Raw genomic sequence first — 72,089 nt, forward strand, 5'->3', positions numbered from 1 at the left:
AGTTGTAGGCCACTTGGTAGTGGGCCTGAACAAATCATTGGTAAATAACCACTGGTAAGAGGCTGAAGTAAAACAAGAAAGGGTTGCAGGGATGGATATGGTGATATGAGCTTTGCCCGAGACTTTTAATAGACCAGCTGAATCCTTTTTACCATTTAGTGGAGGAAAGGAATTCATTATGGCTTAGCTAGATAATGGATCCACAGTGTCTGGATCCAGTACTGTGGCTAAGTTTAACATGGGGTAGTGAGGTGTCCATAGCAGTATCTAGCACTTCTAGAGCGGTGGTCATGATAGCTGGGTTAGGAATATGAAAACCAGGAAATGATCTCATGGCTAGAGATGAGAGCACTATGAGAGAAGCTAGGGAGACAGTTCTGTGACATGAGAGGGCATGGAGGCAATTAAGGATATAGTTCATCTCAGGGAGTGGTGAGAGATGATGCAGAGGTGGTGGCAAGGTGTTTCTTCACAGAAACCAAATCACTTTCCTCAAGGAGCTGCAGACAGAACTTTCTGAATACATTCCTGAATAGACTTCACAAGACTGACAACAGACTGGGAGTGTGCATGTAGGGAAAGGGTAGGGGAAGTGAGAAGTCAAAAGGTTTGCCGTGAGACATTTATAGCCACAAATGAGGAAATTGAACCTCTGAAGGTTGGTGTTACCTTGGCTATTTGTATAAATATATAATTGACTTGTGCTTTCCCAAGTAAATGCTGTTTTTCCTTGTCCTTCTTAATATAGCTTCCTTGTTTTATAAAGACTCAAGGCATGGACAATGAATGCAAAGTAAACTACTATGGATTAGTTTTCCTTTACTGCAGAGTGGGGGCATGTATATGGAACCACAAAGCAGATGATGCACTGAAATTCTCACCCACCTTTAGAGTGAAGTAACATGTTCAAATGCACATGTCTTTTGTACCTGTGGGCACACATGGGAGTTATTTATTGTTTCTCAAGTTTGGGGTTGAGACTCAAGCCAGTGCTCTCTTTATTAATTTGGCAAGGACTCCCTAGATATTTAACCTTGTCTAATTGTGCTGTTGCTGGCATCTGGTGGTAAGATTACACAGCAAAATGAAACCAAGCTAGTTCTTTGTGGCTTTTGGTAGTTGGCCACACTTGAAATTTTCTTTTTCAGTGAAAGTCTCTTGCACATCATACATGGGGGTAATATCCTATTTACCTTACTCATACAAGTAATGTCACTGGAGCCTTTAGGTTTTCTTATGAGAGTCAAATGACATAGGCAGACAAGAGTCTTTGGGTAAATCCAGTATCTTTTTATTAGACCAACTACAACAGTTGGAAAACTTCTTCTTTGCAGGCTTTTGGGTACAAACACCCTTCTTCAGGCTAAGGAAGTCTGCAGTTGTTCTGTGCTCTTCCTGGATGGAATAGAATAGAAGCCAGAGACCAGTATGTGAGACTGCCAGTCAGTGAAAATGCAAATTCAGGTATTTAGTGCACTGGATAAAGCGGGGGGAGGGGAATGTAGACCTGGTGATAAGATATAGCTGGTAAATAGTAGAGCGGTTACCTGGGGTATCAGATCTTAGGCAGGTTATAATGTGTCATTAATTCAATGTCTATATTTAGTCCATGATTTTTGTATCCAGTAGGTTGATAAAATGAAGTTCATAGGCTCGTCCACAAAAGGTGTTTTGTAAATTCCTTTTGAGGATTAGAACTGAGAGATTGGAGAAAGAGTGGTTGTCTTGTGAGAAATGTGCCCGACAGGTATTTGGGTATTCTTGTCTTTGATAGATTTCTGATGCATATTCATTCTGGTACATAGTTGTTTGGTTTCTCCTACTTATTTTCCATCAGGGCATTTGGTGCACCAGATGAGATGTATTATAATTCTGAAGGTGCAGTTATAAGATCCAGGAATGTTGATGGTTCGGTTGTGGGGTGTAGTTATTCTGGAGGTGGTGGAAATGTGTTGGCAGGTTTTACATTTCTTGTCATGGCATGATCTGTTTTTTTGGTGTGTTTTGGGCCATAGGAAGTTTACTTCTGGCGATGAGGTTGGCAAGGTTCAGTGCTTGCTTAAAGGCTAGAATGGGACCATCATCATTCTTGGATCTCACACCTGGATCTTACTTGCAGAACAACTGCAGACTTCCTCAGCCTGAAGAAGAGTGTTTGTACCCGAATGCTTGCAAAGAAAATTTTTTCCAGCTGTGTTAGTCAGTGTAATAAAAGATACCAGATTTACCCAAAGAACCTTGTCTGGCTTATTAGCCTGAGAAACTGCAATTAGGACAAGAGTTTATCAATGCATTTCTAATTTTGAAATTCTGATGAAATCTTATAGTTAACAAAGGGAAAATGAAATGTAGGTAAATGAAATGTTGGTTAAAAAAAATCCAAGGGTTAAACAACTACATGGCTGATCAGCAGTGCTGGAGTGATATTGTAGCCATGACTGTCCAGGAGTAGAAGAATGCCTTGCATTCTTCCTGCACAGACACTGATGGAAACTTGTATCATACCAGCTGTTTAAAATGATTAACTACAAGATACAGGGTCATGCCACATGTAAAGAAAATTATTTCATAGATTTCATAGACATTAGGGCTGGAACGGACCTTGGAAGATCATTGAGTCCAGCCCCCCCCACCACCCAAAGGGCAGGAAGTCATAGGATCCCAACAAGATAAGCATCCAATTTGCTCTTGAAGGTGTTCAATGTAGGTGCTTGAACCACCTCCACTGGCAGACTGTTCCAGACCTTGGGGACTCGTACAGTAAAGAAATTCTTCCTTATGTCCAGCCTGAAACGGTCTTGCAGTAGTTTATGACTGTTCGACCTCGTCATCCCTTGGGGCGCTCTGGTGAACAAAAGTTCCCCCAGATCCTGGTGGTCACCCCGATAAACTTAGAGCTGGCCATCAGGTCACCCCTGAGCCTGCGCTTTTCCAAGCTAAAGAGCCCCATGGCTCTCAGCCTGTTGTCATAAGGTCTGTTTTCCTGACCCCGATCATGCATGTGGCTCTTCTCTGGACTCTCTCAAGCTTCTCCACAACCTTTTTGAATTGTAGAGCCCAAAACTCGACGCAGTACTCCAGCTGCGGCCTCACCAAGGCAAAGTATGAGGGGAGAATGACATCCTGGGATTTGCTTGAGAAGCATCTATGGATGCAAGACAGAGTTTTGGTCATTTTAGCAGCTGCAGCATCGCATTGCAGGCTCATGTTCATCTTGTGGTCAATGATTACCCCCAAGTCTCTTTCTTCCAGTGCTAGCCAGCGTAGCACTGCCGAGCCCATAAGGATGCTGCAGGTTTTTCTTCCCAAGGTGGAGAATCTTGCATTTTTTGGTGTTAAACACCATCAGGTTGTCATCTGCCCATTTGCTGAGCCTGTCCAGGTCAGCCTGGATCACCCGCCTGTCTTCAGGTGTGGATACTTTGCCCCAAAGTTTGGTGTCACTGGTGAACTTGGCCAGTCCGCTTCTGACTCCAATATCCACATCATTAATGAAGATTAATGATCTGGACAGAGCCTTGGAGGACCCCACTGGTCACAGGACACCACAATGAGTGACTTCCATCAGTTACTACCCTCTGGGTCCAACCACGGAGACAATTTCGCAGCCAGCAGATCAAAGTGGACCCAAGGCTACAATTGGCCAGTTTGGCCAAGAGGTAATCGTGGGATACCAGATCGAAGGCTTTTTTGAAGTCAAGATATATGACATCAATCTCTTCTCCCTTGTCCAGGTGATAGGTCACCTGGTTGTAGAAGGAAATGAGATTGGTCAAGCGAGACCTACCCACAACAAACCCGTGCTGGCTATCCTTTAGGATGTTGGCATTGGCCAGTCCATTAAGGATGGCCTCTTTAATAAACTTTTCTAAGATCTTCCCTGGGATAGAAGTCAGGCTGATGGGCCTACAGTTAGCCGGATCCACTTTCCTCCCTTTCTTGAAGATCGGCACCTCATTGGCCTTCTTCCAGTCTTCAGGCACTACACCAGAGCGCCAGGAGTTTTTAAAGATCCTTGCCAGGGGCTGGGCTATGACGCTCGCCAGCTCCTTGGGTACCCTGGGGTGCAGATTGTCAGGGCCAGCTGACTTGAAGGTATCCAGCTTCTCAAGATGTTCCTTTACAAGGTTAGCATTAATGGAGGGTAGGGGATCTCCCTCACTCGGACATCCCTGTCCTGTAGCGGGCATGGGCATTCCATGGGATTGATGAAAGACCAATGCAAAGTACCCATTTAATAGGTTGGCTTTTTCCTGGGCGTCAGTTGTCAGTTGCCCCATCTGGTTTAGCAGGGGTCCAATGTTGCCCTTGCTTTTCCTCCTGCTCCCCACATATCTGAAAAATGACTTTTTATTGTCCTTAATGCTTGAAGCTAGTTGGAGTTCAGTTGCAGCTTTGGCTTTCCTGGTTTGCTCCCTGCAGGAACGGACCAGTGCAGAATAATCCTCCTTGGAAGTGAATCCCATCCTCCACCCTTTGTAGGCCTTTCTTTTTAGCCTTAGGAGGTCTACTAGATCCCTGGAGAGCCAGGGGAGCTGCTGTGCCCTCTTGCTGCCTTTCCTCCAAGAAGGAATAGAATTAGCTTGTGCATTGAGGATTGCTCCCTTGAGAAGCAACCACTCTTCTTGAACTCCCCTCTCCCTAGGGTTGTGGTCCCTTAGGGCCTCACTGACAAGCCTCCTGAGCTTGTCAGTGTCGGCTTTCCTGAAGTCAAGGACTTCCATGTTGCTGACTGACTTGCCAGCTTTATGGCAGATGGTGAAGGTGATCAGCTTGTGGTCGCTGTTACCCAGTTTCCCATTGATCACTAGGTCGTTGATTAGGTCATCCACTGTAGCCAGTACCAGGTCGAGCAATGCATTACCTCTTGTTGGCCCATAGACTTCTTGAGCCAGGTAGAGGTCATCCACGCATGAGAGGAAGCTTTGCGATGCTCGGATTTTGCTGAGTGATCCTCCTACGAGATGTCCGGGTAATTGAAGTCATCCATGACAACCATGGTCCTGGAGCATGCAGCCTCAGCCAGTTCCCGGGTGAACTCCTGGTCAAGCGCAGGACTTTGGGTGGGAGGTCTGTAGTAACCTCCCACCGTTGTGTCCCCTGTGCTGTGTTCCCCATGGATTTTAACCCAGAGGGTCTCCAATTGTCCACCCTGGTCACCAATATCAGCTTGCAGGGATCTGTAGCTTTCCTTAACATAGAGAGCTACACCCCTGCCCCTTTTATCTACACGATCCCTCCTGTACAGGGTATAGCCATCTATACCCGAGGTCCAGTCATAGGTGGAGTCCCACCAGGTCTCTGTTATCCCTATGACATCATAATTATTTGCATTAAGCAGGAGGATGAGGTCAAGTTAGTGTACATCACCATATTTACTGTGCAGTACAGGCATGCCCATGTAGACATGTGCCTGTACTGTGCAGTAATTTCAGGCACTGTGTAGTAAATGTGCATGTGTAGACACACCCATTGTCTTTTTTCAGAATGATTGAAACACCTTCTTATAGCTCCTTCAAAATAGAAAAGGTCTAGTGTAGATCTCAGACAATATATTGACTTTCACATGAATATTTTATAATGAGAATGGATGCCAATGCACCTACATATATTTAAAAAATAGATCTGTTAGGTTTCATTATAGGCAGCTCAAATGAGATGGTGCTGCACATTAATGGCTCCCTTTTTGCAGGCATCCCCTGCCCTCCCACTTAATGATGCTAAGAGCTCAAGTCCCAGATGGATACCCACTCGGGCAGGTTTCTGAGGGACCTGTGTGATGTTCATGAGTTGCTGGATGATAATCAAGGTCTCACAAACAGATGGTAAATAATAAAACATAATTATCATAATAGATTTCCAAATACTGTTTACTCAAGGACATGCTGGAACCCATGGGCAAACCTGGGGTATTTGCCCCCATCCTTCATGCTGAGCAGCCGGTACTAAGGGGTTCTTTAGGAAATTAAGTTTAAAGGAATGATTCCAGGAAACTACATCAGTGGGAGAAACCTGGAAACTGGAAGTCAAATTCTGATCTTAAACTGTGCATCCTCATTGACATCAGCAAACTGCATAGTTTTAACTAGGACAGAATTAGGCTTCAGGATACTCAGCTAGAATGAGAGTTTCCAGCTCCTCATTATCAGATACAATGATTTGTTCAGCCTCAAGGGATAGGCCTTTCTGTCTAGTTTTATTCTCAGTCTCACTTCTGACTAGTGTAAGGAGCTGACTGCAGAGGAACTGACTTACAAATGTGGAGAGTTACTATTACAAGGGTTTTGGTCATCCTTCTTGTGCTTCTAAAGATTATGTTTGGACACTGAGTCAAGTTAATCTCGAATGCAACTGCATTCAAGTCAGTCAGGGATAAATTTACCTATAGTGATTAAAGAGGAAACTGAAAAGGTAGATGGACAGGCAGTGAGGCTTAAGGCATAATAGGGCTTTCATGTGATGAAAAACTACAAAGATTGGGCCTTACCTACCAAGGGAAGCCAGACTGTGAATTCACTTTACTTTGAAAGTGTTATAAGCTGCCCTGCACCTAGTGTGCACTGAGCATCCATGGGGGGTGTTAATGAGGAGTCACTAGTAAGAGATAAATGCACATTGCAGCTTACTATATATTAACATCTCTGTGTAGAGAAGCCCTAGGTCTTTATGAGGTTTAACTAGTGATAGAGGGGATAATGACAAACAACATTTCATGATCAAAGTACACTCAAAACTGAGAGTGGTGGATGAAAGGAAATACCTCTTTATATACACAAGGTATTCGAATAACTTGGGTTATTCAGTGCCACAATGTCTGTATGGCATGTAAAGAAGTGTCTTCTTTTAAGAAAAATAGCATATCAGGCTTTTGTAAAGGATGAAAGACTCTCATGATCAGTAATAACATTTGCAGTTATTAAAGATTAAACAGGAAAAATCAAACCCCACTGTGCAGGGCATAAACTGATCTTGTGCTGGAGTCAGGCAAGACAGTCTCACCATAGAGGAATGCCATTTGCTATATGTATGTCAAGTAGGAGGGGGTTGTTTCCCTCTGAAATACTTGCTGGAGCTGCTGCTGAATTCAAATCACTGGACTAGCCAGAATGACCTGATATGACATGGATACTATGAACTGTCACATAGGCTATATCACTACTACATACCTGCTATGACCCAGGGGAGATGTTCCCAATCATGCCCTGCCCGCCCACTTTCACTCACATGCACCAAAACCCAGCAGTGCAGCAGCCCTCTAGAATCACTGTCAAGAACACGGTCTCTGGATAGCTTAGGAGTGGCCCAGGTGATACCTCTGGAGTGGCTTCTCTACCCATTTCTATTTTAGCATGTGAAAGTGAGCACAGGCGGATGGAGCATGTAGACATAGTAGTAGCCTGGTTTTACTGGACTAGCTTTTGAATATTCAGAGTAGCCCAGTCTCATGACCAAATGCCACAATGTGAAGCTATTGGTTCTCCTGTATCAGCTGGTATCATATTGCTTCAACCTAAAGATGGCAAAGCAGAATTTCATTTTTGGCAGCTGGAGAGTTAAAGTCTCCACCAGCCCAGTAAGTGTTTCTTCTTCTCTCTGGTGATGTGTTCTTGCAGACAGGCACCCCTACCTACTGTACAACAGTTAAACTTCAAGGAAATAACATCCAATAATGACACATGCCTCAAGGCTTCCTTAGGGAGATGGTTTAATGCTGTTTAGTGTTCATTGACCTTCTGTGCTTGTTGAGGGAAACAGGGAAGGAGCCCATCATCATTCTGCTGTAAGTATTAGTAGAGAAAAAGAGAGAAAATAAAACTTTAGCTAAAACGTCTGTGTAATTCAAGAATGCAACATGTAAAGTATTATTTGTTCCTGATAAAACAGTACCACCATGTTCTATCTTTAAAATATTTTTATAGTTTGTGCTTTTCTGTACCAGGTGTGGGAGAGAGAGGCTGATACAACCCTTCTGAAGCAATTTCTTGAATACAGAAAGCCTGCTTCACTCCAATGATACTGACTAGGTCTTGCATTGGATTCTTTTATCAATAGATCTAAAACACTTTACAAACGAGTATGGGCTACTGATGCCCCCCCAGCAACCAGTCAGTGACTGGGAGGGGGTCCCACTGTGGTCGATTGCACTGATCGGGAAGTGGTTGCAGCACTCCTGGAAGTGGCTGTGGTGCTTCACCTGGCACCCCCACTCCCAGGCCGGCTTTTGCAGGGGGGGCACCAACACTCCTGCCTCCCCCCCCTGCCTGTCGCTTAAGTGGGGAGCATGGCCTGTCAGGGGGTGCACCAGTGCTCTTAGGGGGTGCACATGCACCCCCTAGATGTCGCCACTGCAGAGGAGGTCAGCAGTGTCATCAGCATTTTATAGATGGGGACCTGAGGTACAAAGAGGTGAAATGACTTACCCAACAGGACAGTGGTAGAGCCAATATATAAGCCTGGTCTTCTGGGTCCTAGTTTACTTTACTGTGGCCAAAACTAGCTTTCTCCTGTGTGATCTAATCCCACCCTATTCAATTTAGTGCCAGCTAAAAGGATTATCCCCTTTTCTCCACCAGTGTTATTAGATGTGTCTGCACTTTTGATGGGTTCTTGCACAGTCATCTCTGGGCCTTGATGGACAGTCAGTTTATACAAAACTGATGTAAAGTATACCTGTATGTAATGCAAATACAACTGAGATAGAGGGGACAGATGAGAAGCTATTTAGGGATGGTTGCTTGGTCTAGGTAGTATTACAGCACCTCACTACAGGGCGGAAGAGGGATAAGCAATACCTTGTTTACACTGAGCATACAGCTGCCCTGGGATGAAAATGAATGGAAGATGCTCACACTGGTTTAACTTAGCTAGTATAGTTTTATGCCTGATTGTTTTGGCTTAATTCTACACTGAATTTTAAGTAAGCAGCTTATGTTATCTGTCTGCTTCTTGTTACACTGATGTACCAGCTGGTTATAGCGGTGCAAATATGTCATCTGCCAAAGCTCTCTGCAGTTTTCCAAGTACTCCTTCCGTGTACAGTATCACTTACCTGCAGTCATCTGTATGGCCTCTGCTCTATTTCTATGACCCCTGGCAGATATGCAAGTAAATATGTCATAGGATCTGATGTATGATCCCCATTATTCTGTTTCCTGTCTAGCCACATGTGCACAGCAGGAGGTATGATTATAGGATTGAGTATCATGCCTTATTGCTGGTGCAAAGTATGCATCAACAAGTGGCAAGCTCCCATGGCTGGGAGCCCCATCAGCTGACTGGGTTCCCAGCCATGAGGGTATAGCATGAAACCCCCTGGCTGGGAGCTGTCAGCTAATGGGACTTCCAGCCATAGTAGTGTGTCATGCATGCTTACAGCTGACAGTTCTGTCAGCTGATCTGGGCTCCCAGCTGCAGGGGTGCATTATTCACCCCTACTGCAGCAGCAGCAGCAGCAGCAGCAGCAGCTGACAGTTTCCAGCCACAGGGCTGCATGGTGTGCCTTGCATGTGGGATCCCAGATTGGCTGATACAGCACCAGCTGTGCAAGCGTATGTTGCGCTGCTATGCCTGAGAACCACATCAGTTGACAGGGCTTCCAGTCGCAGAAGCACACCCTGCAGCTGGGAGCCCAAGCCTGGCAGCATGTTTAACTAATGGTCTGACAGGAACTAGCCATAAAAGTTATTACATATTTTTTGTGTAACAACTGTGGCTTATTCCTTGTTTTATTGTGCCATTAATTGCATGAGCCCAGTAACAGCTTAAGATGTAATTCAACTGATTAATTGCATTTTAAGTAAAACATGTGCCAGGGGCCTGTTTGAGACTCTTTTTAATGATCCACTCTGTCACATTCCTTACAGTGAATCCTTCTGACATGTATGTAAATTGTCAGTTGTTTTCCCCTCTGCATAATTTCTCTCTGTGACCATCTATGAACACCTGTTTTCTCTTTTTTAATATTTCAAAAGCACCAGCTACAACATGAGTCCCACCATTAACTAACAGCAAATAACTGACATACTGGGCATAGCTACAGAAGACGCTTAATGCGCAGTAGCTTAAGAACACTGCATGGTAGTGGGCCAGGCAAAAACTGTGCTAATATGCTAGTGTGCAATAGTATTAGGCTATTGTGTAGTAAGCGTCATAAAAAAAACTGTGCATTGGCTCTATTGTGCACTAACTGTAGTTACTATGCATTTAGTTAGTGTTTCATTAGGCAAGTACTAAACTAAATGGACAGTAACTACTATGTGTTAATGAACATGAAGATGCATCTACTGACTACTAAAAGCTGGGCAAATAATGAACAGCAAATCATTTACAAATTTAGCTCTTTCTAGTCTCACAGGCCGCACCCAGATGAATGAGTACGTGTCTGTTGCAGTGTCTCAAGGCAGTTTAAGAAGCTTTAGGAGGCATGTCATTAACAAAAAAAACATTCTAAATTTGTTACTGGGAAATCCCAATATCAAAAGAAAACACCCTGGAAAAAAGCAGTGCAGAGCGTGCTCCTGGAGCATGCCCAGAAGCAATTGGAGGCTGGGTCCTTCAAGGAGATGCTCTAGCACCCAGACAAAGCATCTCTATGCCTGCCATGTGCCCCTGCTGCTTCAGCACACTGCTTCCAGCACCCTGACACCCCTTTCCACCCCCCTTCCACAAACCCCATATCCCCCCCACTTTTCACACCCTCTGTGCCAAGCCATCAGACAGGATGGGACCTGCTGGCAGGAGCTGTGGCTGCAAGGGCAGCTGTCTCTACATCCCAGTTAGTGAAGGAGGTAAGGGGAGCTCTGATTTTTCTATGATAAAAAAATCAAAAGCAAGCACCAAAAAGTATAGATATTTAGAGTCAATTTTATTATGATGATAGAGGCACTGGTAGGCTTCCAACTGATTTCTCTCTCTTTCATTCTTTCTCTCTCTCTCTGTATGTGTATGTATGTATATAGTAGGCCTGTGCAAAGTGGCAAGTATTCCATTCAGATTCTACCAATTCAGAGGGACCGTGATTCAGTTCAGTGATTTGACTCACCGTCTGGGTTTGATTCAGCCAAATCGAATTCGGAGATTTGGCCATAGAGTATAATGGGAAAATACCTATAACTTTGTCATTCTTTTGCCAATTCAGATAAAAATAGCAGAGATGGTAGCCCCTTCTGAGAACATGAAGCCTTCCAAGTTTCAAGGATATAGGTGCAGGGGGTTCTGTGAAAGTGCCCCTCAAACTCTTGAAAGCAAAACTCGTATCACTTGTGCTTGTTAAAGAGTGAAGGTTGTAGCCATGTTGGTCTAAGGACATAGGTAGACACGGGTCTTTGGGTTAATCTGATGTTTTTCATTAGACCAACTGAATAGTTGGATAACTATATCTTAGCAAGCTTTTGGGTTTAAAAACCCTTTGTCAGTCTGAGGAAGTATCTGCTGTTGGTGTGTGTGCTGTTCCTGGATGGAATAGTAAAGAAGCCAGAGGCTGGGCTGATATGCAAGAAAGCCAGTCAGTGAAAATGTAAATGGAGGTATCAGGTGGGTGAGAGAAAGGCCAGGTGGAGGATGGGAAGGGGAATGTAGCAGGTAAAAGTGTAGAGGTACCTGAGGAGTCAGATGTTAGGCAGGTTATAATGTGTCATAAATCCAATGTTTATATTGAGTCCATGAGTTTTATATCCAGTAGATTTATGAAGTAAAGTTTGTAGGCTTGTCTACAAAAGGTGTTTTGTAAATTCAAACAAGCACCAAACCTCACTAACCTCATCACCAGAAGCAAACTTCCTACATCCCAAAACACACTGAATGGATCCAGACCATGCCATGACAAGAAATGCAAAACCTGCCAACATATTTCCAGTACCTCCACAATTACTACACCCCACAACAGAAACATCACCATCCTTACATCTTAAAGCTGCACCTCCATAAATGTTATATGCCTCATCCAGTGCACCAAATATCCTGGTGGAAAATACGTAGGAAAGACCAAACAGCAACTGTGTACCAGAATGAATGCACACCGGACATCTATTAAAGACAAGAACACCCACTTACCAGTGGGGGCACATTTGTCACAAGAAAACCACTCTCTCTCCAGTCTCTCAGCCCGGATCCTCAAAGGGAATTTACAAAACACTTTTCACAGATGAGCCTATGAACTTCACTTCATCAACCTCCTCAATACAAAAAAGTCATGGACTCAATATAGACATTGAATTTATGACACACTATAACTTGCCTGTCTCTCACCCCGATGCCTCAATTTACATTTTCACTGACTGGCTTTCTTGCATATCAGCCCAGCCTCTGGCTTCTTTACTATTCATTCCATCCAGGAACAGCACACATACCACTGCAGATGCTTCCACATCCTGACAAAGGGTTTTTAAACCCAAAACTTGCTAAGATGTATTTCTCCAACTATTCAGTTGGTCTAATAAAAGGTATAAGATTGACCCAAAGAACTGTGTCTGCCTTGTGTGTATTAAGGCACAGTGGGATGAATACCCCATGCTCCTTATTCACGTGGGCACCAATGACATGGCTCGGAGCACCCCCAGCCAGGTCATCAGGCGCTACAGGGAGTTGGGAGCGGGGCTTAGAGGTCTGGGAGCTCAGGTGGTGTTTTCGTCGATCCTCCCAGTCTCAAGCTATGGGCTGAGGAGGGAGAGGAGGATCCACGCAGTGAACCAAAGACTGCGGAGCTGGTGTCATTGGGAAGGCTTTGGCTTCCATGCCCACAGCCCGCTCTTTGGCGAGAGAGGCAGCGAGCTGCTGGGAAGAGATGGCCTCCACCTCTCTCCCCTGGGGAGGAGGTTCTTCTCAGCCAGGCTGGCTGACCTGCTCCACCGGGCTTTAAACTAAGCCCACTGGGGGATGGGCGGACTACTGCCACTGCTGGCCCGCTGAGCGACCCTTGCAAAGCCAGCAGACCAAGGCACTTAAGGGAGCCCACCCCTGCCCCAGCCCTGGCACAATCTGTGGGCAAGGCAAGAGCCCCTAAGGGCACACTTGCCTGCCTGTACACTAATGCCAGGAGCCTGGGTAACAGGCAGGAGGAGCTTGTCCTCCTGCTCAGTGCAAAGAATTATGATGTCATTGGGATAACGGAGACCTGGTGGGACTCCACCCATGACTGGACCACGGGTATAGAGGGCTATACCCTGTACAGGAGGGATTGTGTTGACAAAAGGGGCGGGGGTGTAGCTCTCTATGTGAAGGAAAGCTACATGTCCCTGCAAGTTGATGTTGGAGACCGGCATGGACAGCTAGAGACCCTCTGGGTAAAAATTCGTGGGAAAAACAGCACAGGGGACACAACGGTGGGAGTCTACTACAGACCTCCCACTCAAAGTCCTGAGCTTGACCAGGAGTTCGCCCGGGAACTGACTGAGGCCGCTTGCTCCAGGACCTTGGCTGTCATGGATGACTTCAATTACCCAGACATCTCGTGGGAAGATCACTCAGCAAAATCCAAGCATCGCAAAGCTTTCTCTCATGCATGGATGACCTTTACCTGACTCAAGAAGTCTATGGGCCAATGAGAGGCAAAGCGCTGCTTGACCTGGCACTGGCTACGGGGGATGACCTAATTGGCGACCTAGTGATCGATGGGAAGCTGGGTGACAGTGACCATGTACTGATCACCTTCACCATCTGCCATAAAGCTGGCAAGTCAGTCAGCAACACAGAAGTCCTTGACTTCAGAAAAGCCGACTTTGACAAGCTCAAGAGGCTTGTCGGTCAGGCCCTCAGGGACCATGACCCCAGGGAGATGGGAGATGGGAGTTCAAGAAGAGTGTTTGCTTCTCAAGGAAGCGATCCTCAATGCACAAGCTAAATCTATTCCAAGCATCAAGGACAACAAAAAGTCCTTTTTCAGATATGTGGGGAGCCGGAGGAAAAGCAAGGGCAATGCTGAACCAGATGGGGCAACTGACAACTGACGCCCAGGAAAAAGCCAACCTATTAAATAGGTACTTTGCATCAGTCTTTCATCAGTCCCATGGGATGCCCATGCCTGCTATGGGACAGGGAGATCCGGGTGATGGAGATCCCCTACCCTCCATAAATACTGACCTCGTGAAGGAACACCTTGAGAAGCTGGATACCTTCAAGTCAGCTGTCCCAGATAATCTGCACCCCAGGGTACTCAAGGAGCTGGCGAGCGTCATAGCCCAGCCCCTGGCACGGATCTTTGAAAACTCCTGGAGCTCTGGTGTAGTGCCCAAAGACTGGAAGAAGGCCAATGTGGTGCCGATCTTCAAGAAAGGGAGGAGAGTGGATCCGGCTAACTACAGGCCCATTAGCCTGACTCCTAACCTGGGGAAGATCTTAGAAAAGGAGGCCATCCTTGATGGACTGGCCCAGGCTAACATTCTAAGGGACAGCCAGCACAGGTTTGTTGCAGGTAGGTCTTGTTTGACCAATCTCATTTCCTTCTCTGACCAGGTGACCTATCACCTGGACAAGGGAGAAGAGATTGATGTCATATATCTTGACTTCAAAAAAGCCTTTGATCTGGTATCCCACGATCACCTCTTGGCCAAACTGGCCAGTTGTGGCCTTGGCTCCACCATGATCCGCTGGCTGGGAAACTGGCTCCGTGGTCAGACCCAGAGGGTTGTAATCGATGGCAGTCACTCATCGTGGTGCCCTGTGACCAGTGGGGTCCCTCAAGGCTCTGTCCTGGGACCCATCCTGTTCAACATCTTCATTAATGATGTGGACATTGGAGTCAGGAGTGGACTGGCCAAGTTCGCCGATGACACCAAACTTTGGGGCTAAGTATCCATGCCAGAAGATAGGCGGGTGATCCAGGCTGACCTGGACAAGCTCAGCAAATGGGCAGACGAGAACCTGATGGTGTTTAACACCAAAAAATAAAAGGTTCTCCACTTTGGGAGGAAAAACCTGCAGCATCCTTATAGACTCGACAGTGCTACGTTGGATAGCACTACAGAAGAAAGGGACTTGGGGGTCATCATTGACCACAAGATGAACATGAGCCTGCAGTGTGATGCTGTGGCTAGTAAAGTGACCAAAACGCTGGCTTGCATCCATAGATGTTTCTCGAGCAAATCCCAGGATGTCATTTTCCCCTTGTACTCCGCCTTGGTGAGGCCGCAGCTGGAGTACTGCGTCCAGTTTTGGGCTCCACAATTCAAAAAGGATGTGGAGAAGCTTGAGAGAGTCCAGAGGAGAGCCACGCGCATGATCAGAGGTCAGGAAAACAGATCTTACGATGACAGGCTGAGAGCCATGGGACTCTTTAGCCTGGAAAAGCGTAGGCTCAGGGGTGATCTGATGGCCACCTATAATTTTTTCAGGGGTGACCACCAGGATCTGGGGAACGTTTGTTCACCAGAGCGCCCCAAGGGATGACGAGGTCAAACGGTCACAAACTCCTGCAAGACCGTTTCAGGCTGGACATAAGGAAGAATTTCTTTACTGTCCGAGCCCCCAAGGTCTGGAACAGTCTGCCAGCGGAGGTGGTTCAAGCACCTACATTGAACACCTTCAAGAGTAAATTGGATGCTTATCTTGCTGGGATCCTATGACCCCAGCTGACTTCCTGCCCTTTGGGCAGGGGACTGGACTCGATGATCTCCCGAGGTCCCTTCCAGCCCTAATGTCTATGAAATCTATGATTGCAGCAGGGATGATAGCCTGTTACAGGGGGCCTGACCAGTGCTGGTTGATCTCAGCTTCCCCACCTATTTCTGAGCCAACCGCCTGCCCCTCTTTTTCCTGCCATACCTTGATGGAAAACTGATTTAGATGTTACCCAGGAAGGAGGCTTCCCATTTAGGCCCCTGATGTCTAGGTGTGACATCCATTCCACAGCTTCGTACGGTGCAGCCCATGCCTCACAGATGGCTTTCCCTAGCTAGGACTGTATATGCGTGTAGTGACTGGAGGTTATCAGTGGCCCTCCACCCACCTTTCATCAGGAAGCTTAGCAGTCCTGGCATTTCCTGAGGCTGCCGTGCCACCAGCAGTTCCACCAGGCCTCCTTACCCTGGCAGGGTGCAGTTTTAGGTCATGCCCAGGACCTGGGGTCTCCTCCTTCCCCATACCCCATCCCGTACCTCCAAGTTCATCCTGGCATGGGAGCTCAACACAAGGGAGATATTCTTCCCCTGTTGGCTGGTGAAAAACTAAGAGCAGGGCATTAAATAGTTGTGAAAGCAACTAAAGAAAGGAAATAGGTGTGGAGTGAGGAGGGTGGCACTCAGTCCATCTGCATGTGGAGCTTGGAGAACCACAGCAGCAGGAGGTTCACCTTCAGGAACACCAGCTGCTCCATCAAACCAGGATCCAAAGAGGTGCGGTAGGGTGTCACAACATCCCCAGCAATGCTGAACACCCTCTCAGTTGGAACACTGTTTGGTGGACAGGACAGGACAGACCCTGCCACATCTGGCTGCAAATTGCCCAATAGGCCAAGAGGTTGCATTGCAGTGGTTTCACATCCTCAGTGAGATAAGTAGCCACTGAGGCCTCCACGCTACCTGCTGGATGGTGGGGTTTGGTGCCACTGGACCCTAACATTGAAGCCATGCCCTTGGCCCACATTGGCAGTGGCTGTGGTTGAGGAAATTGGCTGGTGCTTGGAGTGCTGGCATGGGAAAGTGGATCCCCCTCTTCCACATCCCTCTGCTTCTGCCCTTCTGCCTCCCTAACTCTATTCACCAGAACCTCCATCCAGTGATCAAGGGTTTTGCTGCTGCAGATGCTCCCCTTCACCCTTGGGTTGAACGTGCCTGCCAGCACGTGGACCATACTGGACCGCAGTGGATTGAGCCATTTCTTGATGGCCCCCAGCCACTTCACCAGTGCCTGCACCTCTGGTGAAAGCAGATTGCCCCAGGCAGGAACATTGATCCCTTGGAATTTCTCCATTGATTCTCCAGCTTCTTCACTATGGGGATCACCTAGCTAAGGAGGGCATCGCCAGCACTGAAAAATGCAAGGTTCTCCACCTCAGGAAGAAAAACCTGTGATTCTGCAGCTAGTAAAGCAAGCAAAATGCTGGCTTGCATCCACAGTTGATTCTCAAGCAAATTCCAGGATGTCATTCTCCCCTTGTACTCGGCCTTGGTGAGGCCGCAGCTGAAGTACTGCATTCAGTTTTGGGCTCCACAATTCAAAAAGGATGTGGAGAAGCTTGAGAGGGTGCAGAGGAGAGCCACGCACATGATCAGAGGTCAGGAAAGCAGACCTTATTGTTGCTTCCCCAAGTGGGTTGCAAAGGGATGTGCTTTCGTCAGGTATCTGGCCTTATAAAGGCAGGCAGGGAACTCACTCGTATGGTTACAAACAAGTTTATTTTTACTTACACTCCACGTCGGAGATGCAGGTTGCAGACTTCTTACAAAGATTTCGCTTTGTTACAACATTCACTGGTTACTGTGACGCTTTGTTACAACATTCACTGGTTACTGTGAAGCAGAACTGCTCGTAGGATCTGATGCGCTAACCGGGGAAGGGGTCAGCCACCGCCTTTTATACTCCTCGCAACCCTTTCACCCAGTCAGCTCCAGGCATTCTATTGATAGCCTGATTTGAACTGTGTGGCAGTTAAAAAGTGCGGGAGTTACTGGCGCGGTCAATTACTTGAAATCACGCCATGATTCCACGCTGACCGCATGTGCCTGTTGGCCAGTAGGGCCGTAGGCAGCGGTATGCCAACACATAAGGATACGTACGGGGCAGTATGTGGGCGCGGTGTGCGGGTGCGGCGGCACAACAATGGACTGGTTTCTTACACTTATGAAGACAGGTTGAGAGCCAGGGGACTCTCAGGGGTGAACTGGGTGGCCACCTATATGTTTATTGGGGTGCTTACCAGGATCTGGGGGAATGTCTGTTCAACAGAGCACCCCAAGGGATGACAAGGTCAAACATTCACAAACACCTCCATGACTGTTTCAGGCTGGACATAAGGAAGAACTTCTTTACTGTCCGAGCCCCCAAGGTTTGGAATAGATTGCCACCGGAGGTGGTTCAAGTACCTACTTTGAATGCCTTCAAGAGACATCTGGATGTTTATCTTGCTGGGATCCTATGATCCCTGCTGACTTCCTGCCCCTGGGGCAGGGGGCTGGACTCGATGATCTCCTGAGGTCCCTTCCAGCCCTAACATCTATGAAATCTATGAAACAGAGGAGAAGGGATGGACATCCAGAGCAAGCATCTCCTCAGGGCTCTGAGTAACCTCGCTTGCCCTTTCAACGCACCCCCCCCCTTTGTCTGTGGCTTTCCCCCACTGGTCCAGGGTGGCCTTCTTCTGCTTTGTGGGGAAGGGGGCTTTGGAGTGAGAGGGGGACTTCTTTTTGGGCATGCTCCCACTGGTGCTAGGCTGAGGAGAAACAAGAGCAAGGGGCTGCTGTCTCCTGAGATGCAACAGCATCACCGTGGTGGTGAAGCATTTCACTTCCTTGCCCTGGCTAACCTGCCTTTAGCAGTGCTGGTAGGTAGCATACCTGGGATCATCTGTCAACTCAAAATGATCCAACACTACACTACCCTCCCTCCCCCCTGCTTCTGGGTTGAGGGTGGGGATCCTGGCTTATCCCCCTCCTCAGCAGGCAGAGGCACAACAACAGGGGAAGCTGATCCACCTGCCCCCACAACCTCCTTCAAAGTGGGAGGAGACCTCCCTGTAGGGGAACTTTGAGGGGTATGGAGCACAAACTCAAATTCTTCCTCCTTCCCCAGAACTTCCTTAGCTATGGCACTCAGCTCCTCTGCTTCCAGATCCAGCTCCTCCTCTGGCTGGGAGCTGAAATTGGGGTGGAGGAGACTGGCATGCTAGTGCTGGTGGCTATTTCTAGTGCTAGTGGAGGTGGTGCAGAGACAATTACTGCTCCCACCTCCTTGCTTCCACTGGCAGCAGAAGATTCATCACTCCCAGGAAAAAGGGTATATCTATGTTTGGTGGGAAGGGGGGAACTTGCAGCTCTCCCCCTACCCTCTCTAACCTCTCTCCCTCCCCTGCCAGAAGACCTGGCACCTACCTTTCCATCATGCTTCATAATGTTTGCTGTGCTGGAAAGTGTGTGTGTAATATATCTTGTATGTGCATAATACAGAGGTGGGCAAAATGCAGCCATTGGGCTGGATGCAGCCCTCCAGGCCATTCTTTCCAGCCTGCAGGGCCCCTAAAACATTTAGAAAATTAGTATTTATCTATCCCAGGCCCCCTGTAATGGGGCCTGTGATGTCTTGCCAATACTCAGTAAGTGGTCCTCCGCCCAAAATAATTGCCTGTCCCTGGTATAATATATGTGTGTATGTAATATATCTTCTATGTGTTTAATATATGTGTGTAATATATGTGCTTTTCTGCACAGTGATGGATGACACACTGTCAGAGAAAACACAGCTTTCTTTTTAAAAAGTGTGTGGGGAGAAATAACAAGAACAAATAAGAGAATTTGGGGGGAAGAATAAGTTGAAAGGAATGTGTTGGATAGGGATAAGTAGAGGGATTCTAGGCAAGGATAATTAGTATGGTGTATTGAATCATTTCCAAGAAAGGAGACTTGCATGAGACTGACTAAGAAGCCAGTACCTTTGACACACTGTTGCTTCCAGACAGACAGCTCACAAAAGGGAGAGAAAGGCTTCACACAGAGCCCTATATGCTGTTTATGTATATCTTTGTCTCTTCCCCAGCACACTGTGATTGGAAGGGAACTCAGGGAAAGCAGTCACTGGGCAGCTACAGATATCAATATCAGAGCAGTCTTCCACCCTCTTCTCCTCCCTCCCTCGTCTCAGTTTCTTCTCAGTTTCTGTTTCTCCACAAGACCGCCTTCCAAATTACCAAATCTCTTCTGAATCTTTTCCGAATCAGTACAGAGCTTTTAATGGGTCTCCCAATTCGATTTGGATTTGATGATTTGCCCCCACTGCCAGACTGCTACAGTCAACTAGCCAGGCCTGAGAAGCTCCTGAGGGCATATAGCCCTGAGCTGCTCAACAGGGAAGCTTTTTATACTGCTGGGGCCAACACAGGTGCTGGCACCAACCTCTAGCTCCTCCTGGCTGCACATCTTGGAGGAGCTTGGCAGGGTAAGTTTGCCCCAACTGGCACAATTTGTCCCACAACAAAATGCATATTCAGGCATGTGTGCCATGGGTGACAGGTACCACCTTAGTCAGGGGGGAACATGCCCTGCCAGCAGCCAGTCAGCAACTGGGTGGCGGGGTCCCCCCATGGGCAATCTCATCGACTGGGGGAGTCCCTTGCAGCCAATTGCACTGACTGGGAAGTGGCCACGGAGCTTCATCTGGCACTCCCACTCCACGTCCAGCAGTCACGGGGGGGGAAGGGGCAGAGAGCTACTGGTGCTCCTGCCTGCCTCCCTTCCCCCCCCCCCCCCCATCAGCTAACCGGGTAGCACGGCCTGTCAGGAGGTGCACCAGTGCGCTCAGGGGGTTCGTGTGCACTACCGTGTACCCCCTACACATCACCACTAATGTATGCAAATCTCTGGCCCAAATTTGTGCTACTGCTATTTGAGCTGCTACAAGCACACATGCCTGCATGTGTGAATGCAGCCACAGTGTCCAAAAGCAAACTGTGGATTCTTTAAATTCTACCTTTCAAATTACTTTCCCTTAATATTTCGTGGAAATCTTTTGTGTTGTTATTTTTTTTAAATGAATCTATTACTTAATTGTGAACATTTCTTTACAGACCGTAGCATTTGAAATTCAAATTAAGCTGGTCAGTTGTGACCGGGTACATAAGTCTTATGTGGTGTGTCCAGACGAGTGCAGCTGTGCAGTATGTGACACTGGAAACATCTGCATAGTCAGCTGTTTTCCACACTGCGAGAGCAGACTGCCCATGCATGCACTGCTCAGGGGTTTTTTCCTGCACGTTTTCTTGACCCCTGGATATCCAGGGGTCAAAAAAATGTGGGAAAAAAAATTGAGTAGCGCATGCATAGGCAGCATGTGCAGCCTAAAAATGGAGCTGAGCAGCCCAGAGCTGTGGTCCGGCTGCTGGCCAGGCTCTGCTCAGCAGGATCATCGAAGCTGCGGCCCCTTTAGGCCCCCAGGACTCCAGGTACATTTGCTGTGGCCAGCACAGTGCCGGCCCCAGCCTTCTCTACCCCCGGGGTCACTCGCCACATGCCAAAGCATGCATGGCACAGGCATTCCCCAAGGACAAGCACAAGGTGCACCGCTGCTACTTGTTCCCAGGGTACTGAACGCCTGTGCTTGTCTGAATGTGGGCATGGTGTCTGCTGACTGAATGGATGAATGTAACTATCAGGAAGTGGGTTTCTGTGTCAAACCAAAGTTACTGTGAAACCAAGTGGAGAGTTAAATTTAGGTTGCTCCTATCATATTTATATCAAATAACTGCATGTATGCACAAAGGGTTTCTTGTGAGGAATGAGTGAAGTGGGGTTTGAAGGAGTGATTGCCAGAAAAGTAAGTAATTCTAACTAACAAGGTTTTTGGCATTTGCTTACATTGTTTTCTTCTGTCCTGTCTGTTTTAGATGGTGAGTTCTGTAGGGCAAGGATGCCTTTGATCTTATGCCTGTACAATATGTAGTACAACAAGGCCCCAATCTAAGTGGAGCTTCTAGGCACTACCAGAATACAAATAACAATACAGGATACTTCACAAGCTAAAATAGTGCATATAAGAAAAGGATAATCATTAGAGAGGGGGCAATAAATTACACAGCCACTAAAATACTGGAGAAGAAACGTATAAGAGTCCATAAAAATAGCATTCATTGACATGGGACCTGAAACACCTGACAGAATTGAAGTGTGGACATATGAAAATTTTACATAATAAAATGGAGGGGGGCTTTTCCAGGTGCTGCATGATTACTGTCCACACGTATGTTCTTGCCCTGCAGTAAGAGGAAGCTAATCTCATCAGCTCTGCCTCAGTGAAAGAACAGTAAGTTAGTGAAGCATAGTTTCTATGTGCTGGGGGTAAGAACACGCACATGGTCAATTACTGCACAGCAAGTGACAGACAGAAAAGCCCTCTGCCATTTTGGCTTCAGTAAGGTGTCCATATGTCCATATCCTCATTTAGATTGTAACCTCTTTGAAACAGGGATGATCTTTTAGTTTGTGTTTATGCTGTACCTGTCACAAAGGAATCCTTTTCCATGACTTGGGTTCATAAGCTGATTTGCATAGAGTGAATCTAGTATTGGTCCAGAAGTGGGATACCTCTTTTTCTGGAGCTGTAGGAAACATTGTTGAGGATGGGAAAAGTAAGTAAGTGATCAAATAGGATTTAATAACTGTAATCGCATATTATGAGTATTTTTAGAAATCAGCAAAACAAACTCGTCACCCCTCCTCCTCCCCATTCCTACATACACATACAAATCATCCCCCTATAGAGAAGATAAAAATATGATAATGGTTCAGAGGCAGAGGGAGAAAGTGGGACTGGTAGCTGTGGTTCAAGCAGCAGGTCTCTGAAGAGGTCAGCAGTCCTTCTCTGTGTGTCATAGCACCCATGGGTAATTCTCTTCTAGGAATGTAACCAGTTAAATGGGTAAACAATTAAATGACAATGATATTTATATTGTTTACCATTTAGTGACCTCTGGTAGGAACAGTCTTGGCCCCTTCTGTCTTTACTCTGCTCCCAGTGTGGTGTGGGGCCCACACTGCTGGCAGGGAGCCATGGGTGGCAGCCAGGAGTCATGGCTGAGCCACTAGGGGGTGCTGCCCAGCTGCCAAACCATAGCTTCCCTTGCTTCCACAGGCAGGGGCTGCAGTTGGGGTTGCAGATGGAGCCGGGGCTGCACACTTCTTCTGTGCCCAGATCCCACCACCAGGGGAAGGAGGAAGGGAGGAAACTGCCAGGCCCTCAACAGGGATCAGGCAGGGCCTTCCCACCACAGAGATTCCTGGTCCTGCAGTGGGTCAGCCAGGCCCCCCTGCAGTAGCAGGGCCCCAGCAGGCTCCCTGTACCCCCAGCTGCATTTATGCTGCTGTGGCCTGGACCTGGAAGGCTCCTCCATGCTGTTGGGCTGGGCTGGACCCTTCCCAGCTTGCCCCAGGGGAAACAGAGGTCCAGTCCCAGTGGAAGGTGTGCTACATCCTTCTCCCTCCTACTCATGGTGCTCGGGCCATGTGGGGCCTGGCCTAACCCTGAAGTGGGGCAGAGCACACAGCTACTATTTCTGAGTGGCAGTGCAGCAGCGACTCGGGGGGGCATGTTAGGGCTGCAACAGCAGCCTCCCAGGCTGGTGCTGCTGTGCTGCCACCCCTCAGAAGCACCCTGGGGCCGTGTTCTCTGCATGAAGGGCTGGTGATGACTTCTCAGACCCAGCACCACCTGCTGTAGCTGCCACAGTGCCTCCCTGTGCCGAGCCATCCATGCGCTCAGCTCCACTTCAGCCTGGTCCAGGTCCTATGCAGCCCTAGTGCCATGGGTGGGAAGGGTGATATAAAAATCGTGGTTCGTTTCTCGGGAGGAGGAAAAAAACCTTCAGCTACAGACACACTCTATTAGCAACACAAAAGGTATATATTTGCAAATAGGGTCAGAGAGAGAGACAAAAGATCAAACACTCTGCCCCCAGGCACAATCATTAGCAGGCTTTTATCCCCTCTCTCCTGACCACGTGTGCAGAAGGAGGAACTTTTACAACTCATTTCCGGTTCATACAAACATATATGTAAACATGTCGCTTCATACGTCCCATGTGCATTATAATTAACTACTTAAGTATGCGGGGCGGATAGGCTTAATATGCATTAGGTTATCACGCGTGCGTAGAAGGGATCCAAGGTTACTCAAGGTTCAACCTGAAGGCAAAAATGGCATTTGCTCTTATCTTAGCCTAAGAATGTGGGGGTCATGAAAGAAAGTGTGATTTAGTGTAACAAAGAGATAGTAAATTTGCAGAACAAAGAGAGAGTGATACCTTAGTACAAAGGGCCTTTGGTGGTTTTCCCTTCAATTTCCAACCCCCGCTTCCCTCTCCCATTAAGGAGACAAGGAGGGCTAGCAGCTGTGTTTTTTTTCTAAATCTGCTATTGATAATGCATTTTTAATAATATTTCTAACAAGGGGATGAATGCAGTGTGCTCAGTAGAGGCTGTGCCACTGGGGCCCTTGCTCCATCCACAGCCCCAGCCCCTGCCCATGGCGGGTAAGGGGATGCCATGGCTCTACAGCTGAGCAGCACTGCCTAGTGGCTTAGCCACACCCACTGCACCCTGCCCATGGCTTCTATCCAGCATCCTGGGGCCTATCCAGTGTCAGGTGCAAGGTGAAGACATAAGGGGCTGAAGCCTGGGCTAGGGCTGTTCCTGCCAAAGGACACTAAATTAGGTATGAGCTATCTGTTATCTGTTTGACCAATATAATTAGAGGAGGTTAAATTGATAATTTTTTTAAACAATATTTACATCCCTGTTCTCATTGTGAAATTGGCTCATTCTTCTGTGAATATCAGTTTTACTTTCATCCCTGTGAGAGATGGAGACTCTGAGTTGATTCATCTACACAAACAGGCCACTTACTAGCTCCTTTTCAAGGGATATGTTGTAAGGAACTTATTATAGGACAATTAAGCATTTTTTTCTCTTCTCTGTTCTTTCTTTCCCATAGTTTCTGCTGTGGAAACAGATGCTGACATAGCCTATTAATTCTGTTTATAATTCTTATTTGTTGTACACAGATGGGGAGCTTTATGTTATAGAAGACAAAAGAGAAGATGTAGTCCTGAAAAGCCCTGAGAAACTTCTAATTAAATCAGCTTATGATGTTGATACAGCTGGGTAACACACCACCATGTCACCACTCTGAGTGGAGGATTTTTCTCCATCTTCCCAGATGAAGGTGCTTGGTTTCCTTTTTCCACTGGATTATTAACATAACTAGCCACTTGCCCATCAAGAATGACAGGGGGTGGGGTGGGGGGTGCTGGAATGGAGTGCCGCCACCTAATGTCCCATGCTGCCGCTGTTCTGCCTCTTGCAGGGAGTGGGGTGGGGGAGCGTTGGCCTTGGCTCCCCCACCCCCTGTCCAGTTCTCAGCCCGGCTTCGGAATCATGATGTCACGCCCCCAAGTTTGGAACACTCTGATTGGCTGTTTCCATCAGCCAATCAGAGTGTGAATAAAGTGTTATAGGGAGACAGACAGACAGACTTAGGCTTTTATAATATTAGAATAATAATTCCTAGCTCTTTCTTTGCATCGGGAGATCTCAAAGCCCTAATGAAGAAAGTCAGCATCATTCTTTTTGTGTTATAGATTAAGAAACTAATTTATAGAAAAGACTTGGACAAGGTCACTCAGTAGACTAGTGGCCAAGCTAGAACTAGGACTGGAGTTTGGTGAAACTTAGTCCAGTACTCCCTCCCCTAGGTAATACTGGCTGCATCTACACGAGATGCTGACTGCACAGTTGTTACTGCACAGTCATTTAGTACTTGCTTACATAAATACTCAATGGCATCCCTGAACCCCTTCTTGGTGATGCTGACTGCGCAGAAGCTTGTTACTACTGTGCAGTAGTGTCACATCATGCTTTGTGTCACACAATGCTACTGCATAGTAGGAATGAGCTTCTGCACAGTCAGCACCTCGTGTAGTTGCAGCCACTGTCTCCTCTTGACTGGAGAGGGGCAAAAGAGAGCAACCTGAGGCAGAAAGACTCAGTTTAGGGGCCTTCTTGTCTGTAATCATGACAAAGCACAAACTGGCTGCACATTTCTTTGTGAAAGTGGGTAGGATTAGACCTTTTTTCCTGGTTGCACCTAGAGTTCTCTGCTGCTATTTGGCATTCCTTGGTCCTGTCATTATTCAATGGCTGGCATAAAGCCTTGCTGACTTCTGGCCTGGCCTGGTGGGTTTTATGTTTTATTGATGTTCTACTTTTTTATGACTTCAAAATTCTCCATTCAGTTTAATTAGTTGAACCTGAGTTCACAAACCCAATGACCTTTTAAAATGCTTGGCAAGCCACATGAAAGTGACACTGTCAAGGTCTGTGAAGCACAAAATGAAACCATGTAGAAAACATGGAGTTTTTTGGCATATAGCACTGTAAGCCTGCAGATATAAGGAATGAGACGATAAACAAAATGGGCACTTATACACATATATTTGTTTGCTTTGAAGCCCCAGAAATCCAGCACGTTGGAGCAGACTCAATAAATCAAGTCTGCAGCGCACACAAACTGATACATTCAGTGCTGCATAACATACATTTGTATAAAGGACAAAATGCACAGCAGTATTAAGAAAATGGTTATGGTGCACTTGGAAACTAAAACACCTTTGGTGTCTTTTGTTCAAAAGCGCACTCTCACCATTTTCTCAGCACTGACATACATTTCACCATTTATACAAATGCATGCAATGTAACACCGGTCACTTTTAAAAGTGCCCAGTGCTGTGTCACATACATGTTTGCATGCACCCAATATTTCAAGCTCTTTGGATTTCTCAAGGACTGGCTTTTCACAATAGCTCAGGGTTAGTCCAATTCAACTCCCATTAAAGGCTACTGCACATTAGGTGTCACCTGCAAAGCATCCACTTGCACTACTGTGCATTAAGGCAACCTAATAACATTGGAGGTACTAAATGTCATGCACATTAGGAAAAGCACATTAATGCACATGTAGCCGCACCCATGGTGCTTCACAAGATCATACTTCTTGGACTCTGTTTCCAAATTTGTGTTTTATTACAGCCGGAGCACAGGGAAAGCCAGGTATGTGGACAAACCCATTTTTCAAGGGACAGCTGGTACCATAGGTTTAATTTTAGGTCTGTTGGTCTTTACAGAGTTATATCAATTGCTTGGTGTGGTTTTTCAAGATAGATCACTTAATTATTATTAGTAATTTTAATTAAAACCCCCCCCAAATCTAACTTGTGTGCCTTGCATTTTTGCCTAAGGCATGGGGATTCCAAATCAAAGCACTGAGATCTCCTCACAACATTTAACATGAAGGTTCAAATATCTTGAGGGTTTATGGAAATATGATGTCACAAACTAGATACAAATGAAAGCTTGTGAAAAAGACCAGAATAAGGAGTTACTTATATTCTAATTCTACATTACTATCATGTAGAATTTAAAATATTAAAAAATTACTTAATGAATATTTGCATCTATTGAATACTTAGGTGTTTAAGAGGTGATGCTAAGCAGACATTTTCCCAGGGTTGGTATCTGAATTTCAGGTCAGGGTCTGACTCTAGATATTGCTAATTTATACTCTGGTTAACTGCAACTTTTATTTCTTGCTTCTGTTCTATTCCCGAGTGCTAATGTTGACATTTGGCTCCTTTGCTAGCCTGTGAACTACTTGATGCTGTTTGGTAAGTTCAATTGCTGATTTGTTCAGTTCTTAATGATACAAAATGGGCATAATGAAAGAAGGCAGCTGATTACGAGCATCGGTTCCAGCTGAGCGAGAATAAACTATGCAGAGAGAAATTCCCAGCTGAGACAAACTTAGCACAGTTCCTACTGCTTTGCTTTGGCAAGAGTGAGATGCCCTTTCAATTCATGTGATAGAGAAGCAGCTGCCTTCAAATGAGAACTATCACCATGACCATATCAGGTTCTGGGATGTATGGGGTACACCCAATTGGGCCTGCCTATAGTGAAGGCAGTCCATTCTTTTATACCTAATGCTCTCAAGTACCTCATCCCTAATTGTTTGCATATCATCCCTCCAGATGGTCAGAGCATCCATCCATATGTGACTACATGATGCATACATATTTGTTTTTGTATATTTATCCAGTTCATTGTGTCCATTTCATATATGTTACTGTCACCCAAAAATGTTAGTGTGGATTGCTTATACTATTGATGCATTAAAATTCACTGGTGAAGACTAGGACTGAAGAGCCCACCTTACAGATCAGAATTTAATTCAATTTAATAGAACAATTTTGTTTAGACTTTTTTTTCTTAAATTGAAGTAGTACACTTCAGATAACTGGTGTGTCTGAGCCAAGTTCTGCCCTGATGACATTCTTGAGTGACTTGTTTTATGACCTGAATGGGGAATAAACCAGACTGAAATATGGACCAGTGGGTGCTATGCATTAAATAGCATTCCTGGATCTTACAGCGGCACCTCCAGAAATGTGATATATCTCATCCAATGCACAAATGCCCAGATGGAAAATATGTAGGAGAGACGGAACAACAACTGCGCACAAGAATGAATGCACACTGGAAATCTATCAAAGACAGGAATACTCAATTACCAGTGGGGGCACATTTCTCACAAGAAAACCACTCTCTCTCCAACCTCTCAGTCCTGATTCTCAAAGGAAACTTACAAAACATTTCCCAGAGATGAGCCTATGAACTCCACTTCATCAGCCTCCTGGATACTAAAAATCATGGACTAAATATAGACATTGGATTTATGACACATTATAACCTGCCTGACAACTGACTTCCCAGGTACGTCTCCACTATTTATCCCCCTTTTCTCCCCCCCCCACACCCAGCCTCTCACCCATTGACTCCTCAGTCTACATCTTCACTGGCTGCCTGTCTTTCATAGATTCATAGATTCATAGACATTAGGGCTGGAAGGGACCTCGGGAGATCATCGAGTCCAGCCCCCTGCCCAAACACCTGATGGTGTTTAACACCGAAAAATGCAAGGTTCTCCACCTTGGGAGGAAAAACCTGCAGCACCCTTATAGGCTCGGCAGTGCTATGTTGGATAGCACTACAAAAGAAAGAGATTTGGGGGTCATCATTGGCCACAAGATGAACATGAGCCTGCAATGCGATGCTGCGGCTAGTAAAGTGACCAAAACGCTGGCTTGCATCCATAGATGCTTCTCGAGCAAATCCCAGGATGTCATTCTCCCCTTGTACTCGGCCTTGGTGAGGCCGCAGCTGGAGTACTGTGTCCAGTTTTGGGCTCCACAATTCAAAAAGGATGTGGAGAAGCTTGAGAGAGTCCAGAGGAGAGCCACGCGCATGATCAGAGGTCTGGAAAACAGATCTTACGATGATAGGCTGAGAGACATGGGACTCTTTAGCCTGGAAAAGCGCAGGCTCAGGGGTGATCTGATGGCCACCTATAAGTTTATCAGGGATGACCACCAGGATCTGGGGGAACGTTTGTTCACCAGAGCGCCCCAAGGGATGACAAGGTCGAACAGTCACAAACTCCTGCAAGACCGTTTCAGGCTGGACATAAGGAAGAATTTCTTTACTGTCCGAGCCCCCAAGGTCTGGAACAGTCTGCCAGCGGAGGTGGTTCAAGCACCTACACTGAACACCTTCAAGAGTAAATTGGATGCTTATCTTGCTGGGATCCTATGACCCCAGCTGACTTCCTGCCCTTTGGGCCGGGGGCTGGACTCGATGATCTTCCGAGGTCCCTTTCAGCCCTAATGTCTTTGAAATCTATGAAATACCAGACTCACCCGAATAACCTTGTCTGCTACATTAAATAGTATGTTTAGCTTACCTTGTCTGGGCCTGTAACTAATAAACAAGGATCTATCTTCGCTGTTCCTGACTGCTGTATGCACTCTATGCATGTTTCTATGGCGACAGATGTCAATATGCTGAAAACAGTGTAAATGAAAGTTTGGAAACAATTATTATTTTAAAGTACTTACTCCATTTTTCTAGATCTGACTATCAATCCTATGGAAATATCAGCCAGGAGTAGAGGGCAGGGATTCCTACTTGTCAGGTTCACCTCTGGCTGCTAAATGGCAGTTGAATGGCAAACAGCACCACTAAACTTTGGGGCCTGAAAAACAGATTGGAAAGAAAAAGTTGGAAGTGTTAAACCACTTAAATGAAATTCCCATTTCTGTCTTATGGAACAGGAATGGCTTCATTGCCTTTTTTAAATATTAAAATTAACTTATTTTCAAAAATACATAGTGTGCTTAAATCTACTCTAATGCATGATTCCCCTCACCTGATGTGAATGAGTGAAGGCAGTTGGTCTCCATTTTCAAAACCTACTCACATTTTGAAGTATGTGCTGGGCCAGGTTCAGCCCTGCTTTGTTAACTACTACTAGCATAACCCAAGGCACATCTCCTCCAGTGCTGATAACTGGGATTATAAGTGAGAAAAGCACTGACAATCTTCCCTCTGCTGGGAGCATATGTATCCAAATAGCATTCCCCCAAAGGAAAATAGGACTGGAAGGAACAGATTATGGGCTTTAACAAGTGAAATCAGGGCACGAATATACACCATAGCATCAGCAGAAAGCTGAAAAACATCAGGGATGAACTAAATTTCAGATCTGCTTTGTACTGTGGGTCTGAATAGCTAAAACAAGTTCTACATCGTCCCAGTTGCTTTGGTGCGACTGTGAAAGAAGCAAAGATAAATAATTCATTTTTTTAAATGAATCCTGCATATAAGAGACATATCAATATTACCTTTTCATTTGAGCATTTAGCCATATTTTACAATGTAGCCAAACTTTCAGACCCTGAGGGCTGTTTCCATCTGGGGAAAGATTAATTCTGAAATTGGGTATCTTAGATAAGACTTTGTATATTCTTAATAGATAAAGAAAACTTTATTTCCATAAATACAAAAGGACTCAATAACAGACAGTGGTTTCTTTTTGGCTTGCTGCTATAAAAGCCTTTCTTCCAGTTACCACTTAATCCAAAAAAATCCCTGCTTAGCTTTTTCTTAGGGTCAAGTTACCAGATTCAGAAGCACTACTCCTGCTTCTTGCCCTCTCTCACATTTCTCTTCTCAAAACAACACCCAGACAAGCCCCTCAGCTAGGTAGTTCAAATTCCTTAGTAGCATCTCTTGAGGCTTTGACTTGAATGCTATTATTTCATAAAGAAGAATAACTGGTGTGTACAGTTATTCTACATCGGGGTAGGCAAAATACAGCCTGTGGGTCAGATCTGGCCCACAAGGCCATTCTATCCAGCCTCTGGGGCCCCTAAAAATTTTAGAAAATTAATATTCATCTGTCTTTGGTTCCTGTCAAAAATGATGGGAACCAGGGGCAGTAGGACCCAGGGGAAGCCTGGCGGGCTCAGGCAACAGCAGGGCCTGCCTCATCCCACCCCCCAGGCTGGCCCCCAGAAGGGGCTTCTGGCCTGGGATCATGTGGCTGCACTGTACCCGAAAGTGAGGGAAGGAGGGAGAGGGCAGGAGAGGAGCCCAGGGAAAAGCTGAGCCTGGGGAAAAGCGGCCCCTCCCCTGCCCTGTGGCAGGTGCTCACAAGTGGCTGCAGCAGGGAGTGCTGGCCACGGGAGAGGGGCCACTTCTCCCTGCACTCAGCACTAGTTCCTCCAGTGCTGGGGACCAGGTGGTCGGGGCTGCATGCGGGGTTGGGGGGCACTGGGAGTGAGTGGGTGTGCGGGGCCTACACCGGTGTACTGGGGCCAGCGCAGGTGGGGCCCAGAGTAGGGTGGCAGGAGTTCAGGGTCCTGGCTGGCAGGGGCTGTATGGAGTTGGGCCAGCTTCCACCTCTCCATCGGTGCAGCCCAGCCCAGCTCCACAGACTCCTGCCAGCCTGCAGCCTACTCTGGGTCCCACCAGTGCTGGCCCTGAGACAGCCTGGCACAGAGACATGTGGCACAGGACATTTCAACGAGTGGAGAAGCAGGCACTGACAGCAAGGAAGAGGAAGAGACAAGTGGAACTGAGGGCAGTGACAGCAGCAGCGGGTCCTCCAGTGGAAGCTGGAGCAACAGTGACATAGAAGACAGGTGAACTGAGTATGTGACCCTGCAAGTAGGGTGGGGATGAAAGGAAAGGATTGCCTGGTTTGAGAGACCAGGAGTTGCTTGCATGTGTAGTGTGTGATGTGGATATTGTAACGGGTTCAGGTGGCCAGCAGGCCTTTGTACAGGCATGCGGGTGTGTGTTTTTGTAATGGGTTAAGGTTTTCTTTGTGGTGTGATACTAGGATTGTAGATACAGGTGCCAAAGTACTGCTCAAAAATGCATTTATGGAGTACCTGTGCTAAAAAACATACAGCAGTTAAAAAAAAAAAAAAAAAAAAAGTAACATGCATTAATTCTGGATAATGTAAATGCATGGGTACTATATACAAATTGCTACACCCATGTTTAAATTCCAGGTTATTGTTTTCAAATTTGTTCCTCACTTCCATGTGTTCAGGGTGAGCAGGGTCTGACTATAAGGAGAGGGGGAAAAGGAGGATGACCTTTTCCCATCTGGAGCCCCAGAAGAAAATGCACGTGGCCCTCTGGATCCTGCGGGCAACACACTCAAAAGGGGAGAAGACCAGTGAGGTGTACGGAAGCACCAGTAACAACACCCCCTTCACAAGTGCAACACCCTCCACCCATGGAAAGGGAGCGCGTGTGCCATAGACCCAGTCTCTGCTTTATCTTTGACTCCACTGCAATCCAGGTGGTCAGGAAACCATTGATCTGCACTTCATTGCTCGCTTCCATGTAGAGGGTCCTGATCCAGCTGATGAAGGTCGAAGGTGACTCCCATCTGATCCAGCATCTGGAACAGGAACCGGTGGGACACTCTGCCATAGGCCTTCTCCAGGTTCAGGTTTAGGATGGCAAAGCTCTGCCCTGAGCTCCGTGGATCTCGCACCCCTACACAACTGGTCCTCGTGGATGACTGCACCTAGGACGGATTTAAATTGCTCAGCCAAGACCTTGACCAGCAGCTTATAGTTGAAGTTCAGGAGGGTGATTGGCCTCCAGTTCTTCAGTTCCTTCCTCAGAACCTTCTTGTACAGGAGGGTCATGAGGCACCACTCCATCCCTGCTCCCAGCTGGCCCTCCTGCAGGTGCTTTCAAAAAAGCTCCATCAGATCCAGGCCCACCAGGTCCCAGAAGGTCAGGTAAACTCCTTGGGCTGGCCATCCAACCCAGCAGTCCTACTGTTCTTGAAAATCCGGAGGGTACCTTCGAGCTCCTCCAGCATCCAGTCCTCCTCCAGCTGCCACTGGTTGTCCTGTCCGAGGGTCTGGGTGAGGCTTCACAGGCACAGCTGCATAACCTCTGGGTCCTCTGGCTTCTTGGCACAGAGCTCCTGGTAGAAAGTGCCCACTGTGGCCAGCATGCTGTCCTTTGACTAGTGCTCCAGTCCCTGTTTGTTTTTCAAGCGTATCATGACCTCCTTGCTCTTCTTCAGTCTGCAGAAGTAATCAGAGCACTCCTCCCCTCCTCCACTCCCTCCACCCAGGGGGTCCTGGCCTGGAAGATCTTTTTCCTGGCCTCCTCCAAGTACCAGGTACAACTTGGGCCTTCACCTTCCCCATGGCCTTCCTCACATCCCAGCCCACCGCTGCCTGCCTGTGCAGGTCCTGTAAATTATGGGTCAGGCACTCATGCCGCTTCTGGTGGAAGAGGGTCTCCTGCTTGCCAACTTGCTGGAAAAAGCCCCCGGTCCTCTCTTTCACGATGGCCCACCACTTGGTCTGGTTTTGGTACAGGTTCCAGAGGGTCCTCCAGCCTGTGTAGTGCTCTCTGTAGCTGCACCTAGTCTGATCATCTTCCAAGAGGTTGATGTTCAAGAAACACGTGGGTGTACAGCAGGCCTTCTCTGCCTTCCACCCCATGGGGAGGAAGACAAAGTCGATTCTGGACTTGGTGCTGCTCACAGGGTCCACTTGGGTGAAATGTCCCCCAGGTCCCTAGGCACCTTTGGCTGCATCCACCAGGCCATGATCGCAGACAAGCTGCTTCAGCTGCCTGGAGGATCCGTCCGTGCCCATCCTGCTGACTCTGCTAACCCTGTCCTCACTGATGATGCAGTTGAAATCCCCTGTGAACATCACCAGGTGGCCAGTGGGCATTGTGACGGCCACTCTTTCCAGGAACGGCCCCCAGCCTCTCTATTGGCTGGCACATACGCTGCTAGCAGCTCAAAAGCAGTTCCTTGTGTCTCCAGGGTGGCTTAGAGCAGCCTGCTTGCAACAATCTCTTTGTGCTGCGGGGTGCGCATGGTGTCTCCTTTCAGTAGGACTGTGACACCAGCAACTTTGTTGTCCCCTGAGCCAGAGCACATGGTCAGGCCATGTGGCCAGCATGTAGGTAGCAAAGCCCTGCTTCTCTGACTGGACAGTCCACATTCTTGCAGGCAAATTATGTCTGCTTCAGTCTGTTCCAGGGTTTGCAGCACTGGTTCTCCTTGCCTCACCCTGCCAGGCTTCTGACATTTATAGACATGATTTTAATGCTTCCCAAGGTGCTGACTGCTTGCAGGGGATGGGTGGTGGGAGAAGCTTGTACTTTTGGTTTCCGATTCCCTGCTCCACTCTCTGTCCTGCTTCTCTTGGGATCAGGGGCCAGACTCTTCCTCGATTTCTTTCCATTGGGTGGGTTTCCCTCTTCCCTGGGGATGCCTTTTGGGCAGGAGGGATTTGCCCTCTTTTGCCCTTATCTGGTTTATCAGTGCCACATCTATAGCACTGAACTCCTCTGCTCGGAGGCAGCATTCCTCTCCATTTCCAGGGTTTCTTCTTTTGGTCTTAGTCCCTTTCTGTCCCCCTTGGGGTTGGTTTCCTGTCTCGGAGGGTCCTGCAGTCACCTCCATTTTGATCTCTTCCTCACTCCCCCCTCTGTTCCTGGGCTTCTCTGCTGGGGCTGGGGTTGGGGCTTGGGACGGAGCGCAGTCCTTGCTCAGCTGCTGCAGCAGTTTGCAAGTCTCTTTCAACGCTTGGTCAATGGGGGTAGGCCCTGAATTTGGGGTGCCTTCTTCCCCTTCTCCTTCCTCCTGATTCTGGACCTTCAGCTCCATTTTGGTTTCACTTTCTGGGCCTACTGCATCCTGAGCCTCCAAAGCTGGGCCCATGGATGGCACCTCCTCTTCCTATGCTTCTTTGACTGTGTAAGCTTGTGCCCCTAGACATCTCCTGAACAGGTGCCCCTCTTTCCTGCACAGATTACAATGCTTTTCCTTGGTGCAACTCTATGAGTTGTGCCTGGTCTGATTGCAGGCTGCACAGAGGTCTGTTTTACAGTCCTTCCTGAGGTGGAGCTCCTTTCTGCGTCGGTGGCAGAGTTTGGACTGTCCCCAGTAGGAGATCAGTCCCTTGTGGCATCCCAGGATTAGGGAGGCTGGAAGATGGATTATGGCTCCTGCCTTTTCTGGGTCCTGTTTCAGGATGACCCCAGTAAACCGTGCCCTAATCCAAATGTCTTCCCCACCCTGAACTATGTGCAATGTTGTGGCTCAACATAACTTGAAAAAGTCGATGGTGAGAGGGACTGTGCTTAATGGGCACTACCATATGTCATATTTAGATAAGCTACACTAACCTGTTCTTATAGTAGGTTCCCATCAGCATGTTTTCCCAATACGGGCCATGTGTTTTATTGTCATGGTCAATGTTGACTGCATTTAATTAACTTCAAAGTCTGTTTCTGATTGCATGCTTATTTTGCCAGCAGTGTAATGATAAATAGTGTATTTAGTAAGGTTTCTTGTAAGCAGTTGTAAGGTAAGGAGCTCTTTTCCCAATGCCAACTGGTGGGGCGAGTGGGGTCATCTTGTATTCAAGTAAATATGGTATGTTGCAATAGATTCCAAATATAAGCCAAATTTTCCTGCAGAAAATATGAGCCATTTTTTTCTAAAAACTAAATAACATCCTGTCAGCTTCACTCTACTGCTACTTGGCAAAGCCTTTGGTTGGAACCAGAACAGGCATCAAAACTATGCAATAAGATTGAGAACATACATGCATGCACGCATACACACATACACTGGTGGTGGCATAACACATGCTGTATCAGATAACAGTAGAAGCTAGAAGAAGGTCAGCGCAAAAGTAAGTAGTACCTAAGAAACCCTTTGAAGGGGAGTAGGAGAGAATGAGAGCATCAATAACCCCCACACCTTTTCTGTTTATACGGAAACTAAAGACAGGGAAGAATAATGGGTTCATATATATGATGCATCTACTAGCTGAAGGCCATTACAAAAGAGAGAAGATCAGTGTCCAAGGACTCACTCCTTTCCTTTCTAATAAGCTGTGAATGGGAGATGGACCTGGCTAGGTTTTGAACCAATGCCTGGTAAAATATGTTGGATTCTCTAGCTTTCTGCTACTTTTTTCAAACCCTAAATGAAATCATGGCAGAGCTTTTTTTATTTTCTGTTTCAACTATTATTTCAACAAATACCAAATTAATAATGCTTGACAATTTCTTTTACATTTATCTTAATGATGAAAAATCTCAAACAGAAAATACATGCAAATTGAAGCATTAATTCAAGAAATTAAAGCTTTATAATTGCATGCCTAAATTGTGCATAAACAGATGTTAATGTTTAGAAATTACACTGTGATGTTAAAATCAGGGCCTTTAAAAAAAATAAATAAGGGTTATTTTCACTGTAGCTCAGATCAAATTTTCAAATGTGCCCACATGATTTAGTAATTTTGATCCTGCTGAAAATCAGGGATATTTGGGCTCCTCAGTTATGTAGGTCCAAGACCAATTTGCCAAACCCCTGCCCCTGTCTCACTGAAATCCTTCCTTAAGAATCACATCTGCAGTTAAACCGTTAAGAAAAAAACTCAGTAAAATAGGAAGGTAAAATCATTTTGATTACCAAGCTGCACATGAATTTGCAAAGTCTTTACAGTGACTTACTGATCCGTGCTCCTGCTGCCCTTCCTGATCACTTGCTTCTAGCTTGTAATACAAAGTGCATGGACAGAGAAGTTGTCTTCATTGTGAGGAGCCCAGCACACCTCACAAGGCAGGGTGCAATTTAATAAGGGGAAAAGTTATAAATTTTGGTGATAATTATGTATTGCTCATCTCTCATCTGCAGCTGAATGGCACTCACTCCCCACTTTGTCCTCACGCTATCATACATCTGTTTGCTGGAATGTTGTTTCATAGTTTGCCATCCATCTCTAGGACTGACACTTCTATTTTTTTATGTTGGCAGCCAGCTCTTTTCTGTCAATCTACCTTCTAATCTTTTGCTCTCCTGCCCCTTTGTCATTTCTCTGGCTTCTTCTCTAATTCTTTTTGCACCTAAGAAACTTTCATCCTGCTACATAACGTGTACTGCAGCAAGCTTTCTTGTGAGATAAGCAGAGTCGTTAGTATAGTGCTCAGCCTGCCTCAGCAGTGTGACTTTACTTGGAAAGCATTGGATCTTGGATTGTTTGCAAATTATAGGTTTCCTCTCAATTTTAGGCCCCTAATCCATCACATAGTGTGATAAAATCTATATGAATAAGAGACCTGAAAGAGCAGAGGAGAAAATGAACCACTCAGTAAATTCCCATGTTCTCCACACACAATTAGAAGCAACTGTAGTCTATGCAACTCACTAAAGTAGGGATATCAAACTCACCTTGTGCCCCAGGCTGGATCTGGACCATGGGGCTCTGCTAGATTCCTATGTGCTCTGCTGCCAACACATGCTCTTCTGCCTCTGTCACCATAACTACCACCTACTGTATTTTGCGCATATAGCCCACACCCATGTATAACCCACACCCATGTATAACCTGCGGGAAATTGTGTTTTCGTAAAATACTCCGTATATTCCCTGCACCCATGTATTCCCCGCACCCCGAGACATGGCCACAAGCGTGGGCTCAGCTGGGCTTGTGGGCTCTGCAGGGGAAGGGAGGGGAGGGGGAGAGAGGAGCTGCAAGCTGTGAGCCCTGCTCCCCGCCGTCACCAGCAGCCGCATTCTGCTGGGCACAGCCGCCAGAGCCGGAGCTGGAGCCCATAGGTGGGGACAGGCAGGGATGGGCTGTGCTGTTCTAAAGACTCTGCATAGCCTGCACCCTTGTATAGCCCGCACCCACCCACCAAGTTTGTAAAAATGTGTATAGCCATGGGCTATATGCGTGAAAATACGGTACTCCCAGCTTCTGGTGTTCCACTGGTAGTCTGGTAGGTTAAATCTGGCCTGTGGGCCCCATGTTTGAAACCCATGCACTAAAGGGTATTTGCATTCAAATTGCCTAAAACAATCCACTGTTTCCAAAACTTCTAGGTTTTAAACACAAAAACATTCTTGGGAAATGTCTGCAATATTTTATATTTGTTTTACATCTGAATTGTAAAGAGACTAACATTCATTTGTAGCTACTCCCAGAAAGTTTGGGCACATAATCTGAAGTATTGCCCAACCTTAAATCCCCACTCACCAAAGCCTGCCTCCTTTCTGCTCTCCTTCATAGTAGAAAATGGGGGGTAGTTATATTTGATAGAGCTGGTTGGCAGTTGTTCCATGAAAATGCTTCTTGGCTATTCTGGTGGGTCCTTTTGTTATTTCATAAAATTTTTGAAAGATCTTCATTCCATCCTAATGCAGAATGGGAAAATTTTTGAAATCTTGAAAAGTATTTAAGGTCTGGGGATGGTGAAAGCTATTGCAGAAAATTTAGAAAACCAAGAGGGAGATCTATTATTCAAGGGTTAATTAAAAAATGTATGCCAACCATATTAAACACTTTTTCTGAATTATGTATAAAGTGTCAAGAGGAAGATAAAGAGCTGATTGCTTCCTTCTCTCTCCTAATTTTGATTATTTTGGGTAATGGAAACTTGAACATTCTTACTTTCATACAGTAGGATTAGAAAAATTCCCACTACTTGCTATTAGTGCTTTTTAGAGTCCATGCTAGATTCTGTGACTGGATTCATGAATGGTGCTGTTGATAACTTTGGTATTGATATGATGGTGCATGGCATGGAAGAATTCATATCAATGAAACAGATGTTCCAGGGTTTTTGTCTTGTAGAATTTGTCAGGCTGTGTTTTGGGTGATGTTGGCTTGCTCTTAATTGATGTCCTCTGGAGATGGTCAGGGATCTAGGTTTCTATTTGCCATGGAAAAACACAGTAAAACATGTTTTTTTCTCATTTTAAGGAGAAAAATTCAGGAAACAGAAGGTTTCTCTTCTGTGGCTGGCAGAGTTCCAGCCTGCATGGAGCCAAGGGGAGTGTGAGCAGCGTGATAAAGCAGGGGGTGACGTGCATGTGTGCGTGCACATGGCAGCCAGATAGCATGGGGAGCAGCTCCTGCAACTCCCTGCAGGTAAGTCTGGAAGGGGGGAACCAAGTCCCCCACAATGAGGGAGTGGGTTGGGTAGGGCTGAGGCTGGGGATGCTGCCCAGCCTGGGCAGTGCATGGAGCCTAGGGCTTGGGTCCCAGGGCTGGAGTGGGAATGTGCAGCTGCAGGGGATGGAAATGCAGGTGGCTTATCCTGGGGGTGGTATAGGGGAGCTCGCTCCCCACCACTGTATGTACTCCTGATAGGGGAATATGCCGCCAGATTTATGTGCAGGGTGTGGGTGGATGTGGGCTGCCCACTGTGAGCTTGGGGCTCCCCACCCTACTGACCTCCATGGCCCATCTGGGATCCTGTGCAGCAGAGCAGGGAGGCCTGTGCCACCATGCTGAGGTGCCCCCTGCCTGCCCCATATCAGTGTGGGTGGTGGCACAGAGTTGTGTCCCCCACTGCTCCTGGGCAGGCAGGGGGGCACTTTGCCATGGTGGCACAGGGCTCCTGGCAGTGGCACTAAGCCTCCCCACTCGTTTTGCCCCAAGGGAGTGCAGCAGGGTGGGGACCCCCAAACCTGCAGCCACCAGTTTGCATCCACATCCCCATGGACTCTGCTCTTGTTGTGCCGCCTGCAGTGGAGGGGGAGCCAGGCTCCGCATTTCATTTCAGCTGCAGCAACCACCACCACCTCCCATGGGTGGCAGCCAGGGCTCAGTAGGGCTGGCAGGTTGTGGGTCAGGAGTAAAGGGCAATGGCTTGGGCAGGGCACTGGGATATCAGGACTGCTCAGTGCTGCAAAGCAGTGGAGTTGAGGACAGCTGCAGCTGGACCTGTGTTCTGGCAAGCAAAAGAGGCAGGGGGAACTCTGATTTTCCATGATAAAAACCCCAAATCAAATGCCAAAGTTTATAGGTATTTCGAATTTATTTTATTATAGTGACTGAGGCCCTGGTAGGCTTCCAAATTGCTTTAAAATTATACCTTTATCAATGATACATCGTGTTAGATTGATATTTGTATGTATTCTGGGAAAACACAGATTTTGTTTTTTTAATCAGAGAATTTGTGATTTTTAAACATAGAAAACCAGGATCCCCGGCAATGATCTCCTTCTGAATTGGTCATTTTGCACTGAAGAGTCATATGAATTTTTTTTTGCACTTCAGGGCTGCTAATTGGCATACAGGTACCTTGTTGATAACATTGGTTTCAGAGGTGGATCCAGAGGGAGTGCCATGGCATGGCTGTACCCTATTTCTGGGATTGAACTGCAATCATGAAGTGTCTGGGGACCTTTTTAAAGTCCCCAAAGAATTCTACTTTTCCTCAGTGCTCAGAAGCACACCGCCTTCCCTCCCCTTCTTACCAGCTCCTGCTACTGATTTTCCTGCTGTCCCAAGGGCAGGGCAAACTTCCAAGCCCCTCCTGCCTACTCCAGCTGGGCTGCATGGGGACTGGGCTCAGCCACAATGGTAACAATGGCAATGGGTGGAAGGTAGAGACCCCAATTTACCCAGTTCCATAGAAGCAGGAGTGGGGAGTGTGAATCCACCCCATTGCCCATCACTGTTCCCACTGTCTCTGTTCCCAGCTGAACCAACCTCCCATGCAGCCCAGCTGGTGTAGCGCAATCTGTCTCCATTAGTAGGTTGCAGGAGGAAGGCTGGGAGCAGGGTCTAGTCATCCCTGAAACACAGGTGTCTGCTCCCAGCCTCCATTTGCCAAATCCTGGATCTGCTCCTGATTGCTCATGCCAAAGCATCTCGTGAAAGGAAGGGAGGATCTCGTGAAGGAAAGTTCATGTCTTCTCCCCTTCTATGGTATTAACCATCTGTTTTTAGGAGTGAAATAGGGCAAGGAAGGCAGCACCTCATTTCCTATTGATGCAAGGAATCATATTGATTTTGGGGGGGTTTTTGTGCTGATTTTGCTTGGTTGATATGTATAGGTGATAATTAGGAGTGGCCACTTATTTTATTTTGGTGGGATAAAAATGTTTTTAATGCTAGTGAGAAAGAGAAATATGCATACTTCAAATGGATGGGGAGGTGGGGATGGAGAGGAACATCCCTCCCCTCCTTCCACCTCTCCTCTCCTCCCCCTGCCCTCCAGACTCTCAGTCTGGGGAAGTGGAGAGAGCTGATGGACTAAAGAAAGCAGTGGGAAGAGCAAAGGAACTGTGCACTGGATAAAGCAATCTTAGACTCATGAAAGCTTATAATTCTCTGGTTTAGTTAATCTAAAATGCCTTTTGCCTAAGAAACTGTGGACATGGTCTCCAACCCTAGGAGTTCAGTCTCGGTCAGGATTTCATGCTGGTTAAGTCTTACTTCAAAGGTTTCAGCTAGGATTTTTTGAAGAAGAGATCATTTTAAGTCAATGTGTTTTTATGGTATGTTATAGCCCCTATATTTACAATGATTATCTGATCACATTGTACTTTCTCTCATTCTGCTGTTTCCTTTTTACTTTCCAATCTGTTTTAACTATCTGACTCTTGATGAAAACCATTAGAAAGCTAAGACTGAGAAGTTCTCTACTAAAGGTAATACAAACAATTAAAGTAGGTTTCTGGAACATTAAAATAGTGTCTGCATAATAAGAACCACACAGCCGATAAAAGAAATAGATTAATATAATCTCTAAATCCTCTGAGTAAGTGAATGTCAATGGCCAGGAGCTGACAAAAAATTATTTTAAAATGAAACTAAGCTATAATATATTCAACAAGACAAAATGATTATCACTCAGAGGGAGCTGCAATAATTATGACTTCCAAGACAGGAAAATTGTCCATAGACTGGATGCCAATTAACAGCCCATTGCTCCAAGCTAGATTTCAAACAGGATACATGAAAATGACAATTTTACCACGTTATAAGCAAACCGAAAACCAAACTGATAAAGGATCAGTTCTACAACTACCTACAAGCCCTGATTGTCAGAATTCCCAAGCATAACATCTGCTTAGTAATGGGGGCATTCCAGCAGCTACCTACTAGGATAACTAGGGATGCCAAAGATGTGGGGATGCCAGAACCACCGCTATGCCCCAGCGGTTTTGCTGTGGTGGAGGCAGCCTTGAATTGTCCAAGCATAGGAGCCAGGCAGTGCAGCCCTGCACCCAGCAGTCTGTCTGCAGGGCAGGGAGTGAGTGGGGCAAGCAGAATGGCGCTCTTCACCCCTGTCCTCTGGAAAGTCTTAGCAATAGCAGGGACTGCCCAGCACCCAATAGCATATGTAAGGTGGTGCTGGGAGGGGACAAATAAGGAACTGGGTATGACTTCCAGAGATCCCACAACATGGGGCTGTTGCCAGCAAAGCCAACATTGCTATGTCAGTGGCAGCGGCAGCAGCTGCCTTCAGCATGCAGAGAACCTGGGTAGGTAAGACTTCCCTTCTCTTCACCCCCACTACAGTGCTTTGCATACTGAACTGCCACTGCGTGAGGCTGCTACACTTCTACACCTACGGAGTAAAGGAGGCAATATGTAAATAGAGGCTTGTTTTCCAAAATCAAAATAGCCAAAACAAACAATATATATATGTAGACAATTGTGTATTTGGGCAGGAAAAATCCTTCCATGCTAATAAGTGAGTAAAACTTTGACACGGGTTTGGATCATAATCATTGTCTTAAAGCTACCACTCAGTGTTTTGGTTGTGCAGAATATTGCCCTGTCCTGTGTTCCTATTAACCCCTACCTTTTTCACTAGTGGCACTTTGGAACAGTTTTTGCCTTAGTTTGCAATGACAGTTACTGATTCTCATAGCCTTTGAAACCTTCCCTTATTCCCTTAATATTACCTGACTGCATAGGACTGCAAATAGAGCTGAGGATTTTGTATTTGATGTCAGGTGAAAAGCTCAGGCTACTTGAGCAATGGTTATAGGTGAGAATTTACAAGCGTTGCACTTGCAGGAAGTAGGACTATCATTGGAGAGCCAAGACAAGGGCAGGTTGGAACTGGGGGAGTTGATTCTAGATTATTAATATATGGTAAAATGCTGGGCCCTTAAATACTCTGTATTTGGGCATTACCCATCTGAGTCGCAAGAAATGTTTCAACATTGAGCTTTGAATTTACCTGTACAATCTCACCCTGACATTCTGCTTCCCTACTAACTACAAGAGATCTGCAGTATGGCACAGATGCTTCAGGTCTTTTTAGCTTATCTGCTAAATAGAATAAAAGTAGAAGAAAGCAAGCAGTGAAAATTTGCTAGTGGAGAAATTAGGCTCAAGGGAAAAGTGAATGCAATTCTCTTGCCTGTAATTCAGAGTGAGTAAACTCTTATTTTTTATCTGAGCTGTCACCATATCCTGGGATATATATTTTGTTTTACTTTAGTTTATTCTAGACCACATGGGAAAACTTAGTTCATTTGCTTTGTTTGGGAGTAGGCTGCTTGCAACTGTAGAGGAGGAAATCACTCAGCTCTACAGAAATTAGCATGACACTATAGCATATTTCTGGGATTCTGAACTGGCATGTCAATGCTGTGATGTCATTGACGCCCATGACAATAATTACTATTGGAACCTGTGTTTGGTTAATATTTGAACACAGTGCACCTGTAGTTTATGACCTGCAATGCATAAATGGAGGCCAGGTACAGGAGTTACACTTATTGCCCAGTAAGTATGCAGAACACAAGCTGCAGCTGTAACTAAACAGATGGTCAGGGCACACAGAGCACTGTAAAAAAGGTGGATCCTGCTCTAAGACTGCCAGTGGCTGGAGGTAGTGACTTGCCCCTGGATGGTGGGCTGAGTCAATGCCAGTCCTGGCATCAGATCTCAGGCAGCTTGGTCCCCCTCCCCTCCTGCACTGTTTCTCCTCAGAGCTGCTCCCCAGAGCGGAACGCATTCCTGACTCCTTGGACCATGAGTCAGCAGCTCTCATGCACCATAGCTCCTGTTCCAGGGCTCCCCTGCACCCCAGTATCTCCCAATCAAGATGCCATGTGAAGCGATCTCCCATGGCTGCCATCTAGGGCCCACCCATGGGACTCTTAGGCAGCTGGCCCCACTACTTCAACCCAGGAGGGCAATATTCTCCCCATGGGAGGCAGCACTGGCACTGACACCAGCCCATTAAGCCAGACCACTGCAGACCTGGGTCCTGCCGCAGGAGAGCAGTGCAGCCTCTGCAAAGATAGGCAGCCCCTTGGAATCTGGTCCAAATTACAAAGCAGGCAATATTCCACACTTTTCTTTATTATGCACATGAAAAGCTTGGCAGCTGCACCATTTAATTAAACTAGGGGTGGTAGTTTTCATACGCAGTATTTCCCCTGCTGCCCTAAGGTTTCATGTTTGTCAATTGAGCTCCAGCTGCCTACCTCTCTCCCCCTCAACATCATAACCACGCAGTGCAGCCAGGGTCCTTCCCCACTCTCTCAAAGTTAACTGAGAAGAAGGTTCCAAGTTCCAGAGCAGACAATGTTACAGTTTTTGTTTAATAAACAGCTTTAAAGTTTGACAGCTTCAGCATTTAATTAAAATTAGGCATCCCTCTTCCTTGCACCATATTCCCTTGCTCAAAGCCCTCTGGTCCTACTCTTCTGAGGAGAGGTCCCAGTCCATGCTGGTAAGGTGCTAGGCAGCCAGGGTTTTGCAGATCCAGACAGGCTGCTGCTGTTAGGGGCTGAGGCCACCAATATCGGCAGCATGGGGGAATACAGGCATCCAGGACACACACAAACACAAACACACTCAGTGGGCACAGGGTCTGCTGGGCAGGCATCCACAGAACAGCTGCTGATGGCTCATGGCCATGACCAGCCACTGCCACATCAGGTCCAGGTTGGTGACTGTGTTGTGGCCACGAGCCATGAGCAGCTGCTCCGTGCATGCCTGCCCAGCAGACCCTGTGCCCACTGAGTGTGTTTGTGTGTGTCCTGGATGCCTGGGTTCCATGTGTGTGGCTTGGATCCCTGGTGTGTGTGTGTGTGTGTGTGTGTGTGAAAGACAGAGAGAGCCAATCAGGTGTGGCTTAGCAGTTCAGCTCTGCTAGGGAGTCTTTGGCTGCTCCAACATCCTGTAATGACAGTACTGTGGAGCAGTGTCCCCACAAGTGCACAGGCACCCTGTATTTGTAAATCTTGTAGTGATTGTGTATACTAGATAGAGCAATACTATGTATTCTGCAAAAAAAACCCCACTGAGGTAATGTACTGCAAATTTGCTGATTTTTTTAGTACAACACATAAATACTGTTGTAAATAAAACTATATATACTCCTCACAGGATCCTAGCTGTGCACATTAACTTGCATGATATGACCTATTTTGTTGGCTTGTTAAATGTTCCTATTGGCTAACCAAACTGGAGAGGGACCCCCTCCTGAAGCTGTACTTTTATCAGCAGGATTCCTGTTATTCCATTTTTTTCCAAGCCCCCATTGTGTTTCCCAGTGTAGAACAGGCAATTTCTATAGAGAGCAGATGGCTGGGGGGAGCATCTGTTCACCAAAGCATCCCAGAGGAAGATAAAATGCAATGGACACAAACTGATTGAGGATAGCTTCAGACTGGACATAAGGAAAAACTTCTTTATGACTCGAGTGCCTAGGGTCTGGAACGGATTCCCCCCAGAGGTGGTGCAGTCACCTACCCTGGAGATCTTTAAAAAACATCTTGATGCACACCTCACTGGGTCAATTGACCCCAGCCTCTTTCCCACCCAAGTGCAGGGGGGCTGGACCCAATGATCTCATGAGGTCCCTTCCAGCCTCTAACATCTATGAAGATCCTATATGGCAGGCACACTAGGTCTTGCTAAAACAGTGTCTGTTGGGTGTGCTATTGTATACAGTTGTCTTTGGAACTCATTTTGCAAAACAAAATTTGGTTTTATTGCAAGGAAGGGTTGCAGTCTGATTAGATTTAGTCGGGGACAGAGAGTGGATGAATTACACCCCACCCCAAGTTCAACTTGGAAGAAGTTGGTCCTGGGATGGTCCAATCCATCATTGCGGTGGACAATGAACATTTCGGCGATATGAGCTCATCTTGTGATGATCCATCTCCTGGAGTTGCCTTAATTGCTCCTATAAAAGTAACTTTGTGCTGTAAAAAAGTGTATTTTTGTGCTGAAAGGAGATGAGCCTGGCAGTTCAGAATGCAGAACAGATGGCGGTTTAGAATCCTGGATGGGAAATTCAGCTGTGCTTTGGGGTTCATTTAGATTAGGCGACCCCATTGGAATGCTGACGAGCCAATCAGGATCTACTCGGGGCACTTTTATAATAGCTGGTGTTGCGTCCTGCGTTGAACCACAAAAATAGCAGTTGTTATTTTCACTTTCACATAATATCAGTGCCATATAAACTGCTGGATCTACTCTCTCAGTGTGAATAGGTAATCAGATGCTACCTAACAGCTGTGCTTCAGTGGGACGTTACTGTAAATATCTCAAATAATTAAGTATTTTTGTTCTCAAAGAAGCAGTGTTTGTTGGATAACGCTAAAAAAATATTAATGCCTCATGTTGTTAAACTGGGAGCAAGCACTCTCATGCTTTATTCATTAATTAAATGCCAAAAAAAAAGATGTTAGTGCAACATGATGGCTGATATTAAATAAATATACCCATTTAGATTTTGTGCACCTAACAGAGTTACTAAGCGCTTCCAGCACTTAGAATCCACACAGTCCATAAAGTTTAACAATAATAAAACCTACAGCCATGCTGCTTGTATACAGAGTTGAGGTTTAGATCACTCAGAAATAACCCCTTCAGACCACAACTTCTGCAAAAGCTGTGGGGGAAAAGTTGTGGATTTTGTTGCTTGTTCCGGACTCTACCAAACACCAGCTGCGTGTTTCAGAGTGAGGATGGAAGATGTTCCAGGCAACAACCCTTCCTGGAGAAATCGCTGCTGCAGTTCACTCTCCATTAAACTGAATGCACTGTAGCTTGGTGGCTTCTACAAACTGAAACAATAGTATTGGAGGGAGAGAAGGACTGGATCATAGTTCCAAACCTCTTCTCAAATTAGAACCGTAGGGTTAAAATCCATCCAAAATTTGAGAGGCAGATCACCAAGCTTGGATGTTTTCTTGATACAAAACTTAACTGCAAATCTCAACTATGGAGGTGCATCATAAAAAACAGGATGCTGTATTCAGTACTATTTCCTGCTTGTGATGTAGATCCACAGGGGGTGTATTACAGTGATTTCAAATCACTTGTGTCAGGCAATTCAAAGTTAGGCCTCTTTCAGCAATTGTGTCTCCATCCCCAGTCCATGCTGCATGTGGTAATTTGCGTTTAAGGCTAATGACTTCCAGGGGCAGGCATTTCCTGGCAGTTGCTGACTGGTTAGAGGAGCTGAGGGCCCTTGGCTTTGCCTTAGGCACTTAACCTAGACAGTCATTAAGTGACAGGAAATGCCTGAACTGGATGCCACTATTGCTATTATAAGTCTTTAAAATATGTTTAAAAGGAAAGAAAAACTATACTAATTTATTATTGTTACTTTATGTGTTGAAAACTTCAAATCTGAATTGCACGTTGCCATGGATATGGTTTCCTCTTTATTGTATTGGTCTTTCACTATCACTTAAAGAGTAGCACAGGGGTGAGTAGGACTGTCTTCTCTAGATTTCATTAAATTTATAATCATGTTTATGTTAAATGTTATTCTCTAAGGTATAGATGTAATTGCAATACTGACTATACAAAAACGGCAGCTCCTTATTCAAGACCTGTGCTCACTGTAAATATAGCCACCAGACTCACATTTCTGTAGGTGATTGACAAACATTTTCTCTTCATATTTTTTATTTCTTTTGGCATGAGCAAACAAATTGCTAAAGGAACATGAGCTGAATTCTGTTTTGGTTTAAGCATCACTGGCGAATTGATCAACTGTTATTTCTGGTCGTGTTGTGGGAGTTGGGAGTGGGGGTGAAGATTTTTGGATCTCAAATTGTGCGTGCTGGACCAGCAGACAGGGCAAATGTTAATACTTGTACATTTTCAGATTTGACCTGGAAGTGGTGGGATACTATGAACATGGAACATACGGTTGTGTTTTTAGAATCACTCATCTAGTGCATGTTTAGTCTGAACGCTAGTACAAATTTAACCAAGCTCCTAGATCTGAACTCTACTGAGTTTTAAGGCAACATAAATATGGATCCAGTTCTTGCATTTTGGGCTTCTAGTGTACATAGGATTGAAACAAAGTCCACTGACATCAGTGGGAATCCTCTTAATAATTACCTTGAACTTTGAAAAAAAATACTATTATATACACTGTTCCATACACACTGTCAGCTGGAACAATAACTTCAAATTTCCTGTATTTTGTGTTTCAAATATTAGGGCACAACTGAGGCCTTTTTGCCTGGAGCTCTTCTCCCTACAGTAAAAAGTGTCTTGAAGGTTATATAGTCCCAAAAAGATATGAAGATAGTAAAGGGGAAAAGAAGCACAAAGAGGGGAAATGACTTAGCAAAAGTGTTACAGAAGGGCAGTGGCAGAACAGATTTGAAAAGTATCCTGGCTCAATATAGTGCTCTCTCCATTAAATTACATTGCATTTATGTAGCTTAGGCCCTTATGTTGTTTTTCTTTATGTATAAAATCTCAAAGGCTGTCTTCACTAGAAAAAAAGAGTGTATTCTAATCTGAGTTATAAAACATTATGAGAAAGTTATAAATGCTTTTGTATTGACTAGGGATTAGGTAACTTGAGTTAAGAATAAATATTTTTTTGAGTGCGAGCAAGGCCAAAGAGTAAAGGCCAAAAGGGAGAGCAGTGATTGATCAGACATTAAAATAAGTGCAGTGATCAGACATTAAAATAAGTGCAGTGTGCGAGTCAAATACATTAAGAAGGACACTTGTTAAAAACTGAAGGCAGTAAGCTGTAAAAGCACAAGTGGCATCAATGGGGTAAATGTGTAGGCAAATTTGCAAACATTTGGTCCAGAGCCCTTCTATTTGTATAACTGCAAAAGCATATCTTTATTGCTTAGGTTCACTGGCTGAAGCAGGTGTTTAACTAATGTGTAATAGGTATATTGCATTATATAGTATCTATAGCTAGTATGATACAACATCTGCTTGTAATGTAGTTAAAACTGCACATTTTAGAAGAATATAATGAGATTTACAGCTATACTTAGTTGTTTGTCAAATATAATTTAAAAACGTACAATATTTGAAGATGTAATATGTGCCTAAGTACTGAGATTTTTCCTTGGAATTGATGGCACTTGATGAAACCCACAGCTGACTTCATGTACAGATATTGATACTACTGTTTGATATCACGCTGTTCATTTCTGTAATGCAGAGATAAAACTCTCACTGTTTTCAAGTGAATTATAAAGGAAGAAGACTGAACCAGTTTTGAAATTTCCTGCCTTTAATACAGATTAATTTATTTTAGAAGACTATAGGGAGTTGCAACACATTAGACATAAGAGCAAGTAGAAAGGGATGATACAAATATGTCTCAGAAATGTGGCAGAGATACAGGGGTCTCTGGTAATGCTTGTTAGCCTTTGGCCACACAAAAAATATATTAGTAGATGAAATGAAAGGACTGACTGCATTGTAGAGGTAAGAAGGATCTAAAATAAGTGGACACATTCAAAATCCCTACTTTAAACTTAACATGATTCTTCAGAATCAGAATTTCATTATTTTTACTTTCCTAGTCACAATGTCTGAAGAGTCCTTATTGTTTTAGCTGGAGTCTTTCAACTACAATTTTTTCACCTCATTTGGTATAAATGGAAAAAAACATTAGCCTTCTGCAACATTTCACAAATAGACCCACTGTATCTCTATTTAAAAAGAGGCTATGGTATTCTGGGTATTTTTCCAAGGTATTTTATAAGAATCAAATTTGACAGGGATAACTTACCAGAGTGAAGCACACATAAATAGGAAAGACCCAGAACACTCTTTCATGTCTTGATTCATTCACAGAAATATATTTAGATGTTGTTATAACTAAACAGGTGGTGATGTCACTTGGAAAGCAGCAGCATCTAAATATATCAATATTCAAATTGAAAATAGCTAATTATATTGAGAGAGGGGTGTGTGTGCTATACGCACACACAAAATTAAGGATTTTAGTGCCTCCTGGGATGTATGGAGTACCATAACACCCACAGAAATTGAGGGCACTCAGCAGCTAGTATCATTGTACCCTTATTGTTCTACTGTAGATTCAAATATAGTAATAGCAGAGCTAGTATTCTGAACAATTGCACCTACTTTGCTTGAGAAGTGTTAAATAAATACTTAAAACCTGATTTAACAAGGTGTACTGACCCTTTAAAGAAAGGCTCCTGTCCTGTCCTCAGTTTTATTTCAAAAGGGAGTCATCCTGGAACTTGAACTCTTGAGAAGCTCAAAACTGGATTTCAGGAAAGCAAGGCAGGCTAAGTAAAGGCAAAGGTCCAGACTGTGAAAAAGGCATGCAGGATAAATGATGCTGTGGAATGAATATGCTTTCTTCTTAAATTGCCCAAAGCAGTCAAATCAGGTGAGGGAAAGCAAGTGATTGTACCAGAGGAAAGGAAGGAGCCTCAGAAGGGATGTAGGAAAGCTGGTAATCAGTGGTGTCTGCTTCATTAAGGCTCCATGGCTGAAATCTCTGGAAGGGGGAGACAAGCAGTGTGTTTTTTTGAAGTCCAGGATCTGAGTCACTATGCCTGAGGGGGGAGGAAGGAGAAGAATAAAAATAATCCTTTCCTGAGGATTGATGAGAAAAAGGGATTTGGTCAGGGTTCTGGACTTGCACTGAACCATTAAAACACTAGTTCTCACTCTTGTTCCTTGTTCCTCTTACCATGGAAGGGATGAAGTTTTGGTTTAACTAGACAGCTAAATTATCTACCAACAACTGAAAATCAAAGTTGTTTATGCTGCAATCAGGAGGCATAATTACATCTTAGCAGATGAACTCAAGCTAGCTTCCAGCAAGCTAGTTCAATCACTGATAATAGGATGACTGCCCCCTTGGCTGACACACTGGTGACCTTCAGAGTTAAATGCATGAGCTGCTACAGCTTGAGCTAAGCAGCCTAGCCTCTATGGTTGAGGGCTGTAATAACTTGCATCCTCTGTGAGTGGGACTTGTAACACACATTTAATAGCTTACAAGTCCCCACCAATTGCAATAATTACAGTGGAGTTGGCCCAGCATGGGATGTGATTCAGACTAGATACCAGTCATTGCTTCCCCTCACCTGACTTGGCTCTTTTTGGCAATTTAAGAAGAAAGCAGTATTCATTCCACAAATGCTTACCCAGCGTGCCTGGTGGGCTTGGAAGCTCACACTGACCCTAGTGCTACACCGTTATTCATACTTACATGTTATTTCAGGTACATTTATGTGAGTTGTAGTCACAACTGTGGATTGGAAAATAGACACCCTGAAAGCAGCACTTTTTAGAGGGGAGATGGATAAACTCAATTGCAGCTGACTGGAGGTAGGGTCACAGTAACCCCGCTAGTCAGTAGATGCTTCACGTTATGAAGGCTGTACACCCTTTATAAAGTGTTTTTGTTTCTTTGTTTTTTGAGGATTTCTTTTTACATTCTAGATATTTTGGGTGTTCTTGTTCTTCCATATAAGTATCTCATGCACTTTCAAGTCTAACTAAACTTCTGGCCTTAGTTATAATTTTTGACTGAGTTGATTGTCACATCCCTTTTTAGTTATCTATTTTAAATTAAATAGTCCTAATGTTTAAGCTCTCCCTATGTGAGTCTGTAGTTACTTTAATTTCCCAGCTTTTGTCTTCCGTGACTCTAGTCACTGAACTCTCAAGTTGCTGATCAGAGGGAGAAAGGGAAAGGGTCGAGATGACCCAGACGGTGACCAGCCTCATAGGTGGAAGTTCAGAGTATTGGAAGAGAGCTACCCCACTCACACACAGCTCTGACACCTCCTCCTTCCGGTGCACCTAGTACAACGGAGTTTGGGTATGCGACTCTGGGAATTTTGCCTTTGCTCTGCCTAGTGATGTCTTAGGGAGATATATGAAGAAAATCTTTTTCTGCGAACAGCTATAAATGCATTTAACTGGAGGTGGGGCTCTTTCTGGATTGGGAAGATTTTCTACACCTGCACAGTGGGCTGTTGCTATCTACCCTGCGTGGATTTCAGAGAGGAAAGCTGTACTGTTTAATTCCCTGTACCTGACTAAATCTGTGACCTAATTTTTTGAGGGCATACCCAGATGCATCTTTGCTTATGATCCTGGCTAGCATTTCCTAAAGGTGATTATTTAAGGCATCTGGAGAGAAAGCCTAGTTTCAGCTTGACTTTTCATGGGAAACAACTCATTGTTTTCTTAGCCACATTTTTTATTCAATTTGATTTTTTTCACACTCCACTTCACTAGTTTCTTTTTTCCTGCAGAGAATTGCCATCTCTGGTTTCTCTGGTCTTACCTACCAAGAAGGTCTGAACAACAGGTGATGTCACCATCCCTAGGTAGCAAGTCAGAAAATGGGTCATATGGTTTCAGGGGGGAGGTAGGGGTCGGGAGGTAGTGATGTTTCCTTGGATTTAGTCTCCACATACTGCTTCTGCATTTGAAAAAAGAATCCAGTGTTGTTAGGCACTTTCCATGATCTTTCCCTCAAGCAGTCCTGCATTATGATTTCACCCTCCAGCTGGGAGACCACAAAAAGGCTTTTCCCAGAAGTCTGTCAATGCAGATCATTTAATTAGGCCGGATGGGGATCATTCTAGCAGAAGCACAAAGCTCTTTTTCCTGTTGGAACTGATAATGCTCCCTTCCCAATGCTCAGTCCAGTAAATCAAGGATTGAGAGACTTTGAGGTAGAATGCTCTCCTCTTATGATTGAACATATAGTATTGCTTCTGATTTTTTTCATTATTCTGTACATAAAATATGGATCTTTAATGTTTTGCCCTCTTGCAAGAATGTATGGTAGTCTTCCTAAATTTTAATGCCATGCATAATTAATGGGAACACTGAACAGTATTTCTAGAGATTCAGTCCTAGATATATAAAGATAGAGTTATGGCTGAATGCGTCTCAGTCACTAGAAGGTAAACATTACATGGATGTTGTAACTATCCCAGAAACATGCCTTATAAGTCTAGGAAATTCAGAGAAAGGGCTACATTCAAAAGCAATCCAACCGTGTTAGAGAAATGTGCAGTACAGATACCTCAGAAACTTTAATTTACCCTGTTGTGACATAATGCAAGAACCATACTTATATAGTATAAATAGTTCTAGATTAGATTAAACTGACTCTTAAAGATATAGTAATTGTTTTTATATATTTCCCTTTGTTTTGTCACTAAATGGCAGAGCTAAGATTGTTTAGTTGCTAAAACTGCATTTCTTACCCCACAGCTCATTTCTTACCTCACAGCCCCAACCCCTGGCCTGCGGGAGCTGCCCAGCAAGGCCTGGGGGGGCAGGGACTGGGAACCCCCACACCTGTCCTGCAGGTGCCCACCAGAGGTTAGCAGGCTGAGGGGAATCAGGGAGGCAGAGGAGGAAATTGACAGGTATTTTCTTTCCCTGCAGGGTTGTGTGACCAAGGAGGATGCACCTCAAGAAGAACCCTCCTCTGCTAAGTGGCAGACGGTCACCTCCTGTGCCAGGGCTGCTCGAAACATGGCAGCACCAGTTCCTCCAGTCTGGCTGGAGAACAGGTATGAAGCCCTAGCAGCCCAGGAGGAGGAGGAAGTAGAGGACGAAACCGGGGTGGAGGCAACTCCACGCCCACCGCGTTCTGCGCAAGCTGAAGGAGGCAAGAAGGCCAGGAGGAGGAAGTGTTGCATGATCGTCATTGGTGACTCCATCCTGAGAGGTACGGAGGGCCCCATCTGTCGCCGGGACCCCTCGGCACGTGAGGTATACTGCCTACGTGGAGCGAGGATTCAGGACGCGACAGGGATGCTCCAGTCCGTAATCCAGCCCACCAATTATTACCCCATGGTCCTAGTCCACGTGGGCACTAATGATGCGGCCAGGAGGAACCCTGATCACCTGATGAAGGACTACCACGCTCTGGGGTGTGTGCCAAAAGAGATGGGCGCACAGGTGGTTTTCTTTTCTATCCTGCCAGTGAGTGGACGAGGCAGACCAACTGGCGGCTACAGGAATGGTGCTTCGAGGCGGGCTTTGGCTTCCTCAGCCATGACCAGCACATCACAACGAGAGACATGCTGGGATGGGATGGGCTACACCTTTCCCCTAAAGGTAAGCATGTGTTCTCTTTTAGGTGGGCAGACCTATTCCGGTGGACTTTAAACTAGGCTCGTAGGGGGAAGGGGTAGATGAGAGTGGAGCAAACATCAGACTGCCAGACCAAACAGCACCCACAACTACAGCCCAGCCCAGCCCACTAAGCAAAGCAAATAAATAGGTAAGAGATAGGGGCCAGGGTAATGCTGGTACTAGGGGGTCAGTACACACATCTACAGGAGGCCTCAAGTGCCTCTACAGAAATGCTCGTAGTATGGGTAACAAGTAAGGGTAACAAGCCGGAGGAACTTACCCTCCTGCTGGCTGACACCAGCCCGGATATAGTGGAGATTACAGAAACGTGGTGGGACTCAACACATGATTGGGCGGTGAATGTCAAGGGCTATAGGCTGTACAGGAGGGACAGGATAGGAAAGAGAGGTGAGGGCGTGGTTCTCTATATTAAGGAGGAATACACATCCTTGTCAATTAGTAAGGGAGGGGCACTCTGAAGTGCTTTGGCTTAGGGTACAAGGCAGTCGAGGGGAAAGAGACTTAACGGTGGGAATCTACTACAGACCTCCCAACCAGGGAGAGGAGCTTGACCAGGATTTCTTGGGTCATCTCACAGAGGTAGTGAAGGCTAAGGATGTGGTAGTCATGGGGGACCTGAATTTCCTGGGCATCTGCTGGGAAGAGCAGTCAGCCAGGTCAGATCGTTCACATAGGTTCTGAGATGGAGTGCAGGACTTCCATGGAACCCAGGAGGTGCACAGCCCCACCAGGGGTGACGTCTTGTTGGACCTAGTGCTGGCCACGGGTGATGACCTGGTGAGAGGGCTGCGGGTGCTCGACCACCTGGGCGACAGCGATCATCGCCTGCTGGAATTCACCATCCAGCGCAAAGTGGCAAAGGCATGCAGTAAGGCAGTGGCCCTAGATTTTAAGAGGGCAAACTTCAACGAGCTAAGGAGAATAATTGGAGAAGCACTGAGAACCAAGAGGGGAGGGGAGCCAGGTGTCCAAGGTGAGTGGTCACTCCTTAAGGAGACGATCCTTCAAGCCCAAAGGAAGGTAATCCCGATGAGGATCAAAGGGAGCAGGAGAGCACACAAGCATCCATGGCTCACCAAAAGCATCCGGGAATGTCTCCTTGCTAAAAAGGAGGCTTACTCCCAATGGAAAGAAGGGGTCATCTCCAGGGAGGACTATTCTGTAGTTGCTTGGGGTTGTAGGGGGGTAGTTAGGAAGGCCAAGGCAGAGATGGAACTGGGACTAGCTTCCCAGATTAAGGACAATAAGAAGTCCTTTTTTAAATACGTAGGGGGTAAAAAGAAGGTCCCGGGTAATGTGGGGCCCTTGCAGGATGCGTTGGGAAACTTGGTCGTCACACCAGACAACAAAGCTAACATGTTTAATGATTTCTTTGCCTCTGTCTTCCTAAGTAGGGACCAGGATAGCCACCTCCCTGCTGGGCCCCCCTCGGGCCCTGGGGAAGGCACACCTAGGCCAAGGGTTAGCGAGGATTTAGTTAGGGAGCTTCTTGAGGGGCTGGATGTTTTCAAGTCAGCCGGTCTGGATGATCTCCACCCTAGAGTTCTCAAGGAACTGGCCCAGGTCATTGCAAGTCCCCTGGCACAACTTTACGAGCACTCGTGGTGCTCTGGTGAGGTACCGGAGGACTGGAAGTGGGCCAACGTGGTTCCCATCTTCAAAAAAGGGAGGAAGGAGGACCCGGGAAACTATAGGCCAGTTAGTCTTACGTTGATCCTAGGCAAGCTGTTCGAGAAAATTATACTGGCACACATCCAGGAGGGGCCAGCAGGGGACTGTATGCTTAGGGGCAACCAACATGGGTTCATCAGTGGCAGGTCCTGTCAAACCAACCAGCTCCTGTCAAACCAACCTTTTACGATCAGATCGCCAGATCATTAGATGCAGGGGTAGCAGTGGATATAGTCTTCCTGGACTTCCGGAAGGCTTTTAACACTGTCTCTCACCCCGTTCTCATTAAGAAACTGGGGGGATGTGGTGTAGACACCCACACAGTCAAATGGGTCGCTAACTGGCTCATGGGCCGCACCCAGAGGGTGGTAGTGGATGGGTCCTTCTCAACCTGGAAGGACGTGGGCAGTGGGGTTCCACAGGGCTCTGTCAGACCTAGACAGGTTACAAGGGTGGGCGGATGAGAATAGGATGGGTTTCAACACAGACAAGTACAAAGTGATGCACCTGGGGAGGAACAACCGGCACCATACCTACAAGTTAGGGAACTCCCCTCTTGTCAGCATGGAGGCGGAAAAGGATCTTGGAGTCATCATTGACTCCAGATGAACATGGGTCGGCAGTGTGGGGAGGCAGTTAGGAAGGCCAACCATACCTTGTCATGCATCCACAGATGCATTTCAAGCAGGTCAAAAGAGGTGATCCTCCCCCTCTATGCGTCACTGATCAGGCTGCAGTTGGAGTACTGTGTCCAGTTCTGGACACCACACTTCAAGAGGGATGAGGACAGCATCTAGAGGGTCCAGAAGAGGCTCCACTTGCATGATCAGGGGGCAGCAGGCCCTATGAGAAGAGGCTATGGGACCTGAACCTGTTCAGCCTCCAAAAGAGAAGGCTGGGGGGGGGATCTTGTGGCCTGTTATAAACTAGTCAGGAGGGATCAGCAGGCATTGGGCGAGTCACTGTTTCCCCGAGCACCGCCAGGAGTGACCAGGAATAACGGTCACAAGCTGGCAGAAGGTAGGTTTAGGTTAGACATCAGGACGCACTATTTCACAGTCAGGGCGGCTAGGGCCTGGAACCAACTTCCAAGGGAGGTGGTGCAGGCTTCTACCCTGGGGGTTTTTAAAAGGAGGTTAGATGAACATCTTGCTGGGGTCGTTTGACCCCAGTACTCTTTCCTGCCATGGCAGGGGGTCAGACTAGATGATCTGTTCAGGTCCCTTCCGACCTTATGAAACTATGAGATCAAGAACAGTGTGATACAGAGTCTAAATTTTGTAAGTACACAGTTTCTAATAAATGTAGGATCATCAACTAACAGACTTGTAAAATCTCAGAAAACTCATTAGTCATCAAAGAGGAGGTGCGGTGAGTTTGAGGAGGTTTCATTCTAGTTTTCAACATAAGATTTCAAATTCCTGATTTAAAAGAAAATTCTGGCAAGGGGGTCATGCCCAGTGCCTCTATAACTTTTTATTTGCTGTAGGTACACCTGGTACAGTTGTAATGTGTGCTTTGTAGTTCCAGTCTACAAAAAGAATTAAACTTTGACAAGTATCCATTTCTACAAGTAAAAATACGATTTAATGTCCTCTCCATTGCAATGAACACAGTGGTTAATGCTAACTGTGCTGCTGGTCTTGGCCTTATGGATGCCAGTCCTCCAAGGGCATGGACTAAAATCAAAAGCAAATCTAATGCAGGCAACCAAACTGCCTTAGTTACTGACCTGAACTGGATTCAGTTCAGTGACCTAATGCTAAAAGGCTATGTACCATATCCTATTACCAGTCCCGGGAGCTATCCAGTTTTTCTGTAGTACACATTGGTCCCATTTCTTTCTAAGCACTCCACACCCAGCAATGCATGTATCTGGGGGATTGGGGGCAAGTGGGATGGTTTTTCCCTCTGGCACCTGCCCCCCCACCAAGGGAGTCTTTGCTATAGCAGGTGCAGCCCTACATCCAATAGCATATCTGGGAAAGGTGGGGGGGAGCAAAGGGGCACCAGGAGTGGATTCCAGGGCGCCTGTGCCCAAGGACAGATCCAGGGGAGACGCAGTGGTGCAGTTGCGCACGCCCTGTGATTCCTGGTTTTCTGAAAGTTAAAAACCAACTGTCTAGCACTGACAGACACATTTTTATTTGGGCAGCAATGAGGCTATCAGTTGACTTCATGCCTCATTATAATTTACCTGATTTCTTCTAAACCAGGGGTGGGCAATTATTTTGGCTGGAAGGCTGCTTAATGAGGTTTGGCGAGCTGTCAGGAGCCACATAGATAGCCCCACCCCTTAACAGTCCCTCCCCACCCCCTGGTTGCTATCTTGGGACCAGAAGTCCCTCCCCTAAGCCCTGACCTCTGTCACCAGAAGTTCCTCCCTTTGCCCCCTGGAAATACTGTGAGTGGGAGGATGGTGGGGTTGCCATCTTAGAACCAGAAAAAACAAATTATACACTTGAAGTCAAACACCTACTATAACATATTTTAATTTTATTATACATTATTTTTTCATGATTTGTGTTTGTGCTCTGTATACAGAGGTGATCTGCATAATAACTCAAAAATAAAGTCTTAGTCTTCTATATTGTATGGGAGGGTCAGTGGTGCATGATGGGGTGTGGCAGGGTTTGTGAGAGGGGATGGCTGCATGTTGGGGGCAGTACAGTATGTTGGGGGCTGTGTATATGTGGTGGAGTTATAGGGGCAGGGTGTGGGTGTGTGGTGTTTGTGGGGTGTGAAGGAGGGTGGGGGTGTGGGAAACCCACTCACACACTCCCCCCATGGTATGCTGCACCCACAGGCGGCGGCAGGAGGGGCAGGGGCATTCAGGATGCTCATGCTTGGCACGTGGACTGGTGTCTGGTAGTGCATGGCTGCAGCCTCCTCTGTTGCTGGGGCTCCACACTGTGAACATGCAACTCTCGCACTCGTACACCATCAGAGGGAAACTTAGAACCGGAGGGAAGCTTACAAGAGTTTAGAACAGGGATGGGCAAAATATGATGAATTTTGTTGGGACCTTAGGCACTTACTTACTTGATTCTCTTAGGACTTAAGCAGTTCTGGGCATGTTCAGAGAAGACCTAAAGGCACTTAGAAATTTACTGGTGGAAACTTATGTATTTACTGAGTTAAGGTGGTCCCATACTTAGGTAGCAGCTAATCAGATATGTTGAGGATATAATATATAGACTAGGGTATTGAAAGTATCAGTTATGGCAGACATAACTGTATAAGTCCTGTTGTCAATGAAACGTTTCGTTGTGTAGATTCTCCATTTCTGTATGATACTACAATACACTATGGTGGGTTAATCAGGTACCTTAGATTAGAACTTTGTGGGAAATGATTTTCCTATTTTGCAAAAAGTTTTGACATTTCAGAAAGTTTTCCTGTCCTGATTTGGTTTGAAAATAAATTTTCGTAATTTTTACAAATGACAAACAACCACAAAAAGTGTTTTGATGTTGAGATTTTCATTTTTACTCCTTACTATCTGTAATTGCCTAAAGTTTCAACGCAAAAAAGTATGGAACGAGAATTTAAGAACTTTTCATTTGGAAAATGACAACCTGGGGCGTTTCTATAATTTTGAGAACTTTCAAAAGCATTTTTGAGACAACAAATGTGTCAAAACAAAGCCTTTTCTGGTGTCAGTTCTACCGAATCACCATTTTTCCCAAAAAAACCCAACATTCCTGGCCAGCTGTACCTTAGATAATGACAGATAGCTTTTTGCAAAAAGTGAACCAAGCTCTTATTCTAGATTACAAAATATATGCTACTTTACTGGTTACACTATCTTTACCGTTGTTCTGTGATTTTGAGGCTAATGGAACATCTGGTATCTCACTGGAGTCCAGTGCTATCTCTATTACTGGATTTTATGTTTACTGGGTTCAACTATCTTAGTATAAGACTCAAAAACAAGTCTGTAAGTTTGCATTATGATAAAGCAGTTATATTGGACTGTAAATCTTCATAGATAAAACCTTAGACAACACCCTGTGCATACTAGAAGAGGGCATTTTAATCTAGTCTCCGTAGATAGCTAACCAGAGAGGATGTATTAAAACATCTTATAGTTAAGTATCTTATTACTAAGTCCAGGCATATTGATTAAAGAATCTCAGATCTGATGCACAAGAGAGGTAATGGAAGCCTAGTCCTACATCCACACAAAAAAAGGCAAATCACAAAGTTGTTTGTTCTTAATCAGTCCTGACTAAAACTCCCTGAATTTAGCCTCTTTGGCCATGTCCAAATGAGTGCGGACATGCAGTATGCGGTGTCACAAACCCATCTGAGGTACCACACATCACACATGCAGGCATTCTCCATACTGCTAACTTGCTGGGTTGGAGTAGGGGTGGGGTGGAGGTTTGACTCCTGGAGATCCTAGGGTCAAAATAACCCACACCAAAAAAAAGCGGGACGGTGCACCCACAACCAGAGCCTGGCCAGCCTTCTTGCTGTGGCTGCTGTCCCGGGAGGCCCCCAGGACTCCAGATAAGGCTGCTGGGGCCAGCACAGTTGCTGGCCATCTCCTACCTCACCCAAGGTAACCTGCTGTATGCCAGGGGGTGTGTGGCATGGGCATTTCCTGGGGAAGAGTAGCAGTGGCACTTGTAAACAGGAGGAACACTTGATTAAAAAACTGCTGCAGCTTACAACCTCTCCTGGGAAGAGTAGATAAAGTATTTGGGAGAAATGCAGTATACTTTAAGTGTTTTTTCTTTATAGGCTATGCAGGTTTGCCATAGGCATCATTCTAACAAAGTTGGCTAAGTGAGACCAAGTAGTTAGGTGCAGAGCAAATGTGTCTGCCTCCTGTTCACAAGAGTCTTGAGGCAGGCAATCAGATGGACATTTTATGCTTTGACTGTATCCCTTGAAGCCAGTGATCTTCAACCAGGGTGCCATGGCTAAGATTTCAATGAAGAGATTTCAACAGAAATCCACAACATTAAAAATGTTCTGTCTTGTGGTCTCTCTGAGGTCTTTGTAATAGAAAAACTGCTATTTTTTTTCTGTAGTCAAAGAAAAAGCAAAGAGTTGGCATTTTCCAAGGGGTGCCTGAGTCTTATGAGGGGTGCCTTGACTCTAAAAAAAATTGAGAGTCACTATTTTAAGCAGTTTGGGAGCCTTCTCTGTTCTATTTAGAAGAGATAATGTTCTCATAGAGCAACTGTGTGTGCGTATATGTGTGTAATTAAATTTAGACAGAGATATAGCTTTACATGGACGTAGGCTTTATGTCAGTAATCTCAGTTATTTAGAAACTAACAGTTCCTAGTTTCTTCATGTTCCTTCCTAGTGCTGCAGTGGAAGCAGACAGCATGTTGTTCATTTAAATTGGTATTGTGCCTTAAAATTTGCTAAGAAGACATGCACACAAATCCAAATAGCAAAGTAGTAGGGGGCTCTAAAATTCCATTTTGGAAATTTTAACTTTGGGATTACATTAAAAGGTACTTTAAAACTTACTTCCTACAAAGCCCATGGTCATTTCGGTATAACTTTGGGCTCCATTTAAACACACTCTCAGCATTAACTATTAACGATAATAGTGATACTTTGTTCTACAGGTATAGGTATGGTCACTGTAATATTCAGCTGCTGAACAGACTCCATGAACAAGTAGTTTCCTTTAAAAATAAAATACAGGTTTCCCTCGCCAACCACGGTTTTCCCAACCATGGTTTTGAGTATCCATGCTTTGGGGGTGTGGTGGGAGAGGAGGTACAGTCAGAAAACACGCCCCCCACAGTTCCCCTAGCCCTGCTCATGTCTCTCACTCCCCCTCCACAGCCTTGCTGGTGCCTCTTACCCCTCAGCCACAGCCCCTGCTTCCCCAGCCCTGCTGGCTTTGCCAACCATGGTTTTGCCAACCACAGGAACATTCAGGAACCAGCCCATGTGGTTGGTGATGGAAACCTGTAAATCTTAGGTTTAATTCCTGCAACTGAAATGAAATCATATCATGCACATTTGTGCTGATAACTCATAGCTGGAATGGGTTGCAGCACATCTCAGGGAAAACAACAGGAGGCACAATGCCTGAGGCATGCAATGCAGCTGCCTTCCTAGTACCCATGTACTTTTGCTCCCTGAAAGTACTTCTTTAGGGGAGCAGGAAATGCATGATCACAGAATTCCTGGCAGTACTGAGTTTGCAGGCATAGATGGATGTACATAAACCACTCTAGCTGGGGAGGTTCCTTATAATATTCTTCTTCTCCCTATTGACAAGTGTGCAAGTATCTGAAAACAAAGAAATAAACCCTCTCTTTTATCTTCTGGCACTAAGAAATGATTCCCTAGAACAGGATGGATCTGGCCCATTCAAACCCATTACCAGAGGTCTAGCTAGCTAATTTGGTGCTCTGGACAGAGCTGGGGGAAGGGGTTGGGTATTGTGCCAAGTGTTGGAGTCTGGACAGAAGAGTCTTACCTGCCATAGCAGGCTCACCACACTTGGGCTGCAGTGGTGGCAGCAGTAGTGGCAGTTTCTTTTCTGCTCTAAGAGTGGTTAGTGGGTGTGATCTCTAGATTTTAACATGCAGCTAGGGTCAGGTACAGCTTTCACCTAAATTAATTTGTTGAACTATATATGAAATGCCTACAATAACTGCATCTAAACTGGAACACTAGACTTCATGCCTAAACTTTCATTAAACTGATTAGTTATTTAATATTAGAGTGAAATAATATGATTGCAGCAGAAATGCAAAGAGGTGGATTTGACAGCTGTATTTAGGAGAGAATCAGTTATTTCTGTTTTCCAGACTGTACCCTCAGAGGCACAGTGACCCCACTGAGTACCTGTGGTGGGACAGGGGCAGGCGCAAGAAGATGCTGCCCACTGGACACAAGGAGGGGGAGTCTTACGTGCCTGGGCTGCTGTTGCCACTGCTGCTGTTGTAGCAACTTCTACACCATCAGTGGCAGCCCCGTAGCTGGACACTCTGGGAGCTGACCCTGGTGCCCCATTTGAACTCCCTGCCCTCATACATATATGTTGGGTGCAGGGCTGTGCCTGTTCTGGCTGTTTCCCCACCCTTATGCAACTCAACTAAGAACATAAGGGGAGGGGAGGACTGCTAGTTATCACCCCAGACCTTACGGCCAGGCTGGGCTGGGCCAGCTCTTGCAGTCCCAGCAATGCAGCCGGGAATCACGGAGTGCCAGAGTGGCCAGTGGACAGGTAGGAAGCTGGGGAGGGATGGTGGGGAGAAGCAGTGTAGGCAGGCAGAAAAGTGGGGGAATGGCAGTTGCAGTGGTGACAGGTTGGGGGGGGCAAGTGGCAGTGGTCAGGAGTGCAGCAACAGCTGGCTGGGAGTGCAGGGCTTGTACTTGTGCTCCAGGGCCAGGGCCAACAGAGGCCCAGGGCAGGGTGGCAGGAACACAGGGCCCAGGCTGGCTTTGCCCCTCTCCCTGCTGGCACAGCCTAGCCCAGCTCCACAGAGCTCCTGCCAGCCCAGATTCTGTGATCCTGCTGCCCTGCCCTGGGCCCCCACCAGCTCTGGCCCCAGGGCACTGTTGCAGGTCCCGCAGTCCCATCCAACTGTCACTGTGCTCCTGCCTGGTGCCACCCACCCCCCAACTTACCTGCCGCTGCAGGTGATGGTGACTGAGCAGGCAGAAGTGTGGGGCCCCCACTCATGCTCTGGGGCCTGGGGCAGCAGCCCGGGCTGACCCCGGGCTGGCAGGAGCGCTAGCAGGGGCTCCACCTGCCGCAGGCCCTGAGAGCCCCAACACTTTGTGGCTTGCTGCTGCCACTGGTGGCAGGGGCTGTGGACACCCACACCCACCATGCACACATCCTTACTCCCTCAAACACCCTAGCCACCCTCTGCCTCCACACATGCCACAACCCTCTGCAGCCACCCTCCCCCCACACACTCACAGCCCCTCACAAACCCCATACTCACCCACACCCCACATATCCACACACACCCACATACTCCCCTCCTCACATACACATACCTATCCATCCCCCCAGAAACCCCACAGACACACCTTCCCCCACATCCCCTCCCCCCACAAACCTATACTCACCCACACATACCCCACACTCCCTCCACAATATATAAGAGTAAGGCTTCATTTTAAGCTATTATACAGTCATCTCTATGTACAGGATGCAAACACAAGTAAATCAGGATAAAAATATTTTTTGAAATCAAATTAATGAATTTTGCAGTAGATGTTTAATTTTTAGAACATAATATGGTATTCTTTCTGGTTCTGAGACAGCGAAACTGCTTGCTGAAAGGAGCGCTTCCAAGGACAAGGGGAGGGACTTCTGATGGCAAAAACCAGGGGTTAGGGGGTGGGACTTCCAGTCTCAAAATAGCAACTAGGGGATGGGGCACTTGTCAAGGGGCGGGGCTACACATGAGGCCCTTGATAGCTTGCCAAAACTCTGTAAGCGACCTTCCAGCAAAAATAATTGCCCGCCCCTGAACTAGTGGGTATTTGCTAGTTGCCCAGTTTTCAGATGCAAAATACCCTTTTCTAATTGTCAGCACAGCTGGCTGCATATGGGAAATATTTAGGAGCAGGTTTGAAAGTCAATTTAGAATTCCTTTTGGTGGGGGAATTATTCTATAAGGGCTATGCATGAGTACATTTTATGCATGAGTAACTTCTTTCCACACTAATCCATTGGGAGATGGTTAGAAATAGTGTAAATGCCACATCCATTATCTTCACCTTTTTAACACCGCTCTGAACTAATAAACACAAACTTGGGAAGCCAGTGTAAAACTTGCCTGTATATTCTGTTCTGTGTGTGCACAAACCTAGTTTGTACCCACTTAGTCCAACAGGCTAAGGAGGAAAAGAGTAGCAAAAAATGTTAGTTTATTTACCAATTGGACAGCGAAATGACAGAAACAACACAAGCTGCCTCTGAAAACAGGCACTGGCATTTAACATTGCTATAAAGGACTTACATTTTTATTGATGGCACTGGTGACTTTTTTCTGAATGTAAAATAATATTTTCCTTTCTGTGTAACTTTTGTAGCATGACTACCTGTGGTGAATAAAGAGGTACAAGCATTTTCATGAGAGTCATCCATTTCACTATTAATGCTGATAAGCTGGGAGTTAGCAGCATTTGACTGTTTTGACCTGCTTATGATGAGTTGTAAACAGGAGAGAATTTGGTCCCAAGATACTGTGATGGATGTTTATTCTGAGAGAGGCCGTGCTGTCTCTCTCTCTCTCTCATTTATATATCTCTCCCACATAAATGTGAGAATTTCTAGGCTAACAGTGTGAAGGTCATTAGTTTCTAGAATCTGATCTGTCCAATGAAGCATAAAGCTGCAATAATGATGAAGATAGAAATTGCATTTCTGCCTACCTTTCCATATATCACAGGACATCAAGACAGGCCAGGAAATAACTCAAGTCAAGACAATATCCTGTAATGTACATTGGGAGGGAACTCCCAGTTTGCTCAGATGGTATGCCTGGCATCTGACTGCTCTTGTTCCAAAATAGTTATTCCCAATTAAAGCAGATTCCAGATACTTCTAACTCTTGTGAGCAAGAGTATTAACATGAGCAAAAATAGATTCATTTAATATCTTGCAATATCCCTACTGCATGTTTCAAATACTAGGAACTTTTCTAGAATGTAGAGAGTAAGGAGTGCTGTGCTTGTGTGTAAATAGAGAGTGAGAGTTGTAAATAACAGAAGAGATCAGAGGTAGTAGCTTGTGCTTTCTGGATAATATTTGACAAGACCCTAAAAACCCATTAAAACTGAGATTTAAAAAGTAGATCTTATCCCTTTTTGCACAAAAGGAAGCTCTAAGACAGGGCACTTAATTGAGATCAGTTTGCTAACTCTGTGGTCTTATCTTTAATTATGCACTGTCACTTACAGATGGCCCTGGGATTTATTATCATAGAATTACCACTCCCTGGCTTTTTCTATTCTTTGCAGTTTTGCAGCACTATGGAATTGAACCTACTCCACATAGGCCCACCTGGCATCCCATCCATAACCACAAATCGATTAGATGGTCTTCTTGCCAGGAGTGCAAGATTTTAAAGATAAAAAAATCCAGCCGTCCTCCGTTCAGTGCTACAGACAGCTCTGCAATATGTGAGCTAGTAGGAAGCTCTGCGCTTTTGGGAGTTAGATCGGATGGTGTAAGCTCTTGAAGTGTGGTGATAATCGAGGAAAAAAGTCAGGGGCATGGATGCAATCTCAGATGTTCAAAAAGCAGTTAGGAGCCCTAATCTGGAGCTCATAAGAAAACCATTAATATTTTGCCATGAATATTTTGAGGATTTAAAAAATTCTGCTGTGAGAAGAACCAGACACCCTTTAAATTATTTTTATTTTTAAAAGAGGCCCAGATAACACTCTAGCTCCTAGAAAGCCTCAGGTTCTCTGCCCAGTTTAGACCAGGTACTTGAACCTCATTTTCCTGCATCTTAGGAGTATATCTCAACTACTAGGATGCTATGTATTCTGGTTTGAGGTCTCCCAGTCATGCCTTTTTAGAGCTGTTGTACTTCATGTTAAGTGCTCGTTGGTTGAGGGACCTGAGCCTTGAGCATCCATATCCTGTGTGAGCACCTTGACCGTGGGGGTATACAGAAGCACTTACTTTGGTTTTGACCAGAGGTTCTAAGCTGGACCCTGATGAAATTTGTCAAAAATGGTATGTGCCCAGGAAAAGACTTTTCCGTTGGAAAAAAATCCTTTAGAACATTCTTGACTGTTTCTCTCTACAGTTCCCATGAAAACGAATGCTAAGATTTTCTGTCACTAGGAAAAAAACAAAACAAACATATTCAGAACCAGAATGTTAACAGCTTTTGTCTGTAATTTTGTCATATTATAAAAATGTGAAAGCACACCAAATAATAGTGACTGGCTTTAAGAACTGAATTTATTTAAAGTAATCAGGATGCCAACTGCATTGTCATAAGTGATGCTGCACAACTTGGAAGAAATATGGCAACACTCCATTGCCCTGGATTTGAAAGGCACTGAGTAGGTGAAGGAAATAGTTTAAGAGCTGTTTTCCTCCATTAAATCCATTATAATTATCTTAACACCTGAATTGTCTGTGACCTAGCTATCTGAATGACTACTTTTTCTCTTATGCTTCACTGTGACAGTTAGTTTTTTCTCATCTTTCCTACAGTGTTGCCAGTGTATATGGAATTCTTTAAATATAGAGTAAGATACTGCCTCAAAGAGCTCTTAGTCCAAAATGAGAGTAATAGAGATAGAACCAGGACTGTTGTGAAGCAGGAAAGGATATAGGAACATTATTGGTGAGACATACAAGGCAGAGATGAAACTGCCTTTCAGTGTTAGGTAGGAAAAAAATATATGACTGAACTGGGAGACTGCAGGTAGTACATGAAAGGATATGGATATAGGAGATAGAAGGAACAGGCAAAGAAAGACTTTAAAGGAGAAAAGATAGAGTAGAAATGAGAGCTAAAATACATATTGGCCTTGAATGTCAATGTTTGGTCTTGAATTCTGGTTAAAATAGCAGGGAAAAAGTACAACTTAGATTTTAATTCAAGTGACCAGCTTCATTTAAAATCCACAGGAAAATCTGGGGTGGATTTGAGCTAAGTTAAAACACAAGCTGCCTTTCCTTCACTGCTACTTTAATTCTATTTCCCAGATTGCTATATCAAATTCAAACTCTTTGCCTGTGCATTAAAGGCCCTGCTTATCTCTGCTCTCATTTCTGATGTTTTATTTTCCCTTCAAACTCTTCCTTTATCTTTCCCTCTCTACCTCCTACTCACATCTCTTGCAGAACAGAGAAGTTGCAGTTATAATGATAAGAGATGTCAATGATGTAGAAAAAAGTATAGCAGTGGTTTATGGAAAGGAAAGGGTGGGTTTTGTCTTCAAGAAAAAAACAGGGCTTTGCATTTGTAGTGTAAAGAATTGAACGTGACACTGAAGCAGTGGCACAAGAAGACAGAGAGATGGGAACAACTGTCCTGGGTGCCAACTTGTGGAAGGGGGGCAGGAATGGCTGCCACTGGCAGCCATACAGTCATTCCAGCTGCAACCAGAAGTTGTCACTGTCCTTATGCCCTGGGTGCCTGGCCGCATCACTAAATGCAGCTCTGCTCAAGTGTTGATGGTGGGAGGAGAGCGGGAGGTGTCAGTGGCTGTAGTGTCAGGTGAAAGCAGTGTGGATTTAGAAGGAATCATTAATACATCTTGCTTGGAAAGAAGGTTTTTGGGATGATGGCAGGACGCTTGGGAAACATTAAGGACTGGTAGCAGAGTAGTCTGAATGCACGTCTTCCACCTTTGGAATGCGCTATCCCCCTTGGAGCTTAGTGACCTTCAGAGAACCAGGCTGGCATGTTTGTTTAGTTTAGTCTTCAAGATTTCCTTTCCCTCTGAGGATTTTTGATACATTTCTGGTAAAAGCCAGCAATGACAGTTGTTTGATGCAGCAGTAGTTCTTCATGTCGCACACTGGGTAGCTCTGAATAATTTATGTCTTTAACTTTTGGAAAATGCAATGGTTATAAACATTTCTATGCATCATTAAACAAACTTGTACAATTCCCTTCTATAAGATACTTAGGCCCTTCTACTGGATTTTTGGAAGGGTAAACATCTCTAATTTGGGGGTGCAATATGGAAAAAAGCAACACTGTGTGAGCACTGAAATGACTGTATATAGTACAAGAAACCCATTTAAATAAAAGTAAAATTTGGAAACCTCCTTCATAAGCAAAGAGTGCGTAGCGAGGCCTGATACCCTACTCCTTGATACTGCAGAGGAAAGCTGCTGAAGTGTTCTGGCCAATTAATATCCTTTGCTGTGAGTGGCAGAAAGAGGAAGTGGATTATCCTTTGTTACACAGAGAAAGGGGAGGTAAAGATTCATTTTGAATAAACTTACTCTGTCTTCCCAAACTCAGAGCAGGACTAATTGGCCTTAGTTAATTTTTTTTATAGGTAGGATTTAGACTAGAATTAATCTGGAATTTTTCAGTAAAACAAAGTTTTGTTGCAAAATAGATTCCTTGAGTCAAAAACATTTAGTTTGAAAAATGTTGTGTTTGACAAATATTCCCCAAATCTCAAGCAGGGTCCTTGCCTCAATTTCTGGGAGAATGACTTGGAACCGGTCTGAGAAAGGTAGTTAGCCAAGTTAGTCTGAAGTCAGTCAGAAGACAAGATATATATGCTCCTTTATAAACTAACTAAATAAGATGTATAGAGCGACGGTACAAGCTTGTGTTGGCTGAAGCTCACTTCATCAGCTGCTGTGAAAGGGCATGCAGAAAGAATATAAGGAGAGGAAAAAATAGAATATAAAAGGCAAGGCGGGGCGGGGGGGAGAAGTGTGGGGAGGGACACAGTACTAGGAGAGTACTAGGAGAGTACAAACAAGCATTAAACCCATATAAACAAAGGGATCATGAAAGCTAATCCAGGTAATGAGATAAGAATCCACAGTTCCTGTTTAAACCGTACTTAACACATTCCCGTTTGTGGATGATTTCTTGTTTTGCAATTTCCTGTTCAAACTGGTCTTGAATGTTTTTCTGCCTGAGAAGAGCAATCTGTCCAGGAAGGCTGAAGTGTTTGGCCACAGGTTTTTATGTCTTCCTGCAGCTGATGTCAGATCCGTGTTCATTCATTATTACACATAAGCTAAGTACAGACATTCAAACAGGCTGAGTTGGAATCAATTTAAGTTATGCGGTTTTCTGTAAGTGGCTTAGGTTGGCACACAGTATACATGTTTGCTCTTTGGTTGGGACGTACGGGGAGCATGCAAGCTGCCTGTATTGGCTGAGGTCTGCAGGTTGAGGGAGCTCCTCCACACCTCTCAGCATGCTCTGTAGGCTCCCCAAACTACTGGAGATTGCCGAGCACCCAGATCACTCCACCTGGCTTTCCTACATGCTCCTCCCCCTCCCCCAAGTACCTCAGGACCCTGTAGCTGTGGGCCAAAAAAAGCCTTGCAGCATCTCAGGTGCCCATGGCCTAAGTACCAGCCAGCACTGCCTGAGCCACAGAGGTCATAGGTTTGCCTCAGGGTAGGTCTAGTACCAATGTTCTGTCCCATGCCACCCTGAGCCACCAGAAATGAGCTGCCTGCACTGGCTGCTGCTTGTTCGGGGAGGTGGGGAAGGTGTTCATGCCAGGGTCTGGTTGACAGGACACCTGTCACTGTCGTCTGAGATGTGGTGTGTGGGAGCCAGAGTTGAGCTCCATAGGGCTGTGTCCAATCATGGAAGCACAGAAGTCCCTGGCTGGGTGTGCAGGAACTAGGGTTGGGCTCCATGGAGCTGTGCCTGAGCATGGGATCATGGGAGTCTCTGGCTGGGTGTGCAGGAGCCAGGGTTGGGCTCCATGGGGCTGTGCCCAAGCACAGGGCACTAGCTGGGTGTGTGGGAGCTAGGATCAGGCTCTGTGGAGCTGTGCCCAAGTGCAGGGGTTGTCCTGGGCTCCGTGTAAGGTGTATGTGTGTGTACATCATGGAGTGCTTCATGATGGGGTATAAGGGTAAGGCCTAAGGATGTGGGTGCTCAGGTTCTGGGGCTTGTGTAGGGGGCACAGACACCTGTCTTCCCAACATGCTGCCTGCCTGAGGCTGACAGATGGTCATAGGCAGGAGGCAGGGCTGGGGGAGAGGATCTATTATGGCTTGGCTCTGGGAGAGCTCAAGGGTGGGGCTCACTGGGTGCTTGGCCAGAGCAGCCGAGCGTGGGCCCAGTGTTACCATGCCTTATTAGGGGGAGTTTGCGGGGGCTGTGAAGGAGGCTGATGATCTAACTTGAATTGCTAGGGGATCTGGTACAGAAGTATCACCAATCTAACCTAAGTCAGTCTTGATTCACCAGTCTAACCTAATCAATCAGATTTGAGTGCACATCAAACCAGGTCTATCTTAGACCAGGTTCGATCATTTTTAGACTCATCTATGTGCACCACACATCTGTATGGTTACAGGTTTAGATTGATTTCTGATAACTTAGACTGGTTTATGTGTAGTGTCTGTACCTGCCCATAGAGATCATCCTGTCTGTCCGATGTAGGTGGCAGATGGGCATTTTAAGCAGGTGATGGCATATATAACTTTGGTAGATTCACTTTGCAGGTGAATGAACTTTGAATATTATACTACTTATTAGTGCCAGCGATGAACTGGTCTGAATTGATGTGGGGGCCCAGCTAGGCATTTGGGTCCATTGCAAGGCCTGGTGTCTCAGTGAGGATGAGAATTTGTTAGTCTGTTTGAGAGGTGCCATTTGAGGTCTGGAAGCCAGATTCCTCCCCAAAGGCTATCTTGAGACAGCCATCCTTTTCCAGGAGGGGGTGGGGGGCATTAATAGTTTCATAGTTGGTAGGGTCAGAGGGGACCTAAGTAGATCATCAAGTCTGACCCCCTGCCATGGGCAGGAAAGAATGCTGGGGTCAAATGACCCCGGATAGATGATTGTCAAGCCTCCTTTTGAAGACCCCCAGGGTAGAAGTGAGCACCACTTCCCTTGGAAGCTAGTTCCATCTCCTAGCGACCTTGACTGTGAAGTAGCACCTCCTGATATCTAGCCTGAATCTACTCTCTGTCAACTTATGGCCGTTATATCTTGTTACTCCCAGTAGTGCTTGGGGGAACAGGGACTCTCCCACTGCCTGCTGGTCCCCCTTGGCAAGTTTATAGATTGCCACCAGATCCCTCTCAGCCTTCTCTTTTGGAGGCTGAACAGGTTCAGGTCCCGTAGCCTCTCCTCGTAGGGCCTGCCCTGCTGCCCCCTGATCGTGTGAGTGGCCCTCTTCTGGATCCTCTCTGCTGTCCACATTCCTCCTGAAGTGTGGCACCCAGAACTGGATGCAGTACTCCAACTGCGGCCTGACCAATGTTGCAGGGAGGGGGAGGATCACCTCCCTGGACCTGCTCATGATGCATCAATGGATGCATGACAAGGTGTGGTTAGCCTTCCTGACCGTGCCCCGCCATTGGTGGCCCATGATTATCTTGGAATCAATAGTGACTCCAAGATCCTTTTCTGTCTCTGTGCTGACAAGAAGAGAGTTCCTCAGCCTGTAGGTATGCTGCTGGTTTTTCCTCCCCAGGTGCAATACCTTGCACTTGTCAGTA

The 72,089-nt window shown here is 45.8% G+C and overlaps 1 long non-coding RNA gene across 1 annotated transcript; it reads right to left on the reverse strand.

Annotated features, from left to right (window-relative positions):
* Positions 1-7,703: 7,703 nt before the first annotated feature.
* Positions 7,704-29,763, reverse strand: LOC149862855 (uncharacterized). The gene is made up of 3 exons (XR_016443110.1): positions 29,639-29,763; positions 22,134-22,234; positions 7,704-7,778 (listed from the first exon to the last, which is right to left on the reverse strand). It is a non-coding gene; the product is annotated as an uncharacterized LOC149862855 (long non-coding RNA).
* Positions 29,764-72,089: the final 42,326 nt, after the last annotated feature.

The sequence above is a fragment of the Crocodylus siamensis genome, chromosome 6, assembly GCF_052110815.1.
Source record: "Crocodylus siamensis isolate JL-2025a chromosome 6, ASM5211081v1, whole genome shotgun sequence".
In the NCBI taxonomy this organism is placed as follows: Eukaryota; Metazoa; Chordata; order Crocodylia; family Crocodylidae; genus Crocodylus; species Crocodylus siamensis.